The following is a 72,089-nucleotide window of genomic DNA, read 5'->3' on the forward strand; positions in this document are numbered from 1 at the left end:
GTTACTCATTATTCTATTAAAAAATATAAATTTTAGATATATATATAAGAATATTTATTCAAATATGTTACCTTTTTATACCGTACGCTCAATAATTTTATTATTATAAGACTTTTTTGGCATCCAACATTCATAATTTTATTAATACTTATGAATATTTTTTATTTAGTTTTTCTTTTTTATGGGATCAATTAATCTATATTATAAAAATGTTATAATAAAATATAATATATGAGAATTATAATTATAAATTTTACATAGTCGAATAAAAAATAAAAAATTTCAGCCAAAACAAAAATAAAGTATAATAAAATATAAAACGAGAACTCATGTAAATAAAAAATGATAAAAATTTTATAAAACCAACAATATATATCATATGAATAAAAGAAATATAATAAAAGATAAAAAAAATTCATATAAACTATATCAAATAAGAAAAATAAAATAAACTTCGTATAAAATATAAATATAGTGCATAAAAGAGAAAAAAATAGAATTCATATGAACAAGAAATAATAAGAATACCATAAAAAAATTAATAACATACGTGAGAGATGAGAGATTAGAACAGTGAAAAAATAATATAAAAAAGATCAATGATAAAAATAAGTAAAAAATAAAAAAAGAACAAAGTCAAATAAAAATAAAAAAGACACCTTACATATTAAACATAAAGAACAGTAAATGATAAAAAAGTTTCATATGAACTAAAAAATAATAAGAAATAAAAATATAAAAGAGAGTATTATACATTTTATAATGTCAAATAAAAAAGAAAATATTTTATAATTTATTTTAGTTCCGTGAGTACTCTTTAATTTAGTATATTTTGGACTATAAATTTTTATTATTTATGACTCTTTTGTTACTTATAAATAGTATATAATAAAAACAAAAATAGAGTACAGTAAGAAGTACAATAAAAATAAAAAACAAAAACAAAAAAATCATACAACCATAGTATATAATAATTACAACCAACAATATATATCATATGAACAAAAAAATTATAATAAAAAGTAAATAAAATTTATATGAGTAAAATCAAATAAAAAAATAAAAAATTTTATACATAACATAAATATAGTACGATAAAGGATAGAAAAAAATAATTTATATAAACAAAAAATAATAAAATTAAAAAAAATAAAATTTATATCAACAATAGTTGTCATAGAAATAAAAAAATACAATAAAAATATAACAATAGAAAATAAAAAAATAACATTAGAATACTAAAAAAATAATATGAAAAATATTTATCATATATATAAAAAATACAATAAAAAACATAAAAAATAAAAATATGAAAAAAAGAACTAAAAAATAATAAAAAAATTAAAATCTTTACCTTGGCAGTGATGGAAACAAATCTGAAAGAGTTTGATGAAAAAAAATATGTAAGAGAACTACTGTGAAATTATGTGGTTATGGACATCCTTTTTATAGAAGAAATGAAGGGTACAGTTGGAAGATATGAAATAAATTTCTTACCTAATTCCTCTAATGGTAATTAATCTTCCCAACATGAATGCAGAAGCTTGAATTTTTAGCTTCACGTGAACGTACGTTCAGAGATGAAAGCACTTCTGGGTTAGGGGTTCCAAAAAATTGGCAAACATAGCAATGGGACATTCAAGACATTCAAACGAGTTTTTTTATTCCCCAACGTGAACCCCAAACACACCCCTAGTTTCTGTTATGAAACTGTGAGTGGTCTTAAAGAGTTCAGAGATTATGGTTGCTAAGTCAGAAAGGCTCTGCTTAGAAGTCTCCATATGTTGCTGAGAAGATGAAAATGGTTTATTACTGATAAACCTATTCTGGTTTCTTTCACCTTGATTATTATTGAGGCCTTGCTGAGGCTTCTATTGATCCTTCCATGAGAAGTTAGGATGATTTCTCCATGAAGAGTTGTAGGTGTTTCTATAGGGTTCTCCCATGTAATGCACTTTTTCCATAGTGGGTTGATATGGATCATAAGCATCTCCATCATAGGAGGTGTCTTAAGTGCTGTCAGCTGCAGCTTGCAATCCAGTCAGATGCTGAGAGATCATATTGACCTGTTGAGTTAAGATCTTGTTCTGAGCCAATTTGGCATTCAGAGTGTCAACCTCCAGGACTCCTTTCTTCTGAGCTACCCCATTGTTCACAGGATTTCTCTCAAAAGTGTACATGAATTGGTTGTTTGCAACCATTTCAATGAGTTCCTGTGCCTCTTCAGGCATCTTCTTCAAGTGGAGTGGTCCAACAGCAGAATGGTCCAAGGACATCTTGGACATCTCAGATAGACCATTATAGAAAATACCTAGGATAGTCCATTCTGAGAGCATGTTCGGAGGACATCTCCTAATCAGTTGCTTGTATCTTTCCCAAGCTTCATAGAGATAATCACCCTCTTTTTGTTTGAAGGTCTGAACTTCCACCATACACTTGCTCATAGTTTGAGGTGGAAAGAACTTGGCCAAGAAAGCATTGACCAACTTTTTTCAAGAGTCTCAGCTTTCCTTGGATTGAGAATCCAGCCATATCCTAGCTCTGTCTCTAACAGCAAAAGGGAAAAGCATAAGTCTGTAGACCTCAAGATCTACTCCATTGGTCTTAACAGTGTCACAGATTTGCAAGAATTCAGATAGGAATTGATGTGGATCTTCTAGTGGAAGTCCATGAAATTTGCAGTTCTGTTGCATTAGAGAGACTAATTGAGGCTTCAGCTCAAAGTTATTTGCTCTAATGGCAGGTATAGAGATGATTCTTCCATAGAAGTTAGAAGTGGGTGCAGCGAAGTCACCAAGAACCTTCCTTGCATCGCCTCCACATTAGGATCGGCTACCATGTTTGTATCTTCAACTTCTTTTTCGAAAAGTTCTGTGAGGTTTCCTCTGGAGTGTTGTGCTTTAACTTGTTGTAAACACCTACTTAGAGTCCTCTCAGGTTCAGAATTAGGATCAAAGAGAGGTTCTTTATCTCTGTTCTTGCTCATGAACAAAAAAAGAAAACAAGAAAGAAAGAGAATGAGAGTTTCTATGTTAGAGTATAGAGAACTCCCAGTGAAATATAAAGAAGAAAGAAGAATGAAGATAGAGGAATGAGAAGAAGAATTCAAATAGAGGGGGTAGAAGAATTCGAAAATTAAGAATAAAAAGGGACATTAGAAGTAAAATATTTTTATTTTTATTTTATTTATTTATTGAATTCAAAAAACAAGAAGGAAATTAAAAGCTAATTAACTAAAAAGAATTGAAAATTAAAAGATTTGATTTTGAAATTCAATTTTAAAAGAAAGTTGAGATTTAAAATTTGAAAGTTTTAAATATAAAAAGAAAGATAAGATGAAGATTTAAAAAGAAGTTAAGAGAGACGAGTTTAAATTAAAAAGATTTGAAAATCAAATTTGAAAAGATAGTAAAGATTTAAAAAGATTTGAATTTTAAAATTTAAAAGAAAGATAAGATAGGAAAGAATCTAATTAAAAGAAAAGATTTGAAAAAGATTTTAAAAGATAAGATTTGAAATTTAAAATTTGGCCTCACTAACAAGAAAACACCAAACTTTAAAATTTTTAAATCAAGAAAAAAAAGAAAGCAAGATTTTCGAAAATTAAGGAAAGATAAAAGAAATATTTTTAATTTTGATTTTTTTAATTAATGAAGAAAGAGAAAAACAACCAAGAGACACCAAACTTAAAATTTTTGGATCAAAGACACTAGTTTTTTCGAAATTTTAAAGAAAAACAACTAAAAGATACCAAACATAAAAATTTTAAGATCAAACAAAGAAAAGGAACAAGAACAATTTGAATACCAAGAAGAACACCAAAGAACAGTTTTAAAAAATTAAAGGAAATAAAGAACACATAAGGAACACCAAACTTAAAAATTGACACTATACTCAATCAAAAGATAAAGTTTTTGAATTTTTTTTCGGAAAGAGAAACCAAGAAAGTTCGAAATTGTTAACAAAAGACTCAAACACAAGACAAAGATTAATAAAGAAAAGAAAAGATTTTGAAAATTTTTTGAAAAGAAAACAAAAGACATAAACAAAAGAGAAACTAAACCTTAAAAAGTACCTATTCTAAGCAACAGGATAATCCGGTAGTTTGTCAAACTCGAACAATCCCTGACAACGGTGCCAAAAACTTGGTGCACGAAATTGACTCCACAATATTCGCACAGATAGACCAGCAAGTACACCGGGTGGTCCAAGTAATACCTCAGGTGAGTGAGGGTCAATCCCACAGAGATTGTTGGTTTGAACAAGCAATGGCTATCTTGTAGATCTTAGCCAGGCGGATAGAAAATATAGTTGTTTTGGAAAAACACATAAAAATAGAATAAATAAAGTGTTACTAGATAGGTGTAAAATCAGTGATGAGAGAACGGTTGAGGCTTCGGAGATGCTTCCTCCTTCTGGATCAACTTTTCTCACTGTCTACTTCAACTTCTAATGATTCATTCCATAGCAGGCTGTAAGCATAGTTATCAAAACCGAACTGGTGATCGAACTAGTTAGGTTACTAGGTCACTGAGCCATTGGTTCAACCGGTGGGTCACACTTGAACCGATTGACCCAGTCCTATGTAAATAAAAAACAAAACATAGTCAAAAATTTAGAATAAAAAATTTAAAATGCATATTTTTACTAATATTTTAAAAATATCTAGCTATTCTAAACAATATGAAACAGAAACAATAAGTATTTTGTTAATTTTAGTCTATCATAAATATTTTTATTTTGTTTTTATATTAAAATAACTATTATTTTTGAATTATAATAATTTATTAATTAGTTTATATCTATTATACTATTATATACTAAAAGTATTTATTGAAAAATAATATTAATAGATATTACATAATTATGAAAAAAAAATTATAAATGAGTTTATAATTACTGTTAAATAAAAATATGATTAATTTAAGAAGGAGTGAGCTTAAAATTAAAATTAAAATAAAAGTAAATTATTTGCTGAAAGATATCAATATGTATTTTAATTTGCATATATACTAGTAACAAGCAAGTTTGCCTGGTGGTTGTGTCTATCATTTATCTCCTTGAAGGATGGGGTTTGAATCCCATCTATTTCATTTTGAGAAAATTTTAAAATTAAAATGGTTCGGTTGGACCGGTCTTTAACGAGATTGACCGATTTCTACCGGTTCACTCTGGATTTGACTGGTTCGCATCGGTTCCTTACCTTGTGCAGTCTAATCACTGGACCAGACTGGTATAAGGTCCAATTCACCGGTTTTTCGGTCGAACCGGTCCAGTTTTGATAACAATGGCTGTAAGTGAGTAACGCCAGGTCAGTGGTCATTAATCATCAAATCTGAATGGGGGTGGGGGTGAAGCTCCTACAGTCCATTCCCTTGGTGATCCTACTCAAAGCCCCAGGTCAGTGTCATCCAATCTGAATGGGGGGTGGGGTGAAACTCCTGCAGTCCATTCCCTTGGTGATCCTACTCAAAGCGCCACAGACAAGGTCGGATTTTCCGGATCAGAGAACGTTGTGTCCTGATTCTAGCCTCTACCACAAGGCCCTAATCGCCCCGTACTTTGGCTGAACTGATGTCTCCAAGTCTCCTACGAAGTCGTGGATTAGCCGTCTAGGAGATGTATAATCAAGCTTCTGGTTCAGTACTATCCCGTCAAGGACTCGCAAGAACCCGTGTAGAATAGGGATGACTGTCAAGTTGCACGCCCAATTCATTACGATGAAGAACGAAGATACATCTTAGAATAGAATTAAGCATATATTAAACTAGAAGAATGATATTATTAATCCATAAAAGTCAGCAGAGCTCCTAACCTTAACCTAGGAGGTTAGTGACTCAGAGCTTACAGAAAGTGGTAATGTATTCGAAAATATGGCATAAGGTAAAAGTTTTGAATAAGGGTGATCTTTGTTCTATATATACTAATCTAATAACTAAGAAGTACAAAAATATGATAGAATAGACTAGAGGTGCGAAATCCATCCTTAGGCCCACTTGAATTGAGTGTTTGGGCTGAGCTTGGGGTGAAGCCACGAGTTGGTACTCCCTCTAGGGCGTTTGTAGCTGACGTTGAATGCCAGTTTTGGGCCTTCATTTCCAGGGCAAAGTATAAACTATTATATATTTCTGAAAATCCCTAGATGTTAGCTTTCCATAGCCATTGAGAGCGCGCCATTTGGTCTTCTGTAGCTCCAGAAATGCTCCTTCGAGTGCATGGAGGTTAGAATATGACAACATCTACAGTTCTTTCTCTGTCTCTGAATTAGACTTTTCTAAAGCTCCTCAATTTCAGCCAGAAAATACCTAAAATCATCATAAAACACACAAACTCAAAGTAGAATAAAAAATATGAATTTTGCACTAAAACCTATGAAATTATAATAAAACTTAAACAAAACATAACAAAAACTATATGAAAATGATGCCAAAAGCGTATAAAATATTCGCTCATCATGGGTTTAGTTCAGCAGCGAAAGACGGCAAAGCAACCAAAACTGCCTCAAGCTCAATCACGGGCAGAGATGAGGGGGCTTCAATAGGCCTCGAACTAGAGCAGACTACCATGATTGAAGGCTGATTATTCCGGTTAGAACCTTCTGAACTAGAGACTATATCTACAAACTTGGCCAACAGCTCAGGGGTCCCCTCACCTTAGAAAATTACCGACGACATCGGAACAAAACTTGTAAATCTTTGTCGCTGCTGGTGTGGAATTTATAACCACAAACTAACCGGCAAGTGCACCAGGTCGTACCAAGTAGTACCTCATGTGAATGAGGGTCGATCCCACGAGGATTGATGAATCTAGAAACAGTGATTGAGTGATTGGCTTAGTCAGACAAACAGAAAATGGTGTTTGAAAGTTCAATTGCATTAAAAGTAAATTCAGAATATCAGAAAGCAAGCAGCAAACAAGTTGTGAATAATATATGGAGAAACAGTTAAGGCTTCATAGTTATCTATTTTCCAGATTGACTTTTCTTACTAACTATTTTAATCATGCAAGATTTAATTCATGGCAAACTATATGTGACTAAACCTTAATTCCTTAGACCTTTTTAGTCTCCTCTAAAATTCATCAACCGCCAATTCCTTGGTCACTTAATTCCAATTAGAGGGTGAAGTTCAATTCTAATTTATATGCCATAGAAATCCTAATTACCCAAATATAAGAGGATTACATGTCACGTATCCTGTTAAGTCCAGATAATTAGAAATTTAGGAGAATATGTTTTCAATCTGTTGTTCAAGTAAAGAGCTTTTCCAAGTTATGCAAGAACTCAGTTAGAACAAGGGTTATACTTCCGTTCCACCCAAATTCATAAGATAAAGAACGAAAACAATTCTTGAAATATAAATCTGTACATGAATTAAAATAGAAAAATAATAGTATCAATCTATACAGTAGACAGAGCTCCTAACCTTAACAGTGGATGTTTAGTGGCTCATGGTTCAAAGAGAAAACTAGGATTCGTAAAAACTGTAAATTACGGAATGAGGTAGAAGAGAAGAGAGAAGAGCTCGAAGAGATGATTCTTTTCCCTTTTATATCTAAACCTAACTATTGTAAAATATATTTCCTAAAAACTAAATAATATGTTTTCCAATTTAAAATAATTTTAAAGCTTAATCAGAATAAATAATAATCTTCGCAAGCCTTCAAGTGGAGCGTGGGGACCATGTGGGTTATTAAGGTCCACGCTGAACTTGAGAATTCCCAAATTCAGCGTGGAGGAGGCAGTGTGCAAATTCCTTTGGCGTTCTTTGAGTCCATGCTGAACTTGAGAATTCTCAAGTTCAGCATGAATGATGTGTGATTCTTCCTTTCTGCGTTGGAGTCCACGCTAAACTTGGATTGTTGCTTGTCCTCAAGCAACCAAAATTAGTACATGATCAAGATGTGAATTTGCATGAGAAGAGAGAGTTCAGTTATGCTCATGTCTTTTCTTAAAGTGGGGTTTATCTATTGTAATTATGAACAGTTTTGGCATCTCACTCTCCTTTGAATCAGAGGAATGTCACTATCATTCGGAATTAGAATCCGGATCATATTATGAATTCTCTGCTCTTTGTACTCCAGTTTAATCCTTGAACACAGCATACATCCTTTACTTCTCAATGAATTGGTGCTTTGCACTTTGAGTCTAGCCGTGACTTTAAATGTTTTATCTCAAACTTCACTTGACATAAAAACACCACAAGCACTTGACTAGAGAACTCTCTTTAAGATCTGATTTTTCTTTTAGTTACTCCCAGACAATGGTGCTCAAAGCCGTTGGCATACTCTGCTAAATGTATTTGGCCTCGACTCTAGATATTCTGTCTCAAGGATTACTTGACACAAGAACCACAAGAATATGACTAAGGAAACAACTCTTTGAGCTTTTAATCATGTTTGACCTCCTTAGTCATTGATGCTCAGAGCCTTGGACCTTGCTTTTATTTATTTATTTATTTATTTTTGCTTCAAGGATTAAGCTTTTGTTTAATTGAGAAAATTCATAATAGTTCTCTAAATTCCTATTCCTTATGCACCAACATCCTTTGATTCAAGTTCAACTATGTACTGTTCATATCATGCATTCAGAATCACAAATAATACCACCACATTTAAGTAAATAAGACTACTCTTAAATATAACTCAATTTCTCATGCAATACCTCACTTCTTTTCTTTTCTTTTTAGATTCAAGTTCAGTGAGCGATATATGAAACATTTTTTTAAACTAAAAGAAAATAACAGAATGAAATTAAATCTAAGAACTGGAAGTACTAAAGATCATGCAGGCAATAAAAGCAACAGAAAACAGAAGGCAACAAAATAAGAACAGAAGGGGAAATAGAATGAAAGCAACTCAACCACCTCAGTTATGCTGGTAACCATCTCATTCCTCCGGCTATGGTCCTCCAACACCAAACTTAAAAGTTTGCTTGTCCCCAAGCAAAGAAAAACTCCAGGGTGTCAAAAATTCTTTTTAATTGCTCTTGTTCCTGTTCTAATCACTCTGCATAACCAAAACAATGTAAAACAAGAAAAATTCTAAAAAAATAGATAAAGTAATTTAAAACCAAAATAAAATAACTATAATGCTAAAATTAAAATAACTATAAAATTAAAACCAAAGGAACTGCAAAACCAAGGATACAAGTAGTTGGGTTGCCTCCCAACAAGCGCTTCTTTAATGTCACTAGCTTGACACTTGATTGTTGAATTTTTTTCCTCTTCTTCTAGTTGGTTAAAAGAAATGTCTCCAAAGGGGGAGAGGTGAAAATTAGTGCCCCCTGATATAAATTCCTCCTAACAAGCTTTCTTTTATTGTGATTAGCTTGATTCACCTTGCTTGTTGGGGTAGATGTTGGATTGTTTTTTTCTGACTTTCTCTTTTTCATGGATATTTTCTTCTGTTTCTTGGTCACAATCCCCTTTTCAGTGCTTTCCTTGGTTGCCTTCTATTTTTTTTATTTTAGAATTTAGGTGTTGTGTGATGGTTGGAGTGTACCCTTCATCAAGAACTTCTTGAATTGGTGGTTCAAGAAACTCACCTTTTATTCCACTCTCTACTTCATTAGAGTGTAGATTCCCATAATTATTTTCATCCCTTACAACCTCTTTTGTTTGTGCATCTTCCTTCTTTATTGGTGCATCTTCCTCATTTGTTTTTGCATCTTCCTCTTCTTCTATGTGTGAGTGTGAAAAGTTCTCTAATTAACTGGGGTATGAACTCTTTTGATAATCAATTGCACAAATTTTTCTACATTTTTGACACTTATCCTTATATCATGTATGAATTCTTTCATGAGAAGCTCAAGAACTGATGGTTCTTGATATGAATAAGGAGATGGTAGCTCTTGATATGAATAAGAAGGAGATGATAGTTCTTGATAAGAATAAGAATGAGATGATGGTTCTTGATAAGAGTAAAAAGAGGATAGTTCTTGGTATGAATAGGGAGATGGTGGCTCTTGATATGGGTAGAAAGATGGTGGTTCTTGATATGGATAGAGAGGTGGTGGTTCTTGGTATGAACATGGAGATGGTGGTTCTTGATAGTTGGAACATGGAGCACTGAAGTTTCTTTGATTTTGACTTTGCCAACCAAAATTTGAGTAGTTCTTCCATCCACAATAATAAGAATCACTCATTGGGTGTGAGTAGTAACCCATGTGATCTTTCTCTATTATTTTTTCTTAGCACAAAATACCAAAAAGAATTAAACACACCATGTGGTAAATAGGCAAATAAAGAAGAAAGAATATAAAAAAAATAAAAATAATAAAAAATAAAAATAAAATAAAATATAACAGAAAACGAAAATAAAAGAAATATAAAATAAAAAAATAAACTAAATAATTAAGATAATAAAATAACTAATAAATAAAAAGGAGTAAAATAACTAAGGGGACACGAAACTTTATTTCAAAAATTAAGAGAAAAAAATATAAGATGCAAAATTTTTTTATAAAAAATTAAAGACAAAAATAAAATAAAACTAATAAAATATAAAAAGATAACAAAAAATAATGAAAAAAAAAACAAAACGAAAACAAAAAATTAAAATAAAAAGAAAAATAAATAAGTAAAAAAGAACGGACGAGAATTAAATAAAAAAATAAAACGAAGTAAAAAAACCAGGGGACAGGGGGATGGGAAACGAAAGGCAAGGAAAAAAATAAAATAAAGGAAACAAAAGAAATGAAAAAATTAATAATAACAAAAAAATTAATTAAAATGAAAATTATCTAATCTAAGCAATTAAACAACAAATAGTTGTCAATCACAGTCAATTTTCGGCAACGGCGCTAAAAACTTGGTGTGGAATTTATAACCACAAACTAACCGGCAAATCCACCGAGTCGTACCAAGTAGTACCTCAGGTGAATGAGGGTCGATCCCACCAGTATTGATGGATCAAGCAATAGTGATTGAGTGATTGGCTTAGTCAAACAAACAGAAAATGGTGTTTGAATGTTCAATTGCATTAACAGTAAATTCAGAATATTAGAAGGCAAACAGTAAACAAGTTGTGAATAATATATGGAGAAACAGCTAAGGCTTCAGAGTTATCTATTTTTCGGATTGACTTTTCTTACTAACTATTTTAATCATGCAAGATTTAATTCATGGCAAACTATAAGTGACTAAACCCTAATTCCTTAGACCTTTTTAGTCTCCTCTAAAATTCATCAACCGCCAATTCCTTGGTCACTTAATTCCAATTAGAGGGTGAAGTTCAATTCTAATTTATATGCCACAAAAATCCTAATTACCCAAATATAAGAGGATTATATGTCACGTATTCCGTTAAGTCCAGATAATTAGAAATTTAGGAGAATATGTTTTCAAGTTGTTGTTTAAGTAAAGAGCTTTTTCAAGTTATACTTCCGTTCCACACAAATTCATAAGATAAAGAACGAAAACAATTCTTGAAATATAAATCAGTACATAAATTAAAATAGAAAAATAATAGTATCAATCCATACAATAGACAGAGCTCCTAACCTTAACAGTGGAGGTTTAGTGGCTCATGGTTCAGAGAGAAAACTAGGATTCGTAAAAACTTTAAATTGCGGAATGAGGTTGAAGAGAAGAGAGAAGAGCTCGAAGGGCTAATTCTTTTCCCTTTTATATCTAATCCTAATTAATGTAAAATATATTTCCTAAAAACTAAATAATATTTTTCCTATTTAAAATAATTTTAAAGCTTAATCAGAATAAATAATAATCTTCGCAAGCCTTAAAGTGGAGCGTGGGGACCATGTGGGTTATTAGGGCCCACGCTGAACTTGAGAATTTTCAAGTTCAGTGATAAACCCCATTTTTAGGGTTTATCTTGTGTTGAATTTAGAGGGTTTTGTCAACTTTTCTCCCATGTATCCAACGAAATAACATGGTTTTGTAAATTCTCCTTTAATTGTGCTTAAGAGTGAAAATATGCTTTTTAGGTCTTAAAATAGCTAAACTTAATTCACCTTGATTCCATTAGATGCCTTGATATGTTTGTTAAGTTATTTCAGGTTTAGAAGGCAAAGATTGGATTGAGGGAATGAAGAAAAAAGCATGTAGAAATGGAGAACTCATGAAGAAATGAAGGAATCGTAAAGCTGTCAAGTCCGACCTCTTTGCATTTAATCGACCATAACTTGAGCTACAGAGATCCAAATGAAGCGGTTCTAGTTGCGTTGAAAAGCTAACATCCGGGACTTCAAAGGGATATAAGATTTTCCATGGTTTCTGTGCGTCTAAGGATGCGTACGCGCACTCTACGCGTATGCGCCAATGTTGCACGTGACTCACTAAAGTGCAACTCATGGCCAGCGATTTCTGAAGCATTTTGGGCCCAATCCAACTCATTTCTGATACTATTTAACCCAAGGATTGAAGAAGGATGAGACACTTAGTTAGTTTTAGTTTAAGTTTTGGAGGGAAAGTTAGTTTTCTAGAGAGAGAAGCTCTCACTTCTCTCTAGAATTAGGATTAGGTTAGATCTAGATTAGGATCTCTTAGATCTAGGTTAATTTCATGCTTTGATTTACTTTTCCTTTTGTAATTCTTCTTCTTCTACATCTCTTCTCTCTAGTTTAGCATTTAATTCTTGTAATTCTCTACTTTTATGTTGATGCACTTTTGTTCTTCTATTTCTCTTTAATGCAATTTATGTTTTCATGTTCCTTTATTGTTCACTTGATTTGTTGTTGTTTAATTCCTTGCAATTGAGTAGCGTAGATTTACTTTCCTTGCAATTTTACTATGATTTCCTTTTATGCTCTCCAAGTGTTTGATAAAATGCTTGGTTGGATTTTAGAGTAGAATTTTATGCTCTTGGCTTGGAGAGGTAACTTAGGAATTCTTGAGTTGCTAATGTCCAAGTAATTGATGATTGGGAGCCATTAACTCTAGGTCTCACTAATTGAATTAGTGGAGAGTTAGGATTTATGGACTTGGATTGATATAACTCATTTGACTTTCCTCTACTACTAGTTAGAGGATGATTTAATGGGATTGATCCTTGCCAATTTTCATGTTGTGGTTAGTGATAGGGATAGAGATCCTTGGCCACCAACCCTTGCTAAGACCTTTTTAGCAATTAGTTTACTTCCTTGCCATTTATCTTTCATGTCTCATATCAAAACCCCAAACATAACTCATAACCAATAATAAGAACACTTATTTGCAATTCCTAGGGAGAACGACCCGAGGTTTAAATACTTCAGTTATTAATTTTAGGGGTTTGTACTTGTGACAAACAAATTTTTGTATGAAATGATTATTCTTGGTTTAGAAACTATACTTGCAACGAGATTTCATTAGTGAAATTCTAGACCACACAAAAATCCAATCATCATTCAGCGTGGAGGAGGCAGTGTGCAAATTCCCTTGGCGTTCTTTGAGTCCACGCTGAACTTGAGAATTCTCAAGTTCAGCATGGATGATGTGTGATTCTTCCTTTCTACGTTGGAGTCCACGCTGAACTTGAAAAATCCCAAGTTCAGTGTGGAGGAGGCCAAATTGGATGGAAGAAAAAGGTATACTATTATATATTGTTGGAAAGCTCTAGAAGTTAGCTTTCTAATGCCGCTAAAATCACATTAATTAGACCTCTGTAGCTCAAGTTATTATTGTTTTAGTGCAAGGAGGTCGGGGTTGACAGCATCATTTGCTTCTTCCTTTTTTGCTACAAAACTCTGTCAAATCCATCCGAATGCTACCTGAAATAAATAGAAATACACACAACTCAAAGCAGCATTCATAGTGGCTAAAATATATTAAATCTTGATTAAAATTAGTAATTCAAGTGCAAATTCACTAGGAAAAGATAGAGAAGCTGCTCATGCATTAGCTGCTTATAACCAAGGAATCTTACTTCACATCATCTCGCAACACAGAAATCGGAATACAATAACTTCTCCACCCGTTTCACGCCTTGCAGCCCCAGTCTTCGAATTATAGTATTCTTAAACTCTGTGAAACTCGTTGAAGGTTTGAGGAAAACACTAAGCAGTTCCTTAACAAAAAACTTAATTCTGGAACACATTTTTTTCTTAATTGAGCCTTTATAGTGCACCAAAATTAAAAAACTCTCATTAGTAGCCATTGTGAGGTTGACTATGATGAAGCATTCACATTCAATAGCTATTTATATATGTTTATATATGAAGCACCATAGTAAATTGAATTAGCTTACATCTATTTATATATGATCATAAATACTTAGTAAATTGAATTAGGTTGTCCAGCTCACTAACTTCCCTCCATGTAAATTGAAACAACCCCGGGTTAATTTACATCCTTATTGTTGGAACGAGTAAATTGAATTTACCTCCATCGATTTACAAGGGTTCTTAGCATTCAAGGGTAAATCGAATCAGCCTCCTTTGATTTACATATGTTCATACTAACTCGATTGATGCTGATTCGATTTAGTACGTGTAGAGCTAAATTCAGTGTCCCTGTGTCAATTTCCATAGAGATATCTATTAGGGACATGCACGTAACATATTTTTATTTGGGTCATCTACGTAATTTTTGAGTGCCATTGGTTTATTTGGGTGATTCGCCCTTTGTAAACCCCGCATAATTAACGAATAATTAGCCAATAAATTAAATATTAATCACAGAAATTAAAAAATAGAATTTTATAGTTTAATGAGGAAGAATTAATTAAAACATAAATTTTGACACTAATATTAAAGAATTTGGCCCAAGAATGGGCTGAACGGGCCAAACCGGTCCCATATTAGGCCCAAAGCCCAACCCAAGCCACTAAATGAAATGGCACCAGCCACTTCTATTCCCCATTCATACCCACACACGCTGAAAACACAAGGAAAGGGGGAGGAGAATTTTGCAAACCCTTGTTCTTGATTCCATCTCCCAAAACTTCTCACTCCGAGCTCCGATCGCCATATCGTTTGTGGCCACGCTGATGACTTGCATCATCTACCTTTTTCTCTCATAAAAAAGGGCCATACAATGTCCTATAAATTCATGATATAGCCTTGAAGAAAAGAGGAAACAAAATCACAAAATAAAAGCGTAACGCTCAAAGAACGGGTTAACCTGCGTGCTAAGGAAACCGTAACTATTAAACATATGATAACAGAAGTAGGAATAGAGTGCCAAAGATACAAAATAACAAGCTCCTAACTCAGCCTGTGAAGTCAAGACTGGCCGGAGAATATTTACATATATATATATATACATACATATCCAAAACCCAAAAGTACATATACACAATCCTGCCTCTCCATAAACCTCTAGGAGGATCAAAAGAACATGTTATGCGAAGAGAAAACCAAGTACATATATACACATCATAGCATAACAAAATAACCCTGTAACCACTCCGCTTCAAGGGTCCAGAAGCCTAACGAGATGCCTCTTGACCTGCATCTGAAAGACAACAACATAGTATAGAATGAGAACCGGAGGTTCTCAGTATGGTAAAGGTGCCACACACATAATACATAAGGTCCTGGGAATGCCAAAGGCAATCCTAGAATGCCGACACTCAGATTATAGAGTTTAAAGTATTAAACAGAAGCCATAAAAGGTGGTTTACTAAGGATATTTAAACCTAACTTAACTTAACCTTAAATCTAAATCCCATTCTGCCATTCCTCCTTACCTCCAACTCCATCATACATTTTCACAGACAACTAAACAGACAAAGGCAAGCACAAGAAGGTTACAAGTACTGCAGATAACAAATATACCTTTAACATGGCAAGTACATTTAGGCACACCCAGTTAATACACAAGCAAGTAATTCAAGTAATATGCATATGATGCATGCCTGTCCTATGGCTGATGAGGCTCGTCTGTCGGTTATCCAGCTAACCCGACAAGTCTGAATTGTCCTTAGACTGTCCCCCGACGTGTATCCCCAAGAGTCTATGCATAGCTTTTTCTCAAATAATCAATATTTCTCAATGGGGGTAACATTCCCAAGAATTTATATAGTGCCCGGTCACACTTACGTCGTAGGGTCAACAGAGTATCGAGTTTTCAACCTAGTACACGTGGTGGCAAGCCACAGCATTTGATCCAGGGAATCTCGTATCTCAAATTATTCAAATTCATAAGCCATATAAATAATTCAATTATAATTCATCAACGTCCACATCATTCTCAATCGCATTTCATTCATCATTATACGTCAATCATATTCAATCCCTATCCTTCATTATCACACCTCACATTCCATCCATCAATAGTTCCAATTCAAAACATAATTCATTCTTTTCTAAATAAATCAAACTTAAAACATGCTCATTTTTTTAATAACTCTAAATCAAATCATATAACCCTTGAATCTAAATCTTTTTAAATAATCATATAAACAAAATCTCTAATTTTTTTATAAAATTTTGGCAGCATTTCCTCTAAAACTCAGACTTTGCCACCCTTTTCGGGTCCAAACCTGCTTTCTTTTCAATTCAACATACCCTTCTTCATCATCATAACAGTCACCACAATAAATCTACCTCAGATCAACAATTATACTTATACAATATTTAAATTCAACAACCAAAATTCAACTAAGGATCATAGTTCACTAATCCTAAGCTTCTAACCCAAAATACCTCAAATCAATAATTCACCAAATCTCCAGCTAACCAACAAGCACTAAACCAACCATGTTCATCAACATGATACTAAGCATTAAATATACACATGCAATCCAACCTATCCTACATCTAGCCTAATTTTTCACAGAACATTATATATTAAATGCAAGAAACCTAAACCATACCTTAGCCGATTCCCAAGTATTATTACAAGAAAATTTTCCTAAAAGAACACAGCCCTCAAAACCTCAACTAACCCGCTTCCTCCAAGTTCCAGTATTCGCAATTTCAAACTCCAATTATTTATTCACAACTTAATACACATTTATAACACATATATATCCAATTTAATACTCAAAGTTCAAATTCAATAAAATTAAAATAGAATTATCATATCATCATCTTACCCAAGCTTCACATAAGCAAGAGTGAACGTTTTTCTCAAGCTAATTGGATCCTAAAATATCAGAAATCAAAGAAATTTAATATTCCTTCTCAAAACTCGAAAATTGGGGAAAATGAAGGCTGAGTGCAAAATAATGAGTTACCTATGAAATTGTTCTGGTAGAAATGTAGAGTTCGACGCGGTGAACGCGTGACTGCAAACGGTGCGGCGATTGGAGCTCAGACGGAAAAGTTACGGCGTATGGAAGTTAATGTGAGGGTTTACGGGAATGTCTCGTTCTTCTTTTCCCTGGGAAGCTTTCAGCTTCGTTTACGTTGAAATGAGGGGGACGAAGGCTTGGGTTCACTTAAAAGGGCTGGTCCGGTTGGACTGATAGTCCGGTTCGGGTCCGGTTCAACCAGTTCAGCCCGTTCGGTCCAATCTTGGACCGATTTCTTCGAAATTGGTGTCAAAATTCTCGTTTCAATGAGATCTATCTTAATTTGATATAATATTCACATTTCTAATCCTCTTTATTAAAAACTAATTTTTTGACAAATTATTTACTAATTTAACCGGGGTTTATATCCTACCCACTAAATAAAGAATTTTATCCTCAAAATTCAAATTTAGTTACCTGAAAAGAGATGTGGATAGTCCTTTCGCATATCTGATTTGAGCTCCCAGGAATTTATAGGATATTGCTTTGGAATGAGTTCTTGCATGCATTTTAGGTGAAAAGAGCAATAAAAGAGGAAGAAAACAAGCAAAGGTGACTGGGCGCTTGTGTGGACGTGCCACTTCAAGCAAACGCCAGGGTGTTAATGTGGGCGTGGCACGCCACTACTGGGCGTGGCATACCAGCTGTGTTCTCCAAAGAAGGATGTCCAAATTCCACTATGGGTGTGGCATGCCAGCTATGTCTTCTAGAAGAGAGTCCTTGAAGCTCCACTATAGGCGTGGCACACCAGCTATATCTTCCAGAAAATAGTCCTTAAAGCTCCACTATAGGCGTGTGATGAATCCATATTTGACGATATATTTTGTTTTGATTTGAGTGAATTTCATCATATAAACCCACATTTATTCAGCCAAATAGCATGCTTTTGTGTTTTCTCCTTAAATTGTGCCTAATTGAGAAAACATGCTATTTTGAGCTTAATTTAATCAATTTTTATTCCATTTTTATTCCATTCGATGCCTTGATGGTTTTGATAAGTGATTTCAGGTGTAATAGGTTGGAATGGCTTGATAAGAGTGGAAGAAAAGCATGGAATTGGGAGAAAACATGAAAAAAAAAACAAAGGAGATAAGCATTTCAGCCTGTGCCCACACATACTTTCTGTGCCCACGCATAGTTCTGTGGCCACTACTTGTTCTACACTTTCATATATTTTACTTTCCTTTATCATATATACATAGTTTTGCACTTTTGGATTTCTAGTTGAGAAATTTGATGTTTGATGGTTATTTTATGTTTGTTTGAGTTATTATTGTTGATTGTGATCATTTGTGGTTCATAGCTTTCATCATTTTCCCAATTTTGCCATGTTTTATGTTTATGCCCACTATGTGTTTGATGAAATGCCAATTTTGAATATGGGATAATTTCCATCCCTTGACTTGGGGAAAATGAGTTTATGGATTACTAGAGCCATAATGTCCAACTTTTAGTGATAATTCTTGGGTTGTTAGTTGTTATTGTTTCCACTAACGCTAGCTTCTTACTAAGATAATTAGTAAGTTAGCTAGGATTTGTGGATTAATAACAATTATGCTCACTTGACCTATCCTTCGATGTTAAGGGTTGACTTAGTGAGATTAATCTATCATAATTATCGTAGTTGTGGTTTTGGCAAGGAAGGTATTCTATAACTCATATCAAGTTATGGTTTCATTTATGTTTTGAACCACTTTTCCATCAATTTTGAGTCTTACTTGTTTATATTACATACATTGTTTGCAATTTTGTCTCGTTCTTTTATTTCTTTATTGCTTGCTTCATCATTGAAAACCCCTTTTGCTTCCAACAACCAAAATTGTGCACTCTTAGGCATTAGTTCCTAGGGAAGACGACCCAAGGTTTGATTACTCTTGGTTATTTGAACTTGAAAAAATTAAACTTTGATTTAGCATTACATGTTGGTTGAGAACTATACTTGCAACGAGGTTATTTCTCTTTTATCTAATTGTGGAGTTCCCCAACCCCATGAACCTTCTCTCTTATCTAATTGTAGAGTTCCCCAACCCTTGTCCCAGGAAGATCAATGCTTTCAATTTTTTCTCCAAGAGCAAGAAGGATTTTGAAGAACACAAGGACAACTTATGGCTACCATAGCCGAGGCGGTGAACCATTTATTCCTTCTACGCTCATCTGATCAAGACACCTCTCTTGAGAAATGTGAAGGATCAACTAAAGAATGGAGTGAAGAGCATATTGAGTGGGTGACAATTTCACCTATGAGCTTCATTGGCCCCCATCAATATGCTATCTTGGAGACGGACTACCAACTCAAGGTCCTTTTTGGGTTGGTGCATGGTGGAGGAAAGGATGTTGGTTGCTAAGTGAACCCAAGGTTCTTCAAGAAAACCAATTCGAGACTTGGCATTCAAACATGGTGTGAAGCACAATTGGGTGATTTCTGGAGAGTGTTGGGTTGTTTTACGGGTCATTTGAGAGCTTCTCCATCCGGATTGGAGCATGGAAATCCACAACAAGAAGAACGGGAAACTAGAATATGGGATCTCGGAGGAGCTTCAAAGACTAAACACGGATGGAGATTTAAGGAGGAGTGGAAACATATGCCACCTTAGCAAGAGTCTCCTCAACAAGGCCAACTTAAGGACTATAAACCAAAGTGTTAGGTGGGAGACACCCCACCATGGTAACATTGTTCTTACCATTTCTTTGTTTATAATTTTGGTTTATTGCATGTTTTCTTGTCTTAATTAGTCTAGGATTAGTTTCATTTTGAGTTTAGATAGGTTAATTTTGGTATGGATCATGATTGTGTGAAGTTTTGAATGTTTGGGGTTGAATTTTGGTTGAGCTAAGACTTGGTACCTTAGATTTTGAAGAAAAATTTTTGGGAAAAAACAGGGCATGTGCGTGCGCTTGCCCTTGCGCGCATACACACAACAACTAAAAATCACGTCCTGTGCGTACGCACACTACCTTACCAAGCCTCTGTTGGGAGTGCTCGCTCACCTTGTGCGCGTGCATCCCTTTGTGTTTTGCGCTTTGTGCGTGCGCACGCTTTTATGCGTACGCACGCACCATTCTTTTTGCGCACTGTAAGCGTACGTACCACCTTGCGTATACGCACACTTCCTTACACCCATTCTGTTGGGATCACTGGCACAACCTGTGCACATGAACCCCTGCCTCTTTTCACCATTGTGCGTGCGCAAGGACCTGTGTGTGCACCCACATATGATCCTTTTTTCCTAAAAAAAAGTGTGTTCTGTGCGTACACCCAGACTTGTGCATACGCACACTTCTTAATCTCCTCTCTGCTCAGAGCGTTCGCACACCCTTGTGCGAGCGCACACCTTCCATTTTTCACCTTGTGTGCGTACGCACGGGTGCTGTTTTGGACAAATTTTGTTTGCACTTTTCCTTAAGCCCTAACGCACTTCCACCACCCCTCCATTCCTCCCTACTTCTCCTGCTTATTCTTTACTTGCAACCTAGACCACTTCATTGAGGAACAAATTCTATTTCTTCTGATTGTGTGGTCACCATTTTACCCGAACAATGTGTGTGTTCTAAATAGTGCACACATTTGGAATGCACACATTGTCTTTTATCATACCACACACATCTTACTTTTCCTCAATTCTTATTTATTTGTTTTATCCAGCAGCTCGAGCCCCAGTGCCCACCAGCTGAAAGTGGAGCCTCATATTTCTTCACCCCCGGATTGTATGCATGCATGGAGGACCATGCAACGTTTAAGTGTGGGGAGGAACCGCAATTTTTGGGGCGTAAATCTCTCTTTCTCAACATTTTGCACTATTTTTTAGTTTTGATAGTTATATTTTTGTGAATATTTGATAGTTATATATATATATACCCTAGTTTGCTTATGGTTATATTTGCATGTTACCTAGTATATGAAATAAAGTTGGTAAAAACAACAAAGAAATTTTCAAGAAATCTCTTTTAGGGCGTTCCATTGATTAGATTTGAAACTTGTTTTTGAACTTCATTGAAGTATTTTCTTATGGAACATAGAAAAGAGCTTGAACAAAACACCAAGTGAGACTTAAGCTTCATTGTGTGGTTATACATTTTCAACCACAAATTTTGTTCTTATGTGTTATAAACTCCTTTTATGATTATAATCTTTGATTTGCCTGATTCTATATGTTCTGTATTTGATATTTTGAATGCATTTAGTATGATTGAGGCCATTTTTGAATTGAAATCACGTAACCTATATGGCCAACTGATACGTAAAAATTTAGATTTCACGTATAACCGGCAAGTATACCGGGTCGTATCAAGTAATAAAACTCACAAAGAGTGAGATCGATCCCACGGAGATTGGTAGATTAAGCAACTTTAGTTAATGGTAAATTTAGTCAAGCAAACATAGTTTTGATTTCATGAGCATTTTGATTTTTGAACATAATTGCAAGAATGTAAATGACACAAAATGTAAAGAACTAGAATAGAGAAATAAAATGAAAGTAAATGACGGAAACTTAAAGTGCAAGGAACTTAAATGACATCAAAGATAAATTGCAAGGAATTAAAGATTGCAGAAATTTAAAGAACATAAGAGTAAATGGCAAGAAATAAAGGAACAGACTGTAATAACAAGAATAGTAAATTGACAGGATGTAGAAGGGAGTTGGGCAATGGGTTTTCAAACACTAAGAACAAGAGAAATAAGAATTAATGATAGAGAGGATCATTAGGGATCAGAGATGCTAGTTTTCATGAATTGATGTTAGTCAAATCTTCCTCAATCATGGGTATAGATCCATGGCAAGTGGGTGATTGAATCCCAATCTCTTGGTGATTCAATCTCTCTCAACATAACCAATTGCCACTCTCGTGATCTAATTGTTCATGAGAAGAGATGAAGCTCAAATCTAATCCAGCCACACAATTCCTATAATCTCAACCAAGGAGAGTTACATCTCACATACTAACCAAGGTATATTGATTAAAGAAATCATGAAAGGATGAACTCTAAACTGAATTATGTGGCTCATTCCTCAAATTCACCACATAATTCATGTAGATTAACCCCTCTCTCGATGGTGGTTGAATCTATGAAGAGCAAGAGTTCCCTCTTTAGATCAACCACTAGAATTGAGGAGGAGAAGATGAGTTCACCAATCCATTCCAACAAGCAGAGCTCTTCCCCCTAATGAAGGTGGGGTTTAGTGAATCATAGCTCCAATTGAAAACTGAATTGCATGAAACTAAAGTGTATGAAAATAAAGAGTGACACTTCAAAACAGAAATTGAGAATTCAAGAATTCATAAATGAAAACTACAAATTAAACTACACTACTACTAAGGAAGAAGAGAAGGGGAAGTGAAGAAGAGTGTATGAAGGGGAGGGGTCCGAAGACCCACTCTCAATGGAGTGTGCCAATTCACAGAATTCCAAATTGGTCTCCTCCGTATCCCCCCCAATCCAACCTCCTAATGCTATGAGACTATGGCCTTTATATAGGCTTTTCTAAATTACCAATTGAAATGAAATTAAAAGCAAATTACAATTAAATGAAAATCAACTATTCTAGATGATTCTTGTGGCCTTGATTGATTGAGATTTATGGGTTTTTCTTGCTTGAGGTTAGCTAGCTCATGAGTGGAGTTGCTGCCCTTTTAAGGAAAACAGAGGAAGCAAAGCTTGTTCACATCAATTCTGGCCCAGTGAACAAGCGTTATTGGCAAACACGCCAATGTTATTGCACGTTGGCAACGTGCTCATGGGTTTCCTGGGCTGGGGCTTGGTGATAGGCGTTGCTAGCCCAAGTTATTGCCAAACACTTGGCTCTTCTTCTTGGTTTCACTTTTCATGCTTAATGTTGCCTAAACTTTGAGCTTCAATCCTTTGCTTAAATATGAACTATGATATATCATTGGAAAGCTCTTGATGTCTACTTTCCAATGCCACTAGAATCACCTCATTTGGACTTTCCTAGCTCAAGTTATGCTCCATTGAAGATGGCAAGGTCAGGCTGCCCTGGTTGGGCGTTTTTGTGGATAACGCCACCAATAACGTGCTCAACAACGCCCCTAGCCCAAATTTCTTGGCCTGGACGTTGTTGCTGGAGTTGCCAAGGAACACGCCAGTTCATTTTGGCCCTGGCAACGTGTTCGACTCCCCCTCCTTGGCCTACTCATGCTTCCTTGAATTTCAACCTCATTTCCTTGTTTTTGGGGCCTAAAGATGACTCTGATTCGAGCTTCCATTTCATGCTCCACTATAGACTATTATATATGGTTGGAAAGCTCTAAATGTCAGCTTTCCAATGCAATTGGAAGCACTCAATTTGGACCTCTATAACTCAAGATATCTTCCATTGAAGAGGACATGGTCAGGCTGCCTTGTTGGAGTTGTTGTGGATAACACCCCTACATTCCAAGTTAGCAACGTGCATCACAATTTCCTCACCATCCTGGCGTTGTTGATGAACACTCCTTCTCTTCAGCACGTTGGCAACGTGCTCGAGCCTTTCTCAAGGCTCCATGTTTGCTTCCTGGCGTTGGCAACGTGCATGGCAAGGCTTATGGGCGTTAGCAACGTGCATGGCATTCCTTTCTTCAATATTTTCTTGCTCCATTATCTTCTTGCTTCATCACCTAACATAAACCAAAGAACTTTCCTCAAAGTTTTGCCATCTTATGCAATAATTTTCAAGGGAATCATTCACATCAACTTGTATATAAACTCCTTGATTTATTTGCATGAATTATGCCAAATTTCACTTAATTCTTGGTTCATGGATGCATGGAGGAAAACTCACAAAATTGCTCATTTATTTCAAAGAAAGTGAATGAACCTAAGCTAAAACTAACTAAACTAACTAGTTAAAATGGCAAATATGCGAATGCATCACAACACCAAACTTAAACCTTGCTTGTCCTCAAGCAAGAAAAGAATCATGCAATAGAGATTGACAATCCAAGGTAAGAAGAATAGCAACTCAATGTTCATGGTAAGCTAGTTTTCTAAGCATGCTACAATCACAAAAGAAATGTAAATGATTGATGCTTCTATCTAGCTCAATTTATGAAATCTTTTTCTTATATTTCTTCCTTGAAACAAGCTTTTGATTTTTCTTATTAGCTTCTCTTTTGGGTGCTTTGCCCCATGAGTTGATAACAAAACTACGACTCTAAATGCTTTGTTTTCAAGTATTACCACTTGATACATAAGCACCACAAGCATTTAATTAGAGGACTTCATTAAGCACATTTATTTCTTTTCTTGACTCTCTAATCATTGATGCTCAGAGCCTTGAGCTTTGAGGGAGTGCTTTTGCACTTGAGCCTAGCCTTGACTTCTAAGTGTTTTGTTTTCAAGCATTTTACTTGATACATAAACACCACAAGTACCTAACAATGGAATTGTCATTGGTACTCAGAGCCTTCAACTTTCTCATTCTTTCCCTTTTTCTTTTCTTTGCCTCTTTTTTTTTCAAGGTTTTCATGATTTCAAAAGATTTCACAAAATGTCCTAGATGAAAACTCCAATTAAATCAAATCTAATGCAATTGAGCAACAATCAAACATACTAGACTTCCAATACTTGTATGCACATGCCAAGTTCTTCTTTAATTCCTTGTTTGTTTATGATCATGATGCTTTATTGCTTTTGAATTCACAAAACTCAAGTTGGTGGTCATAATGCCACAGCAGCATATTGCAATTTAGAAATCAAACTATGCCCATTCATATCTCACATGTATACAGAGAAGGTAATAAGACAATCATGCAATTTAAAGTGCTGGAAACAAATGAGAGAAAAAAAAAAGAACTTTACAACCTTGTAATTTATCTTCTCTATTGTTGTCCTTTTCCTCCTTTTCTTTCCCTTCCCACACCAAACTTAGAATGATTGCTTGTCCTCAAGCAACAATTAGAACCGTGGCTATGGGGCTAAGATAGATCATGAATGTCTTACACAATGAAACATTAGTAGCACATGTGTTTCAAGCAAACAAAATTAAAGATAACAATTAAGGCACAAGAGACAGAGACATTTTGATTGCAAACTTAAGAAGGTGAGCACAATACATTGCATAAAAGATAAGTGGCACACCAAACTTAGTGTGACACTTTCATTTGGAATTAATGCAAGTATCCAGTAAAGATTGGAAACAAATTTTGTTGCATAACAACACCAAACTTAGAATGCAATCATATGTCAATTTATTTGAATTAAAACTAAGCAAATGAAATTGTTGTATGTTAAATACAATCACCAAGCTAAGAATCTATCATGAATAAGGATCTCTTGGTAATGTATTAACAAAAACAGTTAATAAGCAAACTAAATGAAAGCATTTAAAGATAGAAAAATAACTAAAGCAAGTAAAATGCAAAATTGTCAAATCAAAAGAGAAAACTAAAACTGCAGAGGCATTATGATTATGCAGACAAGTAGTGTTGCTTGAATAAATTGCATAGAAAATAAATGGCACACCAAACTTAGAATCTTGGTGTGTCACTTTCATTTTTGATTTGATGCAATCATCCAAAAAGATTGAAAACAATTTGTTGCAAGGCAACACTAAACTTAAAATGTAACCATATGCCAATTTATTGAATTTAAATAAAACAAAGAACAAAAACAAAGCAGAGAAGAGAAATTATACCTATGGTTGACATGTTGTTCACTTTCTTCCTCTTCTTCCAGTTTGTTAATAGGAATGACCTTAAGGGGGAAGAAAATTCAGCTAGTGTCCCCTGTCTTGGCCTCTCCTCAGCAAGCTTTCTTTTGTTAATGGCTTGATTGAGCTTGCTTGCTGGATCAGGGGGAGGATTGCTTGTGGTTGACCCCTTTTTCTTCATGAATATTGTCCTTGGTAGCTTGGTCACAATCCTCTTCTTGGTGCTTTTGTTAATTGCCTTCACTTCCTTGAATCCAAGTCTTGGTGGTTGTGTGATTGTTGGAGTCTTCTTTTCATCAAAAGCCTCTTGAATTGGTGGTCTTATGAGCCTTTCCTTCATGTGATTTTCTGCTTCACTTGAGTGTGAATTCTCTGGATTGACTTCCTCACGTTCATGCTCCTCCACTCCTTTCTTTGCACCCAACATTTGCTTTAATAGCTCTATCATGGAGGAGGTTTGTTGATCTTCCCAACATTTCTTCATCTCCTCTTCATACCTTTCAATCATGGTTTCAAGTGTTGAGGCGTTTTGGTCCAGGGAAGTTTGTGAGAGTTGTGAGTCTTCATGTTCTCTTGTCATCTCAAGTGCAATTTCAGGTTCAACCACCTCTACCTCATTTTTCATTGAAATTTTTCTTGACAAAGAGGCTTCCTCATCTTGCTTTTCCACTTCCTCACCCACAAATTTGTCTTCATCCGTACTGTTTGATGGTTCTAAGTTCCTCTTTGTTTGCTCTAAGGACCCATTTATCTGCTCGAGGATGGTTTCTTCCCAAGATGGGGATTTTGTGTAAAATTCCACTAGTTTTCTCTGTATTTCAATGCCTTCAAGGTATTCCTCATCTGTTAATTCAAGAGATGAAGGTTGAGAGTAATTTTGGTGACGTGAATGTATTGTGGTGAAGTTGTGTTGAGGGGTGTGGAATAAGTTGTGTGATTGATGGGATGACTGGTATGGATTTTGGAGGAAACTTTGTGTTGAGGCATAATCAAGTGGTGAAGAATTTTGATATGAAAAATTTGGAGGTGAGGTTGGATAATTAAGAGGTGCTGGCTCATGATGGATGGGATAAGAAACATTGAATTCTCCTTGGTTTTGTCCTTCCCAATCACAATTTGGATAGTTGTCCCATTCATAGGAGTATGAATCATTTTGTGTTCTTGTGAAGCATCCCATTTGGTTTGATTGCTCAAACCCCATCATTCCTTGGTCTTGATTTTCCCAACCACAATTAGTATGGTAACTTGAATCATTTTGTGGTGGTGGAAAATACCCCATGTAACTTTCTTGATCATTATGTGACCTTGGGGCATATCCCATTTGGGTTGATTGCTCATGATCCATCATTTCTTGTTGATATTCCCATCCACCATAAGGATAATGATATGAATCATTTTGTGGTGGTGGTTGGTATCCCATATGATTCTCTTGCTCATCTTGTGTCTCTGAAGCAAATCTCCATGGATTGGAGTGCTCAGAATTTGTATTTTCTTGGTGATATTCCCAGCCACCATTAGAGATTGGTGGTGGTGGGTGATATCCCAGAAAGTTTGTTTGATCAAAAGATGAGGTAAACTCCATTTAAGTTTTGTAGAACACAATCACAAAGCAATTGAAATACATGTCTCAGATGAGAATTTCTTGGTGAGGCAATAACACAAACACCTTAATGTCCAAAAAGAAAACAAAAAATTAAAAGAACTGTACAAAGAAAAAATGCTTAATCTAAACTACCATTCACTTAATCATTGTCAATCTTTTCCAATCCCCGGCAACGGCGCCAAAAACTTGATACGTAAAAATTTAGATTTCACGTATAACCGGCAAGTATACCGGGTCGTATCAAGTAATAAAACTCACAAAGAGTGAGGTCGATCCCACGGAGATTGGTAGATTAAGCAACTTTAGTTAATGGTAAATTTAGTCAAGCAAACATAGTTTTGATTTCATGAGCATTTTGATTTTTGAACATAATTGCAAGAATGTAAATGACACAAAATGTAAAGAACTAGAATAGAGAAATAAAATGAAAGTAAATGACGGAAACTTAAAGTGCAAGGAACTTAAATGACATCAAAGATAAATTGCAAGGAATTAAAGATTGCAGAAATTTAAAGAACATAAGAGTAAATGGCAAGAAATAAAGGAACAGAATGTAATAACAAGAATAGTAAATTGACAGGATGTAGAAGGGAGTTGGGCAATTTTCAAACACTAAGAACAAGAGAAATAAGAATTAATGATAGAGAGGATCATTAGGGATCAGAGATGCTAGTTTTCATGAATTGATGTTAGTCAAATCTTCCTCAATCATGGGTATAGATCCATGGCAAGTGGGTGATTGAATCCCAATCTCTTGGTGATTCAATCTCTCTCAACATAACCAATTGCCACTCTCGTGATCTAATTGTTCATGAGAAGAGATGAAGCTCAAATCTAATCCAGCCACACAATTCCTATAATCTCAACCAAGGAGAGTTACATCTCACATACTAACCAAGGTATATTGATTAAAGAAATCATGAAAGGATGAACTCTAAACTGAATTATGTGGCTCATTCCTCAAATTCACCACATAATTCATGTAGATTAACCCCTCTCTCGATGGTGGTTGAATCTATGAAGAGCAAGAGTTCCCTCTTTAGATCAACCACTAGAATTGAGGAGGAGAAGATGAGTTCACCAATCCATTCCAACAAGCAGAGCTCTTCCCCCTAATGAAGGTGGGGTTTAGTGAATCATAGCTCCAATTGAAAACTGAATTGCATGAAACTAAAGTGTATGAAAATAAAGAGTGACTTCAAAACAGAAATTGAGAATTCAAGAATTCATAAATGAAAACTACAAATTAAACTACACTACTACTAAGGAAGAAGAGAAGGGGAAGTGAAGAAGAGTGTATGAAGGGGAGGGGTCCGAAGACCCACTCTCAATGGAGTGTGCCAATTCACAGAATTTCAAATTGGTCTCCTCCGTATCCCCCCCAATCCAACCTCCTAATGCTATGAGACTATGGCCTTTATATAGGCTTTTCTAAATTACCAATTGAAATGAAATTAAAAGCAAATTACAATTAAATGAAAATCAACTATTCTAGATGATTCTTGTGGCCTTGATTGATTGAGATTTATGGGTTTTTCTTGCTTGAGGTTAGCTAGCTCATGAGTGGAGTTGCTGCCCTTTTAAGGAAAACAGAGGAAGCAAAGCTTGTTCACATCAATTCTGGCCCAGTGAACAAGCGTTATTGGCAAACACGCCAATGTTATTGCACGTTGGCAACGTGCTCATGGGTTTCCTGGGCTGGGGCTTGGTGATAGGCGTTGCTAGCCCAAGTTATTGCCAAACACTTGGCTCTTCTTCTTGGTTTCACTTTTCATGCTTAATGTTGCCTAAACTTTGAGCTTCAATCCTTTGCTTAAATATGAACTATGATATATCATTGGAAAGCTCTTGATGTCTACTTTCCAATGCCACTAGAATCACCTCATTTGGACTTTCCTAGCTCAAGTTATGCTCCATTGAAGATGGCAAGGTCAGGCTGCCCTGGTTGGGCGTTTTTGTGGATAACGCCACCAATAACGTGCTCAACAACGCCCCTAGCCCAAATTTCTTGGCCTGGGCGTTGTTGCTGGAGTTGCCAAGGAACACGCCAGTTCATTTTGGCCCTGGCAACGTGTTCGACTCCCCCTCCTTGGCCTACTCATGCTTCCTTGAATTTCAACCTCATTTCCTTGTTTTTGGGGCCTAAAGATGACTCTGATTCGAGCTTCCATTTCATGCTCCACTATAGACTATTATATATGGTTGGAAAGCTCTAAATGTCAGCTTTCCAATGCAATTGGAAGCACTCAATTTGGACCTCTATAACTCAAGATATCTTCCATTGAAGAGGACATGGTCAGGCTGCCTTGTTGGAGTTGTTGTGGATAACGCCCCTACATTCCAAGTTAGCAACGTGCATCACAATTTCCTCACCATCCTGGCGTTGTTGATGAACACTCCTTCTCTTCAGCACGTTGGCAACGTGCTCGAGCCTTTCTCAAGGCTCCATGTTTGCTTCCTGGCGTTGGCAACGTGCATGGCAAGGCTTATGGGCGTTAGCAACGTGCATGGCATTCTTTTCTTCAATATTTTCTTGCTCCATTTTCTTCTTGCTTCATCACCTAACATAAACCAAAGAACTTTCCTCAAAGTTTTGCCATCTTATGCAATAATTTTCAAGGGAATCATTCACATCAACTTGTATATAAACTCCTTGATTTATTTGCATGAATTATGCCAAATTTCACTTAATTCTTGGTTCATGGATGCATGGAGGAAAACTCACAAAATTGCTCATTTATTTCAAAGAAAGTGAATGAACCTAAGCTAAAACTAACTAAACTAACTAGTTAAAATGGCAAATATGCGAATGCATCACCAACCCTTATATCTACCTTTGTAACCACTTTTGAGCCTTTAATTTCCCTTTGTTCTAAATTTAAGCACATCATTTGCCCTAAGCGAAAAACTATTAAGGCCCATGAATTGTATATTTGATTAGCTTGGGTTGAGTGTGTGTGTTAATCAAGTGGGGGGCAGGAATTTGTGGGACACATTGGTAGTTAGTTTACTTTGGGTGTTAATTGAAAAAAATTGGAAAAATGGGTAAACACCCGTGCATCTATTACTTAAAACATATGCATCCCTTTTTGATGTTAAAAGAAAGGATTTTGGTGTACATACTTTGTTTATTTAAAAAAAAGAGAAAAAAAGAAGAGAAAAAGAAAAGAAAAAAAAAGAAATGATAATAAGAATGTAAATAAAGGATGCATATGTGTGTGAATTGGAAAGAAAAATGCATGAGTGAATGAGAAAAAAGGAAAATGAATGGGAAGTTATGTTATTTTTCTTTTGTGTACATAGGTTGATATAGGATTAGGTGGGATACTTGAGCTAATCAAAGATCCAATCTATTAGCCCACTTAACCATATTAATCCTACCCTTACCCTAGTCCTATTACAGCCCTCCAAAGACATCATGATATTTGCATTCATTCATCAAGTATTTGTTGATTGTTAGACGACTAGCAAATCCTAGAAAATATTACTAAAGGAGAATTGAGTGATTAAGCCCTAAATACTGAGCGACTAGAGTGTATACACAACCAGTGAGGGGTTCATGGTGTGCGTGTATGCAAAACCCACACTATTTCGTAACAATAGCAGTAGTATCTACAAGTGCACTGGTCGTCAAAGTAATACCTGAGCGAGTTAGGGTCGATCCCACGAAGATTGTGGCTTAAAGCAAGCTTATGGTTGTCTTGCACGTATTAGTCGTGCGGAATCAGAAGGAGTTGTAAATTAGCTATTAAGAAGTTGGCTATTAGGAATTATATGCTGGGAATAGTAATACTAGTAGGAATAGAGTTGAGAGTTGGAGATGCTTTGTCTTTCTAAAGTAACTCTGGTACTACTATCTTCTTTGCTTGTGAACGATCTTCTTCTATGGCAGGCTGTAAGTGATCAAAGCCACGCCAATGGTCTTTGATCTCCTCTGCTACAGAATAAATGACAGAGCTCTTGGTTATTCAATCCAATGGAAGGTGAAGTTCTTGCAAGCTATTCTCTTGGCGATCCTACTCAAAATGCCACAGATAAGGTCGAATCTTCCGGATCAGAGAATGTTATTTCTTTGAAATCTAGCCTATACCACGGAAAGCTTAATCTCCCCGGAGATTGGCTAAACTGGTGTCTCGAGAAGTCCCCAACGAAATCGTGGATCAACCATCTAAGAGATGTAAATCTATAGCTGTTGGCTCGTGCTTTTCTTCCAAGTACTCACACGAACCCAAGTAGACGCGGTTGTTTGTCAGGCACGTTTGTCTTAATGTGATGAATAGAGCCAATTTGTCAGATAATCCTGTTCATCACGGTGAAGATCAGGATATACATCTTAGAGATAGATCAAACACGGATCAAAGAAGAAGAAATAGTACTTTTATTAATTCATAGGACTCAGCAGGGCTCCTCCCCCCTCAACCTAGGAGGTTTAGAAACTCGTATTGAGGTAAAAACAATAATGAAAACAAAAATAATGTGTATCCTCCCAAGGAGGTCTGAAGAGCATTCCATTTGGATCTTTGTAGATCCAGAAAAGCTCTTCTGAATGCAGACAGGTCACATCTGAACAGCATCTGCAGTGTTTTCTCTGTCTTTGAATCAGATTTCTGCTCCACCTACTTAATTTCAGCTAGAAAATACCTGAAATTGCCCAAAAATAGAAAAACTCATAGTAGAATCGAAAAATGTGATTTTAACACTAAAACCTATACAAACTTAATAAAAACTAGATAAAAACTACTAAAAATTATATGAAAGTGATGTCAAAAAGCGTATAAAATATCCGCTCATCACAACACCAAACTTAAACAGTTGGTTGTCCCCAAACAACTAAAAATACAGTAAGATAAAAAAAAATTAAGATACAATAAATTTCTAAGTTTCAAATGAAGCTTAGTAAAAATCAGATGAGCGAGACTTAGTAGCTTTTTACTTCTGAATAGTTTTGGCATCTCATTAACCATTGAAACTCAGAGATGTTGGCATCTTTAGAAACTTAGAATCCAGATGATATTATTAACTTTCCTAGTTAAGCTTATTTTGATTCTTGAACACAGCTTTTTGAGTCTTGGCTGTGACCCTAAGCACTCTTTTTTCCAATATTACCACCGGATACATTCATGCCATAGACACTTTACCTGGGTGAACCTTTTCAGATTATGATCAGCTTTGCTAGAGTCCCCAGATAGAGGTGTCCAGAGTTCTTAAACACACTCTTTTTGTTTTGCACCATGACTTTAACCGCTCAGTCTCAAACTTTTCACTTGACACCTTCACGCCACAAGCACATAGTTAGAGACAGCATGGTTTAGCCGCTTAGGCCAGGATTTTATTCATCTGGGCCCTCTTAACCACTTATGCTTAAAGCCTTGGGCCTTTTTACCCTTGCCTTTTGGTTTTAAGGGCTATTGGCTTTTTCTGCTTGCTTTTTATTTTTTCTTTCTTTTTATTTTTTCGCCATTTTTTTCTGCAAGCTTTTCTTTTTCTTTTTGCTGCTTTTTCTTGCTTTAAGAATCAATTTTTAGATTTTTCAGATTATCAATAATACTTTTCCTTTTTCCTTATTCTTTCAAGAGACAACATTCATATATCACAACTTCAAATATGTATCGTTTATTTCATACATTCAGAAAGCAAAATCAAATGATACCACATCAAACTAAATAAACTAATCTTATTTTAAACTTGAAATTCATGCATCTCTCAGTTCTTTTCAAATAAAAATTTTTCATTTAAGCAAGGTGAGAGATACATGGAACATTTTACAACTTAAAGACATCAATGCAAATGATCATGCAACTAGAACAAGAGAACAGATAAATAAACAGACAGAAAACAGAAAAATAACAGGAAAGGAGTAAAAGAGAACAAATGCACCTGAATGATGGTAGCCAGTGCTCGTCCTTGAGGATCTCATGTAGTTCTTGATCTCTTCTATATCACTCCTGTGTCTTTGTTAAGGCAGCTGCACAGGCTCATGTGCATGCTCTCTAGTTTACTCCATCCTCTTCTTCTATACTTAAGAGTTGTAGACGTCACAAAGCAAAGCTTTTGCAACACCAAACTTAAGAGTTTTGCTCGTCCTCGAGCAAATATGATCGATGGGAAAGAAGGTGGTGTAGGTGGAGCTTCTGTGGGACCTCTTGGTCTTGAGAGGCTAGGAAATTCCAGATTCTCTACTTCTCTGCACTGGCATTTGAATGCCCAGGGGCTGCTCCATGGCTGGCGTTCAATGCCAGCATTGCTCCCTTCTTGGGGCATTGAACACCCAGGAGGGCTTCCTCACTGACGTTCAACTTCGACATTCCACTTGGAGTGTTCTGTTTTCACTGCTGTGAATTTTGTCTCTTGATTGATGCACATGATCATGACTCTGACAACTGAAAAGGAAAACAAAATAAAAGAAAATTAAAATAGTTGAGTAAAGTTGGTTTGCCTCCCAACAAGAACTACTTTAAAGTCATTAACTTGACGGACAACTCCTTTCAAGGAAGAAGATAGTCATAGAGAAATAAATCCTCACTCCTTAGTGGGAGCTTCGTAATATGCTCAAGAAGCCAAGATTTTGTTCACTGCCTGATGCATGGTTGGGCTTACAGTAGTATGCTCGTGTCCCTTTTTGTCATTTTCCTCTTCCATGGTGAATACCATGATGAGATAAGTGAATACCACCATCTTCCATGGTAAAAAGCCCTCAGTATAGATATTCTTGTTTTTCAAGCCCCTAGGTATCCTCCTTTTGGAGCCTTCCTCCTTTATGGATAGTGTACATCCAACACCAAACTTACGTTTGGTCTTAGGAGGGATTGAATTATTTCCATCTAAGGGAAGAGGCTTGGATGCTGAATCCTTTATACAAGTGCCTCCCTTGTTAGGGGGTAATGGCTTAAGCTCAAGCTCAGGAGGCTTCTCCTTTTCCTCAGATGTTTCTAGAAGCTCTTCTAAGTCAGGCTGAGTATCATCAAGGATATCATCAAGCCTATCCTTGAAGCTTTCGGCCATGTTGACTTCTTCCACCAGGGAATCAATGAAGTCAATCCTCATGCATTCCTCAGTGAGTAGGACTGTTTGTGTCTCTCTCCAATCCTTCTTATGACTTGGAATGTCCTTCATGAACTTTGCATAAGAAAGTATCTGTTCAAGAACTTCTGCAAAAGAGATCTTTATCTCTAGTATTTTGAGATACTCCTCAAAGCGGGCAAACTGTTTATCCCTTTTCTCTTGACAGAGTTTTTGAGGATATGGCATCTTAGCCTTGTATTCATCAACTAAGGTTGATGAAGGTCAAATGTCATTTGAGTTGAAAGGGTGGTTACTAGCTTGCTAAGGAGGGTTGTTATCAATGAACGACTGACCTCCCTTGCATGGGCGTTCAACGCCCATGCTGCTGTCCCCTTGGGCGTTTCGACGCCCAATCTCTCTTCTTTCTTGGCGTTCAACGCCAATAGGGTAAGCTTCCTGGGTGTTTGAATGCTTATTCTCTGTCGTTTCCTGGCGTTCAATGCCAAAAGGGATACCTCTCTGGGTGTTAAAATGCCAAGAGTTATCTTGTGCAGAAACCTGGTTTTTCTCTATGGGCTTTGCGTTTTTATTATACTGAGGGTGGGTGTTTAAAGTTTTTCCACTCTTCAGTTGGATAACCTAGCATTCATCTGTTATCTGCTTAGATAACTGATGCCTGGTTTGACTCAACTGACCTTCTATATTTCTGTTAGAAGCCTGAGTTTCTCTTAGAGCCTTTTCCAATTCCAGCATTTGCTAGGCAAGGGGCGTGTAGTTGCTGAGTCAATGGGCCATTCTGCTCTGGAGGGTTAGGTTTAGCAGCTACTGCCTTAACCTCTCCTTTTATAGAGGTTTCAGGAGATGAGTACAGATGCTGATTAGTGGCAACTGTCTCAATAAGCTCTTGAGCCTCTCCTATGGTCTTTCTCAAGTGTATGGAACCACCAGCAGAGTGGTCCAAGGCCATTCTAGCCATGTCTTAAAGACCATAGTAGAAGATGTTTAGCTGTACCCATTCTGAAAACATTTCAGTGGGACATTTTCTTAACATCCTCTTATACCTTCCCCAAGCATTATAAAGAGATTCACTATCTCCTTGTTTAAATCCTTGTATGTCCAATCTCAGCTAGGTCATCTTTTTAGGGGAAAAGTAATGGTTTAAAAACTTGTCTACTAAATGTTTCCAAGTTTTTAAACTATCTTTAGGTTGGTTATCTAACCACTTTTTTGCTTGATCTTTTAAAGTAAAAGGGAAGAGCAATAACCTGTAGACCTCTTGGTCTACTCTTTCACTGTGTACTGTGTCAGAATTCTTAAGAAATCTGCAAGAAATTCTGTAGGTTCTTCTTGAGAAAGCCCAAAATACTTGCAGTTCTACTGCAACAGAGTAATAAGTTGAGGGTTTAACTCAAAGCTACTAGCTCTGATTGGTGGTATGCTGATACTTCTACCATAGAAGTCAGCATTGGGGCTTGTATAAGATCCCAAGAGTTCTCTTGAACTCTCCAATCCCACTTGGGTTCATGATTAAGAAAGGTAGAAGATGAAGAAGGAAGAAGATAGAAGGAGTAGAAGAAGAGATAGAAGTAAAAGAGGTGAATAAGAATTAAAATATTTGTTTTTATTTTATTTATTTAATTATTTTCGAAAGTTAAATTAATTAATTTAAAAAAGATTTGAATTTTAATTGTTAAATTTTCGAAAATAGAGGAAGGAAGAGAAGAAGAAATTTTCAAAAATTAAGGAGATGAGAGTTAGTTAGTTAGTTTTGGAAAAGAAGAGAGAGAAGAAGGAGTTTTTTTTTAAAAATTAAGAAGAGAAGAGTTAGTTAGGTGATTTTGAAAAAGATGAGAGAGAAATAGGAGATGTATTTTCGAAAATCAAGAATAGAAAAATTAATTAGGAAGTTTTGAAAAAGAAGAGAAAGAAGAAGGTGATATTATTTTCAAAAATTAAGGAACAGGGGTTAGTAAGGAAGTTTTGAAAAAGAAGAGAGAGAAGATGTTCCCTTTTGATTTGAAATTGTTTTAGCAATGCATAAGCACTCGTGAATTGTATTTTTCCTGAATTTTTTACTGGACTCCTCATCTTCAAGGGACTTCTTTATGACTCTATTTGTGATAGGGTCCTTAACCTTTTTCTTTTAGGATTTCCTTCATTGTTCATCTTGTATAAAAAAAAGTCAAATAAAACATCGAAACTAATAAAGAAATGGGCATATGCATAATCATACGGTAGCCACATAATAAGGTAAACAAACATTGAGATTTCATGAACAAATAAAGCATGAATAAATAAAGCTTGATAGACAAATAAATCATATGGCAGCAACATATTTTAAGAGGGCTATGGCCCACTACTGTCATCAATTTTTATACAAATAAATCATATGGCAGCCACATATAAAACATCATGAACAAATAAAACATCATGGACAATTTTTGTACTACCTCAATTTCAGCTTCACTGTCAAAATCATCAGATTCTATTTCTTTGTGGTTAGGTTTGATCTTGTTCAGTGTCACATCAACAATAATGAGTCGCACACCCTGTCTAACTAAGTCTACCTCACCAATATCACTCAAGGGTATCGGACTATTCGCCGATTCATGTGGCTCTCTTATGTTAGGGTTAAACTGTAATTGGACACCAATGTTAAACAAATCTCTTGGAACCGTTTTCATCACATAATGCTTCTGCGGAATATATGGATCTTTCACATAAAAGCACTGGTGCTTGGCTTGCCAACACAAATGGTTCATCTTGGTAACATCTTTTGTTGAAATGAACGTATGTCAGACCATAATTATCTTCCTCAGCCATAAACCACTCACACTTAAATAACACAATTTTAAATTGGTTAAAATAGTCTAACTCGATAATATCCATAATTCTACCATAATATCTTATATTGGCCTTGATTGTTTTTTTGTCCTTAACACTTGTAAAGCTTGTAGTTTCAGCTACCACATTGACACCACTGTTTTGCGTTTTCCGCATCACTTCTCGCCGCTTAGTATGAAATCTGTACCCATTGATGACATAAGTAGAAAATGATTTTGCAACTTTATTTGGACCCTTAGACAACTGTCGTATCCAACTGGAAACATCATCTTTCATGGCACGTCCTGTAAACCAGTCTATAAAGTTTTCATTCTGATCGTTAACAACGTTCCACTTTCGCTTCCGCTTGTCTTGCTTTTGTTGCTCACCATGTTCTCTACAAGGGATGTATATTATTATGTAATACTACCAAAATTAGTCTAAAGAATAGAACTAATGAGAAGTGCAAATTTACCTCATGTAAGGCTCTACGTTAATGCAATTGTTCAATACATATGCATTAGCTTGAAGGAGTGACTTCTCGTCCAAAATAATTAGTTGCCCTTTTTTTCCACGCAATGGACTTTCCTTGTTTGTGAACAAGTTTGAATCAGGCTCTTTGGTTGAAGTACCTTCATCATTATTCCGAGATACTCTATTGAATCTTGTTTTCACTTCCTCATGCAAATATCTTGAACAAAAAGTTAAACACTCTTCAGCCGAATAATCCTCCGCAATTGATCCTTTTGGACGACTTCTATTACGTACATACCCTTTTAGTGTGCACATGTATCTCTCAATCGGATACATCCATCAAAACTGGACAGGACCACCTAACCTTAATTCATTAGTTAAATGAATAGGCAAATGAACTATTATATCAAAAAAGATAGGAAAAAAATGTTTGAAGCACTTCCATCAGGCAATTTTGTTTTCTTCAAAACACTGCAAAAATGAATTTCTCGCCTTTGGTGATGGAGAAGCATGCTCTAGCAAGTTTAGTTCTTTTGCCATCCTTCGTATTTATTGAGTGAAGATTCTTTCGAATGCCTATCTCTTTAAGATCATAACGAGCCTTTGCATGATCCTTTGTCTTTCCAGGAATATCCAATAAGGTACCAATTATACTGTTGACTATGTTTTTTTTTTTATATACATTACATCAAGGTTGTGCCTGAGCATACAATGCTGCCAATATGGTAACTCAAAAAATATTGATCTTTCATTGGCCATTACTTTTACTTTGCGTCTTCCCAAGGGCATTATCTACTGACTTTAGCATATCTAGAACCTCTTCACCTGTTAACATTTGTGGTGGACCCCTGAATTCTGTTTTTCCATTAAAGGATCTCTTGTTAGACCTCCATGCATGATCAACTGGCAAAAATCTCCTATGTTCCATGTAAACTGTCTTTTGGCTATGTTTCAAGTAACAAAAAGAAGTATCATGGTTATAACAAGAGCAAGCTAGCTTCCCTTTCATACTCCAACCGAACAACATCGCATACACAGGAAAATCATTAATTGTCCAAAGAAGTGCAGTATGCATTTGAAAAGTTTCTCCCTTAAGAGAATCATATGTATCTACCCCTGACAACCATAGCTCCTTCAGCTCTTCGATCAATGGTTGAAAAAAAATATCAATATTATTTCTTGGTGAATAAGGTCCAGGTATGAGTAAAGAGAGCATGCAGTATTCTGACTTCATGGACATCCAAGGGGAAAAATTGTACACCATTAAGACAACTGGCCATGTGCTATGTGACACGTTCATGGTTCAAAAAGGATTAAAACCATCACTTGCCAAACCAAGCCTCAAGTTGCGAAGTTCTTTTGAAAGTTTGGGTACCGAGTGTCCAAGTTCTTCCATGCTTGGCCATCAGTAGGGTGCCTTATGCAACCGTCTTTCAAACGCTGCTCATCATGCCACCTCAATGCCTCTGCTGTGTTTGGGCACATAAAAAGCCTTTTAAGCCTTGGTATTAAAGGAAAGTATCTTAAGGTCTTCGCAGCAACCTTATGCACTTTATTCGGAAGCGCAAAGTCATCTTCGTTGCCATTTATAGTAGGAGTCTGATTATATCGAGACTCTCCACAGATATGGCAAACTGAGTCATTTATGTACTCATTGCGATACAGTATGCAGCCATTAGGACATGCATCAATCTTTTCATAGTCAAGACTCAAGTCTTTAACCATATTCTTAGCTTTATTAAAAGAAGTGGGAATGTTTAAATCAGGTATAGCTTCTTTCAATAACTCCAAGAGGGAGGTAAAAGATGTATTACTCCAACCATGCAGACACTTCAAGTGGTAAAGTCGAATGATAAATGATAGTCTCAAAAATCCAGTAGTATAATTCGGATATAATTCTAGACCTGCTTCATCAACCAATTTATAAAATCTCTTCGCGTCTTTATTCAACCCGTTTTTCCTTTCTTCAAGATTTGTTATATTTCCGAATGCATCAAGCAGCAACCCGTCAATATCATCAACGCCCCCTCGATCATCTATGTCACTAGCTACAACTGTTGGTATTACTGATTCCCCATGATTAATCCATCGTTTATAATGTTCGACAAACCCATAGCAAATAAGATGCTCATGTATGTCTTCTTGTTCACGCCAATAAGTGTTTCCACACTTTGCATATGGACATTGGATTTTTTTTCCAACTAGTTTTCCAATTACGAAGGCAAACTCTAAAAAATTATTTACACCAACTATGTACTCGTTCTCAAATCTTGGTAAATCCATCCAATCTTTTGACGAAACATGATTAAACCTAAGAATGCAAATATCTGAACTTACTAAACAGGATCTAATAGATCAATTATAGTGACAATCTAGCTACCATATATCCGTTTACTACCCTAGTTAAATGTGCTATCAAATTATTATATATGGCAATTACGAGATAAACTTACTGTTTAGTTCCTTCATTTTGAGATGCTATATGAAGTTGTGTTATAAATGGTGCCGCAGCAACTACTCAATTTCTGTTGTCTTTACCAGTACGAAAAAATTATCCTATACACAAAACAAAGTCAAAATAATCAAATTTAGAAACGAAATACCAAATAATATCCAATTTTAAGTTCCTATATTTATGTACATTTTTTTGCACTTATTAAGTTAACTTTTTTTATTAACATGGGTTCGCATCTAAAATAGGCAGAATAATTTTTTTTAGTGTCCCATAATCTTGATATAAACATAATATAGAGTAGCAGTGCTAAGTGCTAACTAATTAATAATACAGTGTAATAATGGAAAATAAGGTTGAGCTTTAAATTATCGAGTCAATATTGTAAAATTGACGAGTTTAAAGGGATAAATTAGACTTCAGAAACCAAAAACATCGTCACTTTGTAAAGGTAAAAACTCATGAAATAAATCTATAAACAAAAATTTTCTATACATAATTTAAAAAATTTTCCATACAGCAGTATAACAAATAATCTCCCGTAAAACTATTGAATGTGTGCAATTTTCCACAATGTAAGGATTGGTTTGATCATTGGGGTTAGCATCGGAAACATTAGCACTCATTTTGCTCCATTGCAAGATTAATTTACTAAAACAACCAACATTGAAGAGGAATTAATAAATCAATTCTAGATGAAGAATCTAGAATGCTGTCAGAGTTCACTTATATATCCTCAATTAAATCTGAAATGAAAAATCAGAAAAAGAAAATAAATCTCAATTCAAAAAAAAATATATATATATATATATATATATATAACCTTGTCAATAATAATAATTGGAACTCAAAGATTAAAGTGTAAACTTAAATAATCAAGCATAGTTCTCAATCTAAACTCAGTTAAATACAAGATTTGTAATTATTATTTTTCAAAATTGGTGCAAAAAAATTAAATAGAGCAACTAGCTCATTTTTTCGTCGTTATTCAAAATCCTAGCGCAAAACACAGAGCAAGGAGAAGCACAACAAACCACATCGAAAATCTTAGCAAATCAAAACCAGAAAAAGCTTAAAACGTAACTCTCGTTATCCTAACAATAAAATAGGAAATTCCATGTTCTCCCGCGATCGCCTCAAGAACTCATCTTGATTCACAACCAAAACTCACCAATAGCAGCACATTAACCATAATCCAAATCCTGAATATGAATAATTTAAAACGAATTAGGTATAAAATTAGCAATTACCAGTTAGGGTTGCAGAAATCGGTGCTGCAGAAAAACAAGGATCCACATGGTTCCATCGCCGTCTACTTAGGGTTTGTTCTATGTGAATGAATGGTAGATTAAAACGTCATACGTGTGAGCTACTAAACCCAACTTCTTTTATTAAACAACGCATCAGGTTTGTTATATTATCTTTTTAATTATTAGATGGGTAAAAATTTAAATGTATACTGTATAGTTAATTTTAAAAATATTAGAAAGATAAAAATCTAAAATCTAAAAATTTATTTTTAAAATAAGGTCTTATTCGTGTGAGTTTTTAAAATAACCCCTAAAATCCAATGATCAATGTGTGCCCAATTTTCTACAATCATTTTAATAAGTTTTAAATCATTTTTTAATTTAAAATTATTAATAGTATTCAACCTAATTTTATATTTATAAAATTAGATTTAAAATTTTAATATTTAAAATAAATTATATAAAATTATTATTAGTTTTTAATTATTAATTTTTTTTAATTTACAAAAAATATTTAAAATAATAAAAAATACATAAAATTCTTAATTAATTAAAACTCAAATGATTAAAACTGCATAAATCTTTTTAGGCCACCCTTCCGAAAAACTATGACCATAGATCTTTTTTTGTCATTGTAAAAAAAATCGTGACCATAGACACCTTTAGATCACCTCCAAAATCGTGACCATGGACCCTTTTAGGCCATCCTTCCGAAAAATCGTGACCATAGACCCTTTTTTGTCACTGTAAAAAACCGTGACCATAGACCCTTTTTGGTCACCGTAAAAAATCGTGACCATAGACGCTTCTAGGCCACCTCCAAAACCGTGACCATAGGCCCCTTTAGGTCACCTCCAAAAACCGTGACCATAGACCCTTTTAGGCCACCCCCAAAACTGTGACCATAGGCCCCTTTAGGTCACTCCCAAAATCGTGACCATAGACCCTTTTAGGTCACCCTTTTTCGAAAAACCGTGACCATAGAGCCTTTTTGGTCACTAAAAAAAACCGTGACCATAGCTCTCTTTAGGCCACCCCCAAAACCCTGACTATAGACCCCTTTAAGTCACCCCCTAAAACCGTGACCATAGACCCTTTTAGGTCACCCTTTTTGAAAAATCGTGACCATAGCTCCTTTTTGGTCATTGTAAAAAATCGTAACCATAGACCCTTTTAGGTCACTCCCAAAACCGTGGCCATAGACTCCTTTTAGGCCACCCCCAAAACCGTGACCATATACCCTTTTAGGTCACCCTTTTTTGAAAAATCGTGATCACAGACCATTTTTGTCATTGTAAAAATCGTGACCATAGACCCCTTTAGGTCACCCCTCAAAACCGTGACCATAGACCCTTTTAGGCCACCATTTTTTAAAAAACAGTGACCATAAGTACTCTATGGTCACCCTTTTTAAAAAAAATCGTGACCATAGCTTTTTTTTTGTCACCCTAAAAAACATTGACCATAGAGGGTCTATGGTCACGATTTTTTATCGTGACCAAAAAAACCGTGGCCATAGACCCAAAATATTGTAGTGGGTCTTTGTTAGATTATGTCTCTTGGTTGATCTGCACTGTTAACAAATTGTTGTCAACTGTGATTTCCTTAATAAATTAGACACCAAAATAACTTATTATGGAAAGAATTATTAATAGTCACACTATAATTGGAATTTTGAAATAATATAAAAGAAACTTTTAATTGTTTTACAAAAAATCTTACTTTATTTTCAGAGATTCAATTTTTTTACATAAGAAGCAAATTCGTAATAGAATTGAAAATAGATAGAATAAGGTAAGATTTGGACTATACTCTAATTTTACTTATGAGTTGAGAATTTCTCAATCTTAACTCTACCCTAATTGATCTTATTTGTAGAAAAATCAAAATTTTTCAAGCAAATATAAAGTTCAATATTCCATATTTCATATATACTAATAAAATAAAATAAAATATTAAATTAAAATTAAAATTAAAAAAATAAAATCTTAAAAAAATCTAACATAAAATATAAATAACATGGTCATCAAGTTATTAATAAAAATAATTAAAATAATATAAACAAAGATATTATCTTATCATTCTTCTTCTAACTCTAAATTCTTGCAATTTTACTCTTTAAATAACAAACGTACTAAATTAGTAATTTAAATGATTAGTTTAGTAGTTACTTTAAGTTTTTTAAAAGAAAGAGTTCATGTATTTGATACGACAATACTCACTTTTTTCACTACACATATAATTTTTAAATATATATTATATAATATATTAGGGGTACGGGTAGCGTAGGTATAGTATACCTTGAACCCGTACTATCCTACTCAGTCGGGTGGGGTTGGGTTGGATACCTGCGAATAGGGCATATATTGTCAGCTATAATTTTTAAATATATATAATATATTAGGGGTGCGGGTAGGGTATGTTGACGTTGGGATTTTTGCTAGTAAAGAATTTTATAAAAATAGTCGCGTTGTAGATATAGATTCTAAACCAACAGAAATTCCTTTGTACAAACATTTTGGTTGTCACAAGTAACAAACCCTTTTAAAATTGATAACTGAGTATTTAAACCTCGGGTCGTCTTCTCAAGGAATTGCAGGGAGGTATGTTCTTATTATTGGCTATGAAAAAGGTAAAATTGGGGTTTTGAGGATGAGGAATAAATATGGCAAATAATTTAAATGACAATTAAAATAGATAAATACTGTAAAGCAAACTTTTGGTAAGGTACGAGAGATTGGAAGTCCAGACTTTGTTATTCTTAACAATAATAATGAAAGTTGAATCTTAATTCCACTTAGTCAACCTTTGCTAAAGCAAAGGAAAGTCAAGGGATAAATTAGTTGACCTTCGAATCCTATTTATTTCCTAAGAAAAGGTTGGGATTATTGAAATTCAGTCCAATTAGAAAAGATAACAATTATCAATTATGTTAAGCTAAGATAACTCCTGAGTTACTGATTTCTCAACCAAGACCAAAAGGAAAAGAAGTTAAATCTACTGGAAAAAATTGTCTTCAAATTGGGGATAATAAAAAGGAACAATCATAAACTGAAATACCTCAAATATCATTAAATAAAAATGTCAATTCTAACATGGACAATATCAATAGCCAATTGGGCAACATCAATCAAACACAATAAAAGCTTCAGAGTAAACAAAAATAGAAGACAAATTAAATAGTAAAAGGAATATTGAACCTGGGATCGAGAGTTACTCCTAAAACTAAGAGAAGTCCTAAATCCTAAATCCTAAAAGGAGAAAGAGAAGAGAACCACTACAGACTTTTTTGCTAGGATTTGATGTTGGAATTTTTGCTTGTAAAGAATTTTATAAAAATAGTCGCGTTGTAGATATAGATTCTAAACCAACAGAAATCCCTTCGTACAAACGTTTTGGTTGTCACAAGTAACAAATCCCTTTTAAAATTGATAACCGAGTATTCAAACCTCGGGTCGTCTTCTCAAGGAACTGCAGGGAGGTATGTTCTTATTATTGGCTATGAAAAAGGTAAAATTGAGATTTTTGGAAATAAGGAATAAATATGGCAAATAATTTAAATGACAATTAAAAAAAATAAATACTGTAAAGCAAACTTTTGGCAAGGTATGAGAAATTGGAAGTCCAGACTTTGTTATTCTTAGCAATAATAATGAAAGTTGAATCTTAATTCCACTTAGTCAAACTTTGTTAAAGCAAAGGAAAGTCAAGGGACTAATTAGTTGAGCTTCGAATCCTATTTATTTCCTAAAAAAAGGTTGGGATTATTAAAGTTCAGTTCAATTAGCAAAGATAATAGTTATCAATTATGTTGAGCTATGATAACTCCTGAGTTACTGATTTCTTAACCAAGACCAAAAGGAAAGAAAATTATATCTACTGGAATAAAATGTCTTCAGATTGGGAATAATAAAAAGAAACAATCATAAACTTAAATATCTCAAATCACATTAATTAAGAAAATCCTAACATTAAAGTCATAAGCCAAATTCAAAAGATAAATATCAATTAAAGTATAAAGATGAATAAAAATAGGAACGAAATTAAATAGAAAGGAACATTAAACCTGGAATGAAGAAGAAAATTGTAAGTTGGAATAATAATAAATTCTAAATCCTTTAAGAGGAATCCTAATCCTAATCCTAAGAGAGAGGAGAGAACCTCTCTCACTAAAACTAAATCATGGAAAAGTGAATTATGAAAGCCTAATCTGAATGGATGCAATCCCTCTACTTTATAGCCTCTAATTTGAGTTTTCTGGGCCGAAAACTGGGTCGAAAATAGCCCAGAAATCGCAGGAGAAGAAATCTGCCACGCTGGTTTTTCATCACTGCGACGCGGCCGCATGGACTATTATTAAAAATTATTAAAAATTGTTGCTAATTTTGACGTTGGTATTTTTGCTAGTAAAGAATTTTATAAAAATAGTCGCGTTGTAGATATAGATTCTAAACCAACAGAAATCCCTTCGTACAAACGTTTTGGTTGTCACAAGTAACAAACCCCTTTTAAAATTGATAACCGAGTATTTAAACCTCGGGTCGTTTTCTCAAGGAATTGCAGGGAGGTATGTTCTTATTATTAGCTATGAAAAAGGTAAAATTGGGGGTTTTTGGAATTTGGGCAATGGGCACAGGTATATTTTTAAAGCAATAAAAATAAATAAATGACTGTAAAATAGACTCTTGGCAAGGTATAAGAACTGGAAGTCCTATCCTAGTTATCCTTATATATTGTGATGTGAATTGAATTTTTCTCCAACTTAGTTAACCTCTAACTATGAAGGTAAGTTAAGTGGATGAATTAATTTAGATTCCTCAGGTCCTAGTCTTTCCTTGGGAAAGGCTAGAGTTATTGGAACTTGAATTAATGAAATGAAGAAATCCAATTTTCAATCAACAATGGAGCTGATAACTTTAGAGTCACCAATTAATCAACCACAGCCAAGAATGTAAAAAGCTAAATTAAATCTTAAATATCTGAAATACCTTCAATTCATTCAAAGCAGTAAAATCTAACATGGAAAATATTCATAAGCCAATTGGGCAACAGGAAAATCCAAATTATTTATATAAATAAAAGATAGCAATCATCAATCTGAAATATCTCAAATAACATTAATTAAGAAAATCAATCTAAACATGGAACATTGAAAATAAATAAATACAAAGAACCTGGGATTGAGAGTCACTCCTAAAACTAAGAGAAGTCCTAAATCCTAAATCCTAAAGAGAGAGAGGGGAGAACCTCTCTCAAAACTAAACCTAAATCATGGAAAGTGACTAAAAATTCGAAGACTCCCACAATGGATGCATTCCTCCACTTCATAACCTCTGGTCTACGACTTCTGGACTTGGATTTGGGCCAAAAAGGATTCAGAATCTGCTATGAGCATTTTCTGCAATTTCTGGTGTGTGGCCTCTGTCACGCGTCCGTATGGGTCACGCGATCGCGTCACCTGGAGTTCTTCTTATCACGCGGTCGCGTGAGTCACGCGTCCGCGTCGTATGCGATTCGCTCAAGTCGCGCGGTCGCGTCAATCATGCGGCCGCGTCGCTGCTTCTTCGCTCTTGGCACGCGATCGCGTCGTCCATGCGATCGCGTGGATGCCAGTTTCTTCAAAATTCTGTTTTGCACTTTTCTTCCATTTTTATACGTTTCCTTTTCCATCCTTTAAGTCATTCTGCCTTAAAAGATCTGAAACTACTCAACACACTAATCACGGCATCGAATGGAAATAAAAGTAATTAAAATAATTAATTTTAAAGCATAGGAAACATGTTTTTACTAGTCCCGCTCATCTAATTGGAGCTAAGTTTCTTTGATATTTTGGAGTCTATAGTATATTCTCTTCTTTTTATTCTATTTTTATTTTCAGTTGCTTGGGGACAAGCAACAATTTAAGTTTGGTGTTGTGATGAGCGGATAATTTATACGCTTTTTGGCATTATTTTTAGTATGTTTTTAGTATGTTTTAATTAGTTTTTATTATATTTTTATTAGTTTTCAGTTAAAATTCACTTTTCTGGACTTTACTATGAGTTTGTGTGTTTTTCTGTGATTTCAGGTATTTTCTGGCTGAAATTGAGGGTCCTGAGCAAAAATCTGATTCAGAGGCTGAAAAGGACTGCAGATGCTGTTGGATTCTGACCTCCCTGCACTCGAAGTGGATTTTCTGGAGCTACAGAAGCCCAATTGGCGCTCTCTCAACGGCGTTGGAAAGTAGACATCCTGGGCTTTCCAGCAATGTATAATAGTCCATACTTTGCCCGAGATTTGATGGCCCAAACCGGCGTTGCAAATCAGCTTCAGAATTTCCAGCGTTTAATGCTGGAACTGGCATAAAAATTGGAGTTAAACGCCCAAACTGGCATAAAAGCTGGCGTTTAACTCCAGAAAAAGTCTCTACACATGAAAGCTTCAATGCTCAGCCCAAGCACACACTAAGTGGACTCGGAAGTGGATTTTTACGTCATTTACTCATTTATGTATACCCAAGGTTACTAGTTCACTATTAATAGGATCTTTTGACATTGTATCTACACCTCATGACACTTTACACGTTTTTCATTGTATCTTCTACGGCATGAGTCTCTAAACCCAATGGTTGGGGGTGAGGAGCTCTGCTGTGTCTTGATGGATTAATGCAATTACTACTGTTTTTCATTCAATCATGCTTGCTTCTATTCTAAGATATCACTTGTTCCTAAACCTGATGAATGTGATGATCCGTGACACTCATCATCATTCTCACCTATGAACGTGTGCCTGACAACCACCTCCGTTCTACCTTAGATTGAGTAGATATCTCTTGGATTCCTTAATCAGAATCTTTGTGGTATAAGCTAGAATTGATGGCGGCATTCAAGAGAATCCAGAAAGTCTAAACCTTGTCTGTGTTTTTCTGAGTAGGATTCAAGGATTGAATGACTGTGACGAGCTTCAAACTCCTGAAGGCTGGGCGTTAGTGACAGACGCAAAAGAATCACTGGATTCTATTCCGACCTGATTGAGAACCGACAGATGATTAGCCGTGCTGTGACAGAGCGTGTTGAACATTTTCACTGAGAGGATGGGAGGTAGCCATTGACAACGGTGAAACCCTACATACAGCTTGCCATGGAAGGAGTCTTGCGTGCTTGAAGAAGAAGACAGTAGGAAAGCAGAAGTTTAGAAGATAGAGCATCTCCAAAACCTCAACCTGTTCCCCACCACTGCAAAACAAGTACTTATTTCATGTTCCTTTGCTTTTTACAATCAACCCTGATAATTATTGATATCCTGACTAAGAGTTACAAGATAACCATAGCTTGCTTCAAGCCGACAATCTCCGTGGGATCGACCCTTACTCACGTAAGGTATTACTTGGGCGACCCAATGCATTTGCTGGTTAGTTTTGCAGGATTGCAAAAGTGTGATTGCAATTTCGTGCACCAGGGCGTGCATACGCTAAACTCTTGTTTTGCTAAAAACTTATTTTCATGCAATTTTAACTATTTCTCTAGCTTTCTAAACTTCTTTGATTGCTATTTAAGACTCCTAACTAGTAATTAGACTTTGAGACTAGTGAGGATGGATTAAGTAGCTTAGGTTGGGAATCTTTTGTTATAATTTTAGAAAATGGAGGCTTAGGAATTGAAAGTTATGTGGATGGACTTGTTTGAGTGAATTGATGGAGTATTGACGATGTCTTTGAGAATTTGAGAACTGAGGATGAGTTTGGAACTTAGAAAATGAATGACTATGGTTAATGAAATTGATGAGATGTGTATTGATGGACTTGTGCTATATGAGCAGTGATCACTGAGACTGGTTTTATGCTATTGTTGTGTTGATATTTGGTAAGTCGCTATGTACCTGGCAAGGACAGTGGTTAATTCCGCTTGTTGAGGTTGCGGCAATAAACAAAAGGACAATGGTTAATCCCACTTATGTTGAGATATGAGGTATGAGGCTGAGTATCCCACTTGCATCCTTTCTAGTCACAAGAGTGTGCTCGGGTACTAAATCCCACAAGAGTGTGCTAGGACACTATATCTTAGGGGCCATATTTATATACGTGACAAAAAGCGACATCCCAATGGGATGTGTCAGGTTGGCAGCTGAACCAATAAAGTGATATCACGGCCAATAGGTTAGGCATTTATCATGTGCATGTTATATGTGTGTTGCTTGCTTTGTTTACATGCATCTCTTGCCTGAATGTATAATATGCTTACTTGCTTCCTGAATTATCTATTGTAAATTACTTATTACCTGTGTTTTACTTGTCTGCAATTACTTGTGTTTTCTACTTGGATTAAGGAGGATCGGTAGGCAGTGGCAATGGGATTGCGTGGAGGATAGAATGGAGAAGGTTGTGGGACAACTGTATTACTGTTAGTTTAGAAATCCCTTAAGACAGATATCCTTTAATGGTTTATGTTTTTACTATAAGTTTGAATATCATAAATCGGTATAAAGTTGTAGGATTGTCTTTGGTGTCCTAAACCCTTATTTATATCTTATCGATTGGACACTGTTACCATACTGAGAACCTCCAGTTCTCATACTATATGTTGTTGCTATTTTTCAGATGCAGGTCACAACCCACCTCGATGAGTTTACGAGATGGTGACAGAGTGGAAGACCCTTTTATCTCTTGTATTTTGCTTTCTTTGATATAATGTCTCTCACTTTTGTATATCGATATCTTGTTGCCTTAGAGGCTTACTTTGAGAGATAGGATGTTTCTATTCTATTTTAGAAATTCTGTTGTATTCTGTTTTCTTCATCGGTCTTCTAGCATATTATATCCTTTGACTATTTATTATTATATTAGCTTTAGAACTATCGTTGCACTTTGTTATCCTTTGCTTTATGGCTAGAGTAAAAAAAGCTTTGTCATATATATATGCAAGAAATTTTTTTAATCAAATCAATTGGGATACCCTATAGATAAATTTCTTAGAAAATTTCATTATTTTGAAAGCTTATATATATATATATATATATATATGCAAAATAAGAAAATGCATCTAAAAATTCTAAAAGACCTAAAAATGAAATGCGAAAGTGTTAGGATTAGAGATTTGTCACCCAAAAACGGCCGATTCGATCGGACGACCTCCCCACACTTAAAAATTTGCACCGTCCTTGGTGCATTCAAAGATAAGAAAGGGGGTAGGCGATTATACGGATTGCCACCTTCAGCTGGTGAGTCAACTAGCTGCTGCGCGTTCTCTCTCCCGCTTCCATTTTTGCTTATGACAAATCATCCTGAACAATAGAAAATAGGAGAGTAAGACAAGTAAATGCAACATCAAGGAAGCATATATCATTGGAATGAGGTAAGAATCACTAGAATGAAGTGAGTGAATAGTATGTGTGACATTAAAGAAGATAATGTGTGAGTTCTAAGTTGCATGCGGTTTAGAACACACACACACACACACACACACACACACACACACACACACACGCAAACACTAGTTTTCAAAAGCTATGTCACATTTGTACACAAAAGAGGCATACACTTCACTCATTCTAGTGTGCTTGAAATGCTCTAAAAAAAACTTGTAGGTTAAGACAACCAAACAAGTAGTGAAGAAGCATGAAAGCATTCAAGCAAGAATTAAGTGATTGTGAAACGGATGACGAATGGACATTGATTGATGTGCAAGGAAGCTGAAGAACTGAAGATTGATGGTTTAGAATTTATAATAAATTCTCGTTGCAAGTATAGTTTCTAAGCCAAGCAATCAACCTTTCTTACAAACGTTTTGGTTATCACAAGTAACAAACCCAATAAAATTTATAAATTGAAGTATTCAAACCTCAGGTCGTCTTCTCAAGGAATTGCAGGGAGGTGTGTTTTATTATTGGTTATGAAAAACAATATTTTGGGTTTTGAAAAGGGTTTTGAGCAAGAGAAATGGGTTGCAGAAATTAATAAATTAATAACAAAGAAATCTCTTGGCAAGGTATGAAAACTGGATGTCCTATCCTAGTTATCTTTATCAATGGTGATGAGAATTATACTTTTTCTCCCACTAAGTCAACCTCTAACTATGAAGGTCAGTCAAGTAAACAAATTAATTCAACACCTAAAGTCCTAGTCAACTCCTTAAGGAAAGACTAGAGTTATAGGAATCTAAATTAATCAGCAAGAATAATAATTATCAATCACGATGAGTTTGACAACTCAAGAGTTACCAATTAATCAACCAAAGCCAAAAGGGGAAAATCTAAATTATAAATAAGGAAAAGCAATCATAAGTCTGAAATACCTCAATGTATATTAATTAAGAAAATCATAACATGAATGGTCCATAAGCCAATTTGGCAACATATATAATTAACAAATAAGAGAAGTCAAAATAAAGGAATGTTGAACCTGATATGAAGATGAGATAATCCTATCCTAAGAGAAATTCTAAATCCTAATCCTAAGAGAGAGGAGAGAACCTCTCTCTCTAAAAATTACATCTAAATTATCAAAAGTCTGTTGTCTGATGTATCCAGTATATGTTAGGAATGGATGGATTCCTCCATTTATAACCCTTTAATCTCTGTTCTCTGGGCTTGGATCTGGGCCAAAAAGGGCCCAGAAGTCACTGGAACGGACTTCTGCAGATCGCGTATGTCACGCGTCCGCATGGGTCACGCGGTCGCGTCATCTTGGAGTTTTGCTCTTCTACGCGGTCGCGTCAGTCATGCGTCTGTGTTAGTTGTGTTTCGCACGCCACGCGTTCGCGTCGTCTATGCGCTCACGTCGATGCTAATTTATGCAAAGCACGCGTTCGCGTCGTTCATGTGGACGCATCGCTGCCAATTTCTCCGAAACTCCAATTTGTGCTTTCTTTCCATTTTTGTATGTTTCCTTTCCATCCTTTGAGTCATTCCTGCCCTATAAAACCTGAAAGTACTCAACACACAAATCACGGCATCGAATGGTAATAAAGGATAATTAAATTTGATTATTTTAAAGCATAAGAAACATGTTTTCTCATATGTCATATCATAAGGAAGAAATTGCAAAACCATACAGATTCATATGAATAAGTAGGTGAAGAGTTGATAAAATCATTCAATTTAAGCACAAGATTTATCATGAAATAGTGGTTTATCAGAAGCTTAATGAACAAAGGAACAATGAAAATCACACATCAACCAATGACACACTTTGAATTTTGGCTCACATCATCTAGTGGACATAGAATGGTAAACATGGTTGCTATGCAATATAGTAAAAGAGAACTAGAGGTGAGAATCAATCACATAGCAAGCATGGTGCATATAGCTTGAGAATTTCAAAAGGATATTCCTAGGTGATCTTACAATCGAATTTCACAATTGAAGCATTATGCCAAAATGAATAGTTTCAAATATGTGTAGAGCACATAAGTAAACAATTAATGGTCAATATGTCATTACGACATAAGCATAACATATGGATGCATATGATCAAGCAACACAATGCATTAAGGTAAATGGCCAACATCTAATACTAAGAAATTGCCCAGTCAAAGAAAAGAATTCAAATCACATGGTGGCCAAATCATGTAATTCAAAAAGGTTTAAAATGCTTTAAAGGCAATTCTCATGCACTTGGTGTTCACAAATGTTAAGCATGATCACTTCAAAACCAAGTAACGAATCATAACCACAACAAAGAAATCCAACAACAAAAATTAACAAGAATGATATTAAAATAACATCCTATCAGTAATCAGCAGCAAGAAACAGCAAACAAGATCAATAATCCAATCCTTATCATCAAAATAGAAAATTAAACAAAAATTAAACTAACTAAATAATTACCTAACAAACTAACTAAAGAAAATAATGGTGAATGGTAAATGGTGGTGGTAGATGATGGTTGAAGGGTGGAAAGAAAAGAAGAGAAGAAAGAAGAAGGAAAGAAATGGAAAAAGGAGAAGAAAAGAAGTATGTGAAACGGGGCAAAGGGTCACGCGTATGCGTCATGTCATGTGTATGTGTGAGTGGCAGAAATGGGATGCAACGTGTATGCATATGGGAGGCGTACGCGTGATGGGAAAAGAGAGAGGTGATGCCTACGCGTCGAGCAGGTGCGCAGGGGACTGGGAAAAATAGAGCGCGACGCAAATGCGTGGTTCACGTGTACGCGTGGTTCACGTGTACGCGTGGTTCACGTGTACGCGTGGTTCACGTGTACGCGTGGTTCACGTGTACGCGTGGTTCACGTGTACGCGTGGGTAGAAATTGTGCTAGATGCACAGTTCTCGCACCTTATGTGCACAACTCTCTGGATTTTGTACCATGCAACAGCAGCAGCACTGCGACGCGTATGCATCACTCACGCATACGCGTGGGCTAGGAAAAACACCTGGTGATGCGTACGCCTGGCAGACGCTTACGCGTGGGAGGTTGGAATCTTGGGGTCATGCGTACGTTTGGGTCATGCATACGCATGGCTGGGTGCTTCGTTTTTTAAAATTTTTCAAGTTCTAGCACCAAACCAAGCATTTCAAACATCCAAACAGCTACCAAAACATCATCAAACCTTATTTAACATACTAGACTCCCAAATAAACTTAACAAACTAAGCCAAACATGAAATTAAACTGATTTACCAATATGTACAAAAGAGAAAAATGAAAAGAGTTTACCATGGTGGGGGTGTCTCCCACCTAGCACTTTTATTTTAAGTCCTTAAGTTGGACCATTGATGGGGTGCTTGTCAAAGTGGCTTATACTTAAACTCTTCCTTGAATCCCCACCAATGCTTGCATATCCAATGTCCATCGGGATCCCAAATTAGGCGCATAAAGCCTTCAAGCGAATTAAAGCAAGTGACAAGGCACCAAGAGTGTTGATTGTTAAAATGAATTCCGGGGTTCCAAACCTTTTTTTGCACCCATCTTCTTGTTGACTACCATAGTTAAATCCCGGTGACAAGGCTTGTGAATTCTCAATTGAGCATCCAAACACCTTCCTAGATCCTATCAATTGAGTAACACACCAATCCTTGCTCCTAAACTTTGAGCTTCCAATCATGATAAATCGAGAATTATGTTCCAACCACTAATCAATTCTTTCTTGCTTTTCATTCCACAAAGAGCTCTAAGTTGACCATCCGTTTCAAGCAAACCATATTCAAGCGGAATAAGAAAGCTAAGAGATATGAATTTTACCCACTTAAATGGTGTAAAAGATGATAGTGACTTAGGAAGGGGGATCTCCCCATAATTTGACAATGTGAGGTCCATTCCCTTGTGCTCTTCTTTGGTTAGCTCCACCTCTTGACAAGCATCTTCTATGTTTACCTCTTGACAAGGTTCTTCATATTCAATCACTTTCTCACCAACCTCTTTTAGCTCTTCTCCACCCTTCATGTCACAACTTGGAGGTAATGTGGAACTTATCTCAACATGAACCTCAATTTTAATGGAAGAAGAATCCTCAAATTCAAAAGGACCATGTGTTGGTGTGGAATCATGATCAAGAGGAAGATTTGTTGCTTGTCCAACTTCTTCCAATTCTTCACCATTCACCATATGCCTTGGAGGTTGCGCATCCTCCTTAACATTGCTTTCAAGTTCAATGGAAGAAGGCTCAATGGTATCTTTGAGGTGATTTGTTAGTGTGGAGAAGAATTCATCAACGATTAAGTCCAATTCTTGATCAACCTCTCCTAATTCTTCAACCACTTCTTCTGGCTCAATTATCCCAACTTCCTCCTCTTGTTGCAATTCTTGCTTCAATTCCTCTTCTTCACCTTGAAGCTCCAAATTTACTCCCTCACTATGCTCCTTGGTTGATCCTCCACAATCGTCAATGTGAGTGTTTTGAATATATGAGCTTAGGTAGGAGGCTATGCGGTTAGCGGCTTCAGTCATGGTGGCCAACATAGTTTCTAACCCCTTTTGCTCCTTTTCTTGCTTTTGAAGGCGAGAGTAGAGAGATCTTGTTGTTCTTGCATTAAAGGTTGGAAAGCTTCATTCACCGAGGTGATGGTGAGAAGGAGGGTTCATTGTTTAGGAGAAAGGGTTCATAACTAGAAGGTTGTTCATCTTAGTAAGGGTATAGAGGTGATGTATATAGAATTGGTAGTTCTTGAGAATATTATTGTTGGAATGGTGGTGGCTCTAAGTATGGCTCATATGGTTGTTAGTATGGTGGATATAGGTTAGGATCATATGGAGGTGAATGGTGGTATGGGGCTTGTGAGTAAGGTTGTTGAAAGCTATGTTAAGGGAAGGGATTATATGCATGTGGTGGTTGTGGTTGATAACCACAATGAGGGTCACCACATCACTACAAGAAAAAAGGCCTATCAGGGCACTTTTTTCTTGCCACACTTTTAAAGTGTGGCCAAAAGTGGTCAATAGCCACGCTTTTGTGAGGGTGGCAATTGATTTGTGATTTGGCCACGCTTTTTTTATTACGCTTGAAAAGTGTGGCCATAAAAGAAAATCGGCACGCTTTTATGAGGATGGCAATTGATTTGTGATTTGGCCACGTTTTTTTTTTGTCACGCTTAAAAAGCGTAGCCATAGAAGAAAACCAGCACACTTGAAAAGCGTGGCTAGTTAGTCTTCCAATGGTCATCTTTTTAAAGTGTGCCCATATCCTGTGTTTATTTAAGCACCCTACAAAAACGTACCGATAGAGTTACCTCCCCAAAATTTAATTTCCTACCCATTTTTTTCGTATTTCACCTTTTTTTTCTAAGTTTTAATTTTAACCTTAGACTAGAAGTGATAACAGCATAACACTACACTTTGTTTTGAAAATCACTTTTAACCCTAGCTCACCGTCGCACTCAACAGCTGGTCGCCTTCGTGTTCATCACTACCTATGACCGTCACACCCAGCTCACCTTCATGTTCATCCCAGCCCTTCATCTAACCCTGGCGTCCAGCCCTCTCTCGGTCGCACCACCGTAGCTGTTTCTCAACAGTCTCTCGCACCTAACCCTCGACCATCAAGGCAAGTTATGTCATTGGAGGAGGAACTGTCCATCGACGCTGCTCCGTCCACGCACCCTCAATTTGACTTCTTCTGGTTTGTCACTCTGTTTCCGCCTCTCATCCATCTCCAACTATTTTCGTCGTTCATGTAAAATTTTACCAATTTTTGGGACTTTTTGTGTGTTAATTTGTGTAATCTTTTCTATTTCGAAAAGGTTGTACTTTTGGATTTCGCTTTTGATAATACGTGACTGTGTATATTTCTCAGTTTTAGAATATTTTGTGTTCTCCAGTTCTTAGGGATTATTTGGGACCATTACTTGCTTTTTTTCCCCCCAATTTCAGGTTTATTCTTTTTTCCAAATCATTTTTCCCATACAGCTAATTTAACTGTCGGTGCTGCCAATTCATGATTTATTTCGAATTTCTTAGTCAAGAAGGGAGTTTGATTCTGGTGGTCAACAATTGAGCAATGAATAATACTAACTAAGTTTTAGATTGTTACTTCATTAATACATCGATCAATTCATATGCTTCTGTGTGTTTGAAGAGCACCTAAAACACTTGTGATAGAAGTGAATTTCTTATTTGTTGCATTGATTTGGTGATTTTTGTTTTGTTACAAACTTATGTTGATGAACCATGAACTTCTTTCTCTTAGTTTTAGGAGTAATGGTAAATTCTTTTACCTAAAACTGAAAGTAATCCCTGTTATGTTTTTTTTCTTTCCTATTCTATAGTGGCTGGTGAAAAATGCAAGATCCAAGGATTCCTTTGTCAGAGGAGTTCTTGAAAAATAAACCAAAGAAAAAAAAAATTCTCAAACCAAAAGGCATCTTTATTTGAATTGCAAGGGAATAATACCAAGGAAGAGGTACATGCTCCTATATCATCAAAACCAGGATAGAAGGGTTCCAAAAGAGATTTGATGACTGAAGTCTCACCACCTTTTGTAAAACAAGAGGGTTCCAACTCAGATTCTTTTCCCGATTCCTCTACAGCTGGAAATGAATACCGAGCATTGAGGCGGAAGTATCTGTTGCTGGAGGATGAGAGCTTTTTATTAGGGAAAGAGCTAAGAGAGTTAGCTTTGCAAACATCTCAAGTGTGCAAAGAACTTGGAAAGCACTTGAAAATTCAAGTGATGGTTACAACTGGTGGTACTAGCCTGAAAGATGATATCTTACGCTTATATCAACCAGTTTATTTACTAGTTGGGACTCCTGGAAGGATATGGGATCTCGCTAAAAAGGGTGTTTGCGTTCTGAAAGATTGCGCAATGCTTGTTATGGATGAGGTAAATACTTTTTTAACACAACTTTTACTCATTTATAAAAGTGGTTGACATGCATAAACTATTTGAAAAGTTGCAATCCTTTTAACTGAGAACAAACAAATTTTCAATTCTATTCTCTTTGTATGTTCATTCTGTGATATCTTTAGTAGTAAGAGTTGGTTCCCAACCCCTTTTTTACATTGCTTTTTGTTCGGTTTCAGGCTGATAAGCTTTTTTTCCTAGAATTCCAACCTTCTATACAGCAGCTGATTCATTTTCTTCCTTAACACTGACAAATTCTAATGTTTTCAGCAACATTTCCTTTTACTGTAAAAGACTTCAAAGATAGGTATCTTCAAAAGCCATATGCATTAACCTTATGGATGAGCTAACCTTGAAGGGTATCACACAGTATTATGCATTTGTCGTAGAGAGACAGAAGGTTCACTGTCTAAATACACTATTTTCTAAGGTTTTGATTTTTGGCTTTGTACTGATATGTATCTGCACTCTAGCATCCCCTATAACATAGTCAGCGTCCTTTTTAGCTGATTGTGAATGATGCCTATTTGATCTAGTATGGCATTTCATAATATATAATTGCCTTCGCTTTATGTTTGTTATTTTCCAATACTATGTTTGTGAATGCTGGCTACGCTACAAGATTGGCTGCCAATAGGCTTATACCCTATGAGAAGATTGCTGCCTCTTAATTATTTAACTTGAGGGCCACCACCACTCCACTACTTGTCAATATATATAAGTGTTAATGTATATGATAAGTTTGTTTTTTTCTTTTCTTTTAGTGCTTTTTCGTGGTGTTATCTGCCAATCATAAATGAGTCATAGCTTATAAGTTAGGATAAGATAGAAATAATAATAATGATATGAATATGGTATAGTATAGTATAGTATGTATTCCCTTTCCTTTTGCTTCGATATTTATGTAAGTTCTGCTTGCTAAGTAATGACATGTATATATGATATGATAATAATGGAGGTGTCTCTGATTCCACGTACAATAACGGTACTCAGATTATGTTTTGTTTTTTTTTTCTTTAGTACATTATACACACTACAGTATGAGAAAGGCTCTTAAACCATTCTTTCTGAGCATGAGTTGAGAATCAAATCCTAGTGTACTTCTTAGCAAGGCATTGGGCATAGAGACGCTAACCTTGAAGGGTATCACACAGTATTATGCATTTGTCGTAGAGAGACAGAAGGTTCACTGTCTGAATACACTATTTTCTAAGGTTTTGATTTTTGGCTTTGTACTGATATGTATCTGCACTCTAGCATCCCCTATAACATAGTCAGCGTCCTTTTTAGCTGATTGTGAATGATGCCTATTTGATCTAGTATGGCATTTCATAATATATAATTGCCTTCGCTTTATGTTTGTTATTTTCCAATACTATGTTTGTGAATGCTGGCTACGCTACAAGATTGGCTGCCAATAGGCTTATACCCTATGAGAAGATTGCTGCCTCTTAATTATTTAACTTGAGGGCCACCACCACTCCACTACTTGTCATATATATATATATATATATATATATATATATATATATATATATAAGTGTTAATGTATATGATAAGTTTGTTTTTTTCTTTTCTTTTAGTGCTTTTTCGTGGTGTTATCTGCCAATCATAAATGAGTCATAGCTTATAAGTTAGGATAAGATAGAAATAATAATAATGATATGAATATGGTATAGTATAGTATAGTATGTATTCCCTTTCCTTTTGCTTCGATATTTATGTAAGTTCTGCTTGCTAAGTAATGACATGTATATATGATATGATAATAATGGAGGTGTCTCTAATTCCACGTACAATAACGGTACTCAGATTATGTTTTGTTTTTTTTTCTTTAGTACATTATACACACTACAGTATGAGAAAGGCTCTTAAACCATTCTTTCTGAGCATGAGTTGAGAATCAAATCCTAGTGTACTTCTTAGCAAGGCATTGGGCATAGAGACGGAGGACAAGTGGCCTTGGCAGCTCTAAAAAATCTTTAGTGATTTTATATATAATTATTTAGCAATTTTGCAGATCTTTGTACTAGGGGAATAGACATTCAAGCAGTCAATGTTGTTATTAATTTTGATTTTTCCAAGAATTCAGAAACTTATCTCCACAGGGTATACTAATTTTTCCTCATTCCCTTCCTAATTTATTTGCCTTGACGCTGATTTCCTGTTCTAACGGATCATATACGGATATACAGGTCGGTTGCTCAGGGAGGTTTGGGAATCTTGGTTTAGCAGTTAACTTGATTACTTATGAGGATTGCTTTAATTTATGTAATTTAGAGTCTGTTAAGTTAATGCATTTTAACTGTATATGCTATAGATTTATTAGGCATTCTGTCTTTTGTGCAGATATAGGATTGAACAAGAACTTGGAACTAAAATAAAGCAAATTACACCACACATTGACCAGATATGACATGATGCTGTATGAAAATTGTGGTTTTTTGGACCTTTAGTTTGAATGCTTTTTCATTATTAGGACCTTTAGAAAGAGTTTAATATTAGCCTTTTAACTGGCAGATATTTTGCTGGGTCCAGTTTTGGTTTCCCTTAATTTCATTTTCAGATATGTTTGTTGCTAACATTAGTACTGTAGTCTCATTTTTTCTTTTTGTGATTTTTATTTTCGGTGGATGATGGTTTAGGGGGTTTACCTTATATCTTGTTATGAATAAAGGGATTCCTATGGTATTCTACTGTGTGGTTACAATTACGGGTTCTTTTGGAGTTTTCAGAAATTTGTTATTCATATTATGTTTTATAATTTGCTAATTGTCTGTTTTTTCGTTATTCATATGATCATACTTGCAGATTATTCGTGAAGTGTATTGTGAAGCTTTCCATGTGGTTGCTTTATCCGAGGAAGGCCTAGTACAAGCTTGGGGAGATTCAATGACATTTCTTAATTCTCTTCCTAGAAATTCATTTTTGTTTATGTTTGTAAATTTTATGTACACTGTCGTTGTGTGTATAGAGATAACATGGCTAATTTGGTTTGAATTTTGTTAATGTAATACTAATTTTTATAAATTTTTTTTAAATGACATTCACATATTTTTGTTATCCTTTTTTTTATGGTTTTTGGAGTGTATTAGAGTGCATGTAAAAGCAAATACTAATTTTTCTTTAATTTAATAACGATATAGCCACCCTTTTAAAGCGTGGCAATAGGTTCATTTTTAGGTACATTTAAAAGCGTAGCCTTATCATTCCCTATCGGCACGCTTTTGAAGTGTACCCAAAACCAACCGTCTCGGCACGTTTCAAAAGCGTGGCGATATGTGAACTCTTCGGTACGCTTTTAAAGCGTAGCTATAGGTTAACACCTATGGCTACGCTTTTAAGTGAGGCAAGAGATATAAGCATGGCAAAAAAGAAAGTGTGCCGATAGATTCACAAAAGCGTGCGGATATAGCAACCGGCACGCTGGCGGATGTGACCATTTCAAAAGCGTACCGATAGCTCAAAAAGCGTGGCGAAAAGCTATCGGCACGCTTTTTGGCACTTTTTGGCACGTTTTAAATGCATGGCAGAAATCTTATTTTCTTGTAGTGCATCTATTAGGTTGGTAAGCATTAGGAGTTGGATTATACCCATAAGAAACTAGAGGAGATTGTTGCCAAGAAGGTTGTCTATATGCTTGAGGCACCTCCCATCTTTGATTTCCAAATCCTTGATGCAAACCTCTATTGAAGCTTTCATTTCCTACAACATAGTTTGAACCAAACTCATAGCCAAAGTGATGAGAATTCATAATAGAAAAGGAAAAACAAAAACAAAAACTAATAAAAGATAAAGAAGACAAACTCCTAAACCAAAACTAGCAAATAAGCAAAAAGCAAGGATCGACGATTTAATGGATCAATTACAAGGAGCTAGGGTATTTTTGAAAATTGATTTGAGGTCAGGTTACCATCAGATAAGGGCGAAGAAGGAGGATATTCGGAAAACTACATTTAGAACACGTTATGGTCACTATGAATACGCGGTGATGTCCTTTAGGGTGACGAATGCTCCTGCTGTTTTCATGGATTACATGAATATAGTATTTCGTCCCTTTTTGAATATGTTTGTGGTGGTGTTCATAGATGACATCCTGGTTTACTCAAAGATGGAGAAAGAGCATGCGGAGCATCTTAGGATTGTGTTACAGATTTTGAAGGAGCATTGTTGTATGCGAAGTTGTTGAAGTGCGAATCCTAGAAGGTGGAAGTAAAGTTCTTAGGTCATGTGGTGAATAAAGGAGGTATAACTATGGATCCTTCGAAGGTTAAGGCTGTGATGGAATGGGAAAGACCAACGTCAGTGACTGAGGTTACGAGCTTCTTGGGATTAGTTGGGTATTACAGAAGGTTCATTCACAGATTCTTACAAATTGCGTTGCCAATGACTAAGTTAACTCAGAAAGAGACACCGTTTGTATGGACGTCAGAATGTAAAGAAAGTTTTCAAACCTTGAAAGAGAAGTTGACTTTAGTGCCAGTTTTTATTTTACATGAACCACATGAACCGTTTGAGGTTTACTGTGATGCCTTGCTGAAAGGCTTGGGTGGTGTTTTAAAGCAACACCGAAATGTGTTGGCTTATGCTTCGTGTCAGCTAAGACCACATAAGGTGAGTTACCCAACCCATGACTTGGAATTGGCAGCAATTGTGTTTGCTTTAAAGAAGATTTGGAGGCACTACTTGTACGGAGTGAAGTTCCAAGTCTTTTTTTATCACAAGAGTCTCAAGTACATCTTTTTTCAAAAAGATCCCAATATGCGTCAGAGGAGGTAGATGGAGCTACTGAATGATTATGTCTTTGAATTAAGTTATCACCCTAGGAAGGCTAATGTTGTAGCGGATGCCTTGATTAGGAAGTTGTTGACTGTCGTTTGGATGTGGATTAAGGAGGAGGAGTTTGTAAACAAGTTTGCAGAGTTTAAGTTGGATATTGATGAGATTGACAGAAAGGCATGTTTGAACTAATTGCATATCTCAAGTACATTCAAGGCAAAAATTTAGAGGACCCAGCAAGACAAGCAGGAGCTTCAAAAAATGTTTCAGCCAATCGGGAAAGAGAGGCAAGGATTATTCAATAAGGACGGCGAAGGTCTATGGAGGTATAAGGGGAGGATGTGTGCCGGATGTTGGGATTTTGAGGCAAGAGCTATTGTCAAAAGCTCATAACAGCGGATTACCTATTCATCCAGGAAGTAGGAAGTTGTATTACGATTTAAAGAAGATGTTTTGGTGGCCTAGGATGAAGGGTGATGTAGCATCACTTGTGTCTAAGTATTTTGACGTGTTAGAAGGTGAAGATAGAGCACCAGAGACCGTTAGGAACGCTACAGCCTTTGGAGATTCCTCAATGGAAGTTCAAAGGAGTTGCTATAGACTTTGTAGCGGGTTTTACCGAGGACTAGGTCAGGATTTGATGCGGTTTGGATGATCGTAGATCGCTTAACCAAGTCTGCTCAATTTCTGCCTATCCGAGTGTACTATTTCCTAGAGCGATTGGTGAGATTGTACATTAAGGAGATAGTGAGGTTTCATGGTGTGCCAACGACAATAGTGTTAGACCGAGATCCCCGATTCACATCAAGGTTTTGGGGAGCTTTTCAAATAGCTTTCAGTACGAGACTCTGTCTCAGCACGGCGTATCATCCACAAACTGATAGACAGTCAGAGAGGACTATTTAGACTTTGGAGGATATGCTAAGGGCGTGTGTATTAGATCAACCAAAAAGTTGGGATCGTTACATGTCATTGGTGGAGTTTGCGTACAATAACAGCTTTTATGCAAGCATCGGAATGACTCCATATGAGGCTTTGTATGGATATAAGTGTCAGTCTCCACAGTGTTGGTATGTGTAAGAACCGCAATTAATTAACCATTTAATTAAATAATTAAATTTCCCAAAATAGGTTCCAAAAATTTAGAATGTTAATTAGGAAGTTTAAATATGAATTTCGGACTCAGTAGATTTTTCTGAGTTGGAAAATATAATTTTCTACAAAAAATCGCGTAAAAAATGCGAATCGGTAAATTAACTGGTCGTACCGGCTTAAATCTGTCTGGTACTGGCTGAGAAGAATAAAAATAGTAGAAAACCTTAGGAAAACATTTAAAATTGAAAACCGGACAATAATTTTAAAGGTTTGGCTCGAAAATGGGTCAAACGGGCAAAAGATGCTAATGGGTTGGAACGGGCCAAAGTTGGGCCCAAGCTGATGCACAAAAACTTGTCTCTCAACAAATTTTCCTTCGGCAAGTATACCGAATTGTCGTCAAGTAAAAACTCACAATAGAGTGAGGTCAAATCCCACAGGGATTGATTGGTCAAGCAACTTTAATTGGAGGAATGTTCTAGTTGAGCTAAGCAGAAGTTGAGTTGATAATTGCAGGAAATTAAATGGCAGGAAAGCAAATGACAGAAAATGTAAACGTTGGAAATAAATGGCGGAATGTAAATTGCAGAAAGTAAATTGCAGAATCTTAAATGGGGATTTGGGGAGATGAACATAAAAGTAAATGACAGAATATAAAGAGAATGGGTAAGATCAGAAATGGGGGATTCATTGGGCTTAGGAGATGTTGCATTCTCCGGATCAAGTTCATTCTCATCTCTTCCTCAATCAATGCATTCATTGATCTCCTTGGCAATCTTAAGTGATTGGATCCCAATTCCTTGGCAACCCAATCTCTCTAAGCTTGAACAATTGCCCAATTCCTTGATTTAATTGCTCATGGGAAGAGATGAAGTATGGTCACTGATTATACCACATGTATTTCCAAATCAAAGTGTTGGTAGGATTATATGTCACTATATCCATCCAAACCCCAATTTGGTCCAACATGAGAAAGCAATTCTAGCATGATCTCCTCATCCCTTTTCCAAGGCTCTGAGGAGATCCAATTATGGAGAGTTTCTTTTCCAAGACAACTAACCAATTGATTTAAGATCGAAAGCTTTCTTGTAAATCAAGAGAAAAGAAAGAAGAAGAAGAATGAAAACTATAATTGATCCATCAAATTACAATAGAGCTCCCTAACTCAATGAAAAGAGGTTTAGTTGTTCATAGCTCTAAAAATGGAAGATGATAGAGAAGAGTGCATTCTCAAAGTAAACTAGAATTTGTAGGAAAAGTAAATATACAGAATGTAGTTCCCAATAATGCCAAGCCTCTTTCTAGTTCAAAACTACTCCTATATATACTACTCTTATTGATCTTCTAGTCAGCTCTTCAAGTCATGGATATGGGCCTTTGATCTTGAGTTGAAGCAGTTACAATCTTCAGTGGGCTCAGCTTTGCTTGCAGAAAAAGTGTGAGTCAGGCATGGGTGGACGTTAGTTAGGACGTTAGTGGTGTTAATGTTAAGTGTAAATTTGGGTTCGAAAACGTTAATGACGATAACCTTTTTCACTAACGCTCCAAACCAATGCAAATTGATCCACGTTAACTTCAACGTTAGTGGCACTAACGTGACCACTAACGTTGCCTCTTAGTCCTTCGCAAACGTTATTGGCATTCACCTTTACCAATAACGTTGCTTCTTAGTCTTTCGCAAACGTTATTGGCATTCACCTTTACCAATAACGTTGCTTCTTGCTTCTCTTCCCCATGTTAGTGATCTACGTTAGTGTAACTAATGTGGCCCTTAACGTGGGCATGCCAAAGCTTTGAGGGCGTTAGTGACACTCACCTTTGTCACTAACGCTTCAAAACACCCCTTCTTCCCACGTTAGTGCCTCATGTTAATGGCATTAACATGACCACTAACGTGGTGGTAATTGCCATCTCCAACGTTAGTGACAAAGGTGAGTGTCACTAACGTTGGCCTATCATTCCTTACTCCACGTTACCCTTCACGTTAGTGGTCTTAACGTGACCACTAACGTAGGCAGTATTGGCTTAGTCCAACGTTAGTGACAAAGGTGAGTGTCACTAACATTGGCGATTTCTTTCTCCTTCCACGTTAGAGTTCACATTAATTGGATTAACGTGACTCTTAACGTGGCTAAGTGTGGCCTTTTGGAACGTTAATGGTGTTCACCTTTACCACTAACGTTGGAGCTCCCCTTTCCTTTCCACGTTAGCTCCCACATTAATGTAACTAACGTGGGTTATGATGGCTTTTAAGGCGTTATTGGCGATCACTTTTTCCATTAACGCTGCAAACTTAGTCCCATTCCACGTTAGTGGTCACGTTAGTTAGACTAACGTGGCTGCTAACGTGGCTCTTCCTTGCTTTCTTTGTCCTGAAATCAAGCAAATAAAGTACATCAAAGCTCTGTTCCAGGTCATGAGATCATGCATTATCCATTTTATCATTCAATTCCTGCATAATTCCCATGAAATCATGTAAAGTTCACAATGTTTGCTTGAATCAAGATGTAAGTGTATTTTTACCCAAAACTTGCTTATTTACTAAGAAAATGTATGAAACTACCCTAAAATAGTAAATAAAAGGTCAGTGAAACTGGCCAAGATGCCATGGCATCACAACATCAAACTTAAAGCTTGCTTGTCCCTAAGCAAGTACTGAAGCATAAGAATGATGAATGAAAGAACAAGAGAAACAAGTTCTTATTATAGAAGTCAAGTTCTTGGTTTATGGGGTTTCATGCATAGAAACTTAGGTTCATTCCTTTACTGGTTTTCAGGTCCTTATCGTGCTCTTGAATACTCGCTTGATTGCATCTTATGAGATCCTTATTCATTGATCCCCCCTTTCCTTTTAGGGTTTATTGCATTCTTTTAGGCTAAGTGCTTTGTGAGGGGGTGACTCTTTAAGATAAGCTTTCAGCCAACACTCCTGAACCAACTTAGCTAATCAATTACCATACCACAAACATTGAGAACTTACTTCACAAAATGAACCCCACTCTGGTTTTTCATCACATTTTCTTTTATTTAGCTTAAAGGACAAGCATACATTTAAGTAGGATGAAAATGAAAACCGGAAACTTAGACCAGCACACATAGACCTAGGCAATGAAATCTTAAAGGCAGAATTGAAAATTCCTAAGCTACTGTGGAAGCATGCTATTTCATACATGATTTTCCTTATTTAAACTTGAAAAAGATAGAACGAAGAGGGAACTCCACCACCTTTTACTTCTGGGGATGCTCATGCTCTCTCTCTTGTTTGTCCTCTTTGTGTCTACTTGCGCTTCCCTGTATCCGTGTCATTCTGGCTCTTTTCCAATCTTCTAGTGCCTTCCTTACTAATTCATGACTCTTTTTCTGCTCTTTCTCTTTCCTCTCGTGCTAATTCATCCTTTACTTCCTCATATCTTGTGATCCCAGGGTGCAATATAGGCAGTTGTTCGACTAAGTATCCGAGCCTGGCTTGAGTGTTTACATGATATCCAGTCTCACTCATATAGTCTCACTCATATGAATGTGTGCACTTTGATGTGGTTGGATGTTGATTAGCTTTTGGATGGCTTCTTGTTGTTGATATTGCTTTTGGTTCAACCTGTGGAAGGATTCACCCCATTGTCTCCCTTGTTCCAGTTGCTGCTCCATCAATTGCTTTTGCCACTCCCTTTGTTGATTCATCCATCTAGAGAATGATTCTTCTTGGCGATCCATCATTTGCAGTTAAAGCTCCTTCTGTGCCCCTTGATTCTCCATGTATTGCCTAGACAAGCCATCAATGGCTTCTTGTAATTAGTGCATGTCTAAAGTGGCTGGGGCTTGCTCCTCTGGGTTTTGTCCTTCTACAATTTGATGGGCTGGCCTCTTTCTTAGTCTTCGTTGAGGTAAGGGAGGTGCAACGATGGGGTTTCCATCTTCGAACACCACCCCAGCCCTTGCGCACAAACGGAAAATGGTGCTGGGGGGTAGCCTAACCTTCCTCCAGAATCACTATTCTCAGCGAACTTCCGAATGCCATGAGCTATGAGTTCGTGAACCTTGATCTCTCCCCCTTTGAGTATACATTGTACTATTGTTGCTCTCTTACGGTTTATCTCTGAGTTGTTTCCGGCGGGAAGGATGGATCTCCTTACAATCTCGAACCACCCCTTTGCTTCAGGGGTGAGATCCCCTCTCTTAATTAATTTGGGCTTCCTATGGGAATCTCTTACCCAATCCGCTCCTGGTATGCAGATATCTTCCACAATCTGGTCATAGTTGGAACTACTATCTATTCTGGATTGATAGCTCTCTTCTGCGAATGGTATGGTTCGTAGCTTTAACACCCTCATGATGTTCATGGGACTAAAATCCACTGTTACCCCTCTTACGAAGCTTATATAGGATTCATCTGCCCTATCATACCTGACTGCGTTTGCATAAAACTCTCTTACAAGAGTTGCGTTTACTTTTGTGACCGGATCAGTGAGGAGCTCCCATATTCTCTTTTCCACCTTCTCTGTGATTTTGGGGCACTCAGTTTTCTTGACTTGAAAACCTAGCTTGTATATGATCTCTTTATCAGCCATCCACCCAAATTGTAATGCATGGTGAAAGGTTCTAAATTTCTTCTCATCAAAAGGGGGTTGCTTGGTGGACGAAATTGTGATCACATACTCTTTGTATCTCGAAACAATCTCCGGTAATGGCTCCAAAAACTTGGTGCTCAATATCACGGTGTCTAAAATTCAATTCACAACTCCGCACAACTAACCAGCAAGTGCACTGGGTCGTCCAAGTAATAAACCTTACGTGAGTAAGGGTCGATCCCACAGAGATTGTTGGTATGAAGCAAGCTATGGTCACCTTGTAAATCTCAGTTAGGCAAATTAAATTGGTTTATGATGAGTTTGAAAACTAATAATAAAAAGAAAATAAAAAGGGATAGAAATACTTATGTAAATCAATAGTGGGAATTTCAGATAGGCGTATGGAGATGCTGTGCTCCTCTTAAATCTCTACTTTCTCACTGCTTTCATCCAATCCTTCTTACTCCTTTCCATGGCAAGCTGTATGTAGGGCATCACTGTTGTCAATGGCTACATCCCATCCTCTCAGTGAAAATGGTCCTATGCTCTGTCACAGCACGGCTAATCATCTGTCGGTTCTCAATCAGGTTGGAATAGAATCCCTTGATTCTTTTGCGTTTGTCATCACGCCCAGCCTTCAGGAGTTTGAAGCTCGTCACAGTCATTCAATCCCGCAATCCTACTCAGAATACCACAGACAAGGTTTAGACTTTCCGGATCCTCATGAATGCCGCCATCTATCTAACTTATATCACGAAGATTCTGTTGGGGAATCAAAGAGATATGCGCCCGGCCTAAGGTAGAACGGAAGTGGTTGTCAGTCACGCACGTTCATAGGTGAGAATGATGATGAGTGTCACGGATCATCACATTCATCAAAGTGTTGTGCAACGTATATCTTGGAATAAGAATAAAAGAGAATCGAATAGAAAGTAATAATAATTGTATTGAAACTTGAGGTACAGCAGAGCTCCACGCCCTTAATCTATGGTGTGCAGAAACTCCACCGTTGAAAATACATAAGTGAAAGGTTCAGGCATGGCCGAATGGCCAGCCCCCATGATCTGAGAACTAATCGTCCCAAGATGTTCCTTAGATCTAAAGTGATCAAAAGATTACTAATACATTAGTAAAAAGTCTTATTTATACTAAACTAGCTACTAGGGTTTACATGAGTAAGTAATTTTATGCATAAATCCACTTCCAGGGCCCACTTGGTGTATGCTTGGCTGAGCTTGATCTATCCACGAGCTGAGGCTTTTACTGGAGTTGAACTCCAAGTTATAACGTGTTTTGGGCGTTCAACTCCGGATCATGACGTTTTTCTGGCGTTTAACTCCAGACAGCAGTATGCACTTGGCGTTCAACGCCAAGTTACGTCATCAATTTCCGAATAAAGTATGGACTATTATATATTGCTGGAAAGCTCTGGATGTCTACTTTCCGACGCCATTAAGAGCGCGCCATTTGGAGTTCTGTAGCTCCAGAAAATCCATTTCGAGTGCAGGGAGGTCAGATTCCAACAGCATCAGCAGTCCTTTTGTCAGCCTTTTTCAGAGTTTTGCTCAAGTCCCTCAATTTCAGACAGAAATTACCTGAAATCACAGAAAAACACACAAACTCATAGTAAAGTCCAGAAATTTGAATTTAACATAAAAACTAATGAAAACATCCCTAAAAGTAGCTTGAACTTACTAAAAACTACCTAAAAACAATGCCAAAAAGCGTATAAATTATCCGCTCATCATTGCTCTATAGGCTCCTTTCCTTTTCTTCTTTTAGAGCTCGACGATGCCATGAGTAACTGATGAGCGGATAATTTGTATGCTTTTTGGCATTGTTTTTAGTAGATTTTTAGTATGATCTAGTTAGTTTTCATTATATTTTTATTAGTTTTTAGTTAAAATTCACTTTTCTGGACTTTACTATGAGTTTGTGTGTTTTTCTGTGATTTCAGGTATTTTCTGGCTGAAATTGAGGGACCTGAGCAAAAATCTGATCCAGAGACTCAAAAGGACTGCAGATGCTGTTGGATTCTGACCTCCCTGCACTCGAAGTGGATTTTCTGGAGCTACAGAAGCCCAATTGGCGCGCTCTCAACGGCGTTGGAAAGTAGACATCCTGGGCTTTCCAGCAATATATAATAGTCCATACTTTGCCCAAGATTTGATGGCCCAAACCGGCGTTCAAAGTCACCTCAAGAAATTCCAGCGTTAAACGCCGGAACTGGCACCTAATTGGGAGTTAAACGCCCAAACTGGCACTAAAGCTGGCGTTTAACTCCAAGGAGAGTCTCTACACGAAATTGCTTCATTGCTCAGCCCAAGCACACACCAAGTGGGCCCGGAAGTGGATTTTTATGTCATTTACTCATCTATGTACTAGTTTTCTATAAGTAGGACCTTTTACTATTGTATTAGAGAGAGCCTTTTGATCATGTTTTTATGATTGAACCCTCTTTGGGAGGCTGGCCATTCGGCCATGCCTAGACCTTGTTCTTATGTATTTTCAACGGTGGAGTTTCTACACACCATAGATTAAGGTGTGGAGCTCTGCTGTACCTCGAGTATTAATGCAATTACTATTGTTCTTCCATTCAATTCCGCTTGTTCTTTTACCAAGATATCACTTGTTCTTCAACATGATGAAGGTGATGATTGACGCCCATCACCATTCTCACCCATGAACAAGGTGATTGACAACCATTCTTGTTCTACAAGCATCTGAGGCTTAGTGAATATCTCTTGGATTTCTGATTGCATGATGCATGGTTGATCGCCTGACAACCGAGTGCTCGCCTGACAAACGAGCCAGCCATTCCGTGAGATCAGAGTCTTCGTGGTATAGGCAAGAACTGATGGCGGCATTCAAGAGAATCCGGAAGGTCTAACCTTGTCTGTGGTATTCTGAGTAGGATTCAATGACTGAATGACTGTGACGTGCTTCAAACCTGTAACCTACTGGGCGTTAGTGACAGACGCAAAAGAGTGATTCTATTCCGGTAGGGGAGGGAACCAAACCGGTGATTGGCAGTACTGTGACAGAGTGCGTGCATTAGCTTTCACTGCGCGGATGGGAGGTAGCTGCTGACAACAGTGAAACCCTACACGAGCTTGCCATGGAAAGGAGTAAGAAGGATTGGATGAAGGCAGTAGGAAAGCAGAGAGACGGAAGGGAAGGCATCTTCATACACTTTTCTGAAGCTCTTACACCAATGATATACATAAGTATCACTATCTTTATCTTCTATGTTATTTTCGTTCATCATCATATACATTTGAGTTTGCCTGACTAAGATTTACAAGATGACCATAGCTTGCTTCAATGCTAACAATCTCCGTGGGATCGACCCTTACTCACGTAAGGTATTACTTGGACGACCCAGTGCACTTGCTGGTTAGTTGTGTGAAGTTGTAGTGATCACAATTTCGCGCACCAAGTTTTTGGCGCCGTTGCCGGGGATTGTTCAAGTTTTGAGCAAGCTTTTGGTAACAATGCCTGGGATTGTTCTAGTTTGGACAACTGACGGTTCATCTTGTTGCTTAGATTAGGTATTTTTTTCGAAATTCTTGAAGATGAATTCTAGAGTTTCATGATGATTTGTTGAAATCTGGCTGGCTGAGAAGCCATGTTTAATCTGATTGGACCGAGGTTTCAACTTATCACCACAAGAGCTTGTTGATTTTAATCAATCTTGCTTTTGGAGCAGTGATCTGCTAAGGCTTGGCTGACCTTTGGTCATGTCTAGTGTTTTGGACCGAAGCTTTCTTTGAAAGCTTGGCTGGCTGTGAAGCCATGTCTAATTCCTGGACCGGAGTCTTAGACTAGCATTGCACTGATTCCTGGAATTCTCATTAAGAATTTTGATACCTTTTCCCACTTAATTTTCGAAAAATACAAAAAAATTTGCAAAACCATAAAATCCAAAAATATTTCTTGTTTGAGTCTAGAGTCTCATCTTAAGTTTGGTGT

General features: G+C 36.3%; 2 protein-coding genes across 8 annotated transcripts; one reads left to right on the forward strand and one right to left on the reverse strand.

Annotated features, from left to right (window-relative positions):
* Window positions 1-8,796: 8,796 nt before the first annotated feature.
* LOC130950741 (uncharacterized) lies at window positions 8,797-41,547 on the reverse strand. 6 transcript variants are annotated; one of them, XM_057879310.1, is made up of 4 exons: window positions 41,425-41,547; window positions 40,176-40,278; window positions 25,806-27,486; window positions 8,797-9,006 (listed from the first exon to the last, which is right to left on the reverse strand). In XM_057879310.1, the coding sequence occupies exons 3-4, from the start codon at window positions 27,400-27,402 to the stop codon at window positions 9,002-9,004; spliced, it is 1,602 nt and encodes a 533-aa protein (XP_057735293.1). In that variant the 5' UTR covers window positions 27,403-27,486; window positions 40,176-40,278; window positions 41,425-41,547; the 3' UTR covers window positions 8,797-9,001. The 6 variants fall into 6 exon arrangements, 1 of the variants encoding a protein (XP_057735293.1); XR_009073714.1 differs by lacking the exons at window positions 8,797-9,006; window positions 25,806-27,486 and adding an exon at window positions 14,662-15,392; XR_009073716.1 differs by lacking the exons at window positions 8,797-9,006; window positions 25,806-27,486 and adding an exon at window positions 27,961-29,984.
* Window positions 41,548-56,129: 14,582 nt separating this feature from the next.
* LOC130948059 (DEAD-box ATP-dependent RNA helicase 8-like) lies at window positions 56,130-60,719 on the forward strand. 2 transcript variants are annotated; one of them, XM_057876765.1, is made up of 3 exons: window positions 56,130-56,454; window positions 57,101-57,657; window positions 57,858-59,166. In XM_057876765.1, exons 2-3 carry the CDS (start codon window positions 57,289-57,291, stop codon window positions 57,921-57,923), a joined length of 435 nt encoding a protein of 144 aa, XP_057732748.1. In that variant the 5' UTR covers window positions 56,130-56,454; window positions 57,101-57,288; the 3' UTR covers window positions 57,924-59,166. The 2 variants fall into 2 exon arrangements, with proteins under 2 accessions (XP_057732748.1, XP_057732747.1); XM_057876764.1 differs by lacking the exon at window positions 57,858-59,166 and adding an exon at window positions 60,490-60,719 and having other exon boundaries at window positions 56,134-56,454.
* Window positions 60,720-72,089: the final 11,370 nt, after the last annotated feature.

Source organism: Arachis stenosperma, chromosome 9 (genome assembly GCF_014773155.1).
Source record: "Arachis stenosperma cultivar V10309 chromosome 9, arast.V10309.gnm1.PFL2, whole genome shotgun sequence".
Lineage (NCBI taxonomy): Eukaryota > Viridiplantae > Streptophyta > Magnoliopsida > Fabales > Fabaceae > Arachis > Arachis stenosperma.

Coding starts and splice junctions, on each gene's coding strand:
- LOC130950741 (XM_057879310.1), bottom strand. CDS start 27,402: ATGGAGTTTACCTCATCTTTTGATCAAACAAACTTTCTGGGATATCAC.
- LOC130948059 (XM_057876764.1), top strand. CDS start 57,289: ATGACTGAAGTCTCACCACCTTTTGTAAAACAAGAGGGTTCCAACTCA. Junction 57,658..60,489: donor CAATGCTTGTTATGGATGAG/GTAAATACTTTT, acceptor TCATACTTGCAG/ATTATTCGTGAAGTGTATTG.